Here is a 72,089-nt window from a genome sequence, read left to right on the forward strand (position 1 = left end):
CAGACAGACAGACAGACAGACAGACAGACAGACAGACAGACAGACAGACAGACAGACAGACAGACAGACAGACAGACAGACAGACAGACAGACAGACAGACAGACAGACAGACAGACAGACAGACAGACAGACAGACAGACAGACAGACAGACAGACAGACAGACAGACAGACAGACAGACCAAAATTTTCGCGTTTATGTAGCCCAAGAAAGACCATCGTCTTTAAAAAAAGCGTAGCGGACAATCACCCCTTGGTGCACTCTCTCGCCTTCTGTGTTAGGTGGCCGTAACCTACCCCCTGCCGCTGGCAGCCGCCGACTTTACCGGTCGCTCCAACGACGAGAGGTCCACCATCACGCGCATTCTCAGCTCCGTTCAGTCCATGGCGAAGGACAAGCTCGAGAAGCAGACAGGTCTCGCGAAAGGGCTGTCGGACAGCCTGCTTGCCTTTCTGAAGGTCACGAGGGCAGTCATATGGCCCTCAGAGTCGGCGCCTGGAGGAATGAAGGAGACGATACGGCGGCTGCATGGAAACACCGTGAACGACAGCCTTGGCTTCTTCGGACAGTGGCACTCCAGCCGCGAGCAACTGCAGCGCTCCCTCACTAGGTTTGTAAAAATATCGTGAGCCATTCAACTCTGTGAAAGTGCATGGCCAGAGGAGCGTTAGGGTTTGGGCGAATACGTACAAGCTATCCTCATTTCTCTCGAGCGTTGACGTCCTTGGAAGAAGGCACACTTGTCTACTACTTCTAAATTCCGACGCTACCACTTCGGAAAATTTAGCCATTTATTTCTTTATTTATTCTTAAATACTGCAGCCCAATAGGGCAATCGCAGGAGTGCGTATGTACATTGAATTCGAAAATACTTTTCTTCATGAACCAACACAGATACTTCTTCGTACATTGCGCGTCAGGCTTGTTTAGGTCAAGCGAGCGCGCGGCTTCCGATCATGCTGGCGACATCTGCTGATAGTGGCTGGGTTGGAGATAGCTTGCCATTACGCGTGCGTGGATCTCAGACAGGCTCGGGTAGGTCGTCATATAGCATGGTCTTCTCAAACTTAGAGACGCCACGCCCCGCAAGGGGCGCTTTTATTCTGCAGTGCCAATCGTAGGCGGTGACACGGGGTAAGCGCGTAATTTGACGCGATGTTGCATTATCAGTGCAGCCGTTATTTAAGCGCACAAAAGTTTCGACGGAAAGTGCTGCAGTTCGTTCTTGTTGCGTAATTTTCGTTTGCTAAGCGTTGGATTCACAAGATTAGCGGAGGTCATTTTGGGGAATTGCGCAACCGCCTGCCGGATTACTGCACCACATCGAACGACGCGTCTATCTGGCCTGTCAACACTCCCTGCTGCCACTGTGAAAGACAAGCGCCCCTCGAGGGTGGTGGCGTCTGCAAATTCGAGCGGCACATGCGAAACGACGACCGGCCTGACCCTGTACGAGATCGGCGCAAGCGCAATGGCAAGCTATCTCCAAACCAGCCGCTATCAGCAGATATCGCCAGCATGCTCCCAAGCCGCGCGTAAGCATGCCCTAGACAAGCCTGACGCGCACTGTACATTAAAACTCACAAATGTTACGCGAAGGTTAGCCACAGGAGGTAATAATAAATGCGAGAGAAGATAAACGGAATGAAATTATACAAAACTTCACTAAGCGTAATCAATTTAAATCATATAAAAATTACTCCAAACGCAATGAGCTAACTTCGCCTTGGTACTAATTTCCATTTCTTAATTGTTCCGGGGAAGAGGATCAACTTAAAGGGTCCCTGAAGGGCGGTTGGAGCGCATTTAATGAACTAGCGTAATGGTTAGGTTGGGTGGTCAACGTAATCTGTGCCAAATGTAACATTTTTACGTGCAGCGGAAGATTTTTTCGGCCTTCCAGCCCTTTCCTGCGTATTTTTGGGCTCTGCTATCTTCCCGCATGTACGTCATCGACTCTCCCACGTGCGTCACGAAACAGAAATCTTATAATTGAACGGGCTTTTCTCTCTCTTTCGGCGAAGTGAAGCGTCGTCTGCTCAGGGCTGACGGGTCGCAGCAGCGCGTTTGGTTAATTATCGCTTCCTGAAGCACGCTTTACGCTATCGTGTTTCTCCATATTTATCTTTTTTTTTTTCCTCTGTGACAACGCTTCTCCTTAAGGCGCGTTGGCTAGTCCGACACCAGCGTCACTGAATAAAGGCTTTTAGAGTATCGGCACTCTTTCCTCTCATTGTTATGTGCCGCCAGGATTTTCATGGGTCGGTCGGCACCACGTGATATTTGTTTACATATGGTCGCCGCCATTTTGTTTCTGGGCGCCTCTCTCTGTCTCTCTCTGCTGCGCGGACGCTAGAGCGGCCCGTCACAACCGGCGACGGTTTCGTTGGGAGAGATGGCAACCCTGCAAGCCAGAAACAAAATGGCACCCAGACGCTGCCGGGTGCACGAAGTGGCGGTACTCTGAAGCATGGCACGATAGCGTCGCCGCCTTCCGAGTTGGCAGACCGCCTTGTCACACGACGCCGACGGTGACACGAACACATTGGCTGATCGAAAGTCCGCGTGGTGTGACTGGCTCGCTGACTGAAGACGCCGACAATACCGATCGGCTCAACAGTCGCCGGGAATATATCGAGAAGCAAAAAATGCGCCTCAACAACATTCATGCCGTAATGTATGCGGCTGGGTTCTGTTAGTTCCTAGAGTGTAATAAACATAGTAAGGTCCGTCAAGTTCATACAGCTCAACACATGCGATCCGTATTTCGTTTTACAACGCTTCGGCCGTTCGCTTTGGCGAGAATTCGTTAACAGGAGTTGCAAATTGCATATTCGTGCGCGAGCAGCAACGCTTGTAGGAAATATAATCCCAGTTAAGAGCAGGAGAGAAGTTACGGAATGTTTATTAGGTAATAAGCAATCAATATCGGCGTAAAGTTTTAACATAAAGCGTAAAACAAAAGCACGGCGAGCACTATTCCCGCAGGGCGAAATCGCATTCGCAGCCGAAACAGTGCTGCGGCTGGAAGCTCACTGCACAACTGCTATTCAAGAAACGTTCACTTAACAAGTCAGGAATCCTCGAAATCAGGTAGAAAACATTGATGTGACGCAAAGGGTGGATCTCAATGTAGTATAGAGGATATATGCGCAAAATCTCCAGTCATCTTGTGGCGCTGTGGACTAAAGCCTCTAGCCCACGTGATTAAAGACGCGGGTGCAAATCCCGGCAGGGTGTTGCTTTTTACTTTTTCTTCTGCCTTTTAAGTGGCATGGTTTGCGAATCCTATTCGCGAATACAAAACGGAGCTGTTTAGTTTAACTGCGGAACTACCCCATCAAATTCCAATGCATTGTTTAATTCATAGACACGACTTCTTCAGTTGTAAACTCGTGCTTTGAATGCATAAAAAGCATTTGTACCTTCAGAGAAAGAAATAGTGATGTATTGCAACATACCAATATGTTGCAATATTGTTGCAATATTGGTATATCTTTATATGGAGTAAACATAGCTTCCTCCCCTCCTGAAACGTTCCGTATATACGGTATTATGGGAATGCGGAGTACATTCCTAGCATGACACAGCCGCCACAAATCGAGAAAGATTTTTCAGAAGCACATAAAAATAAAACAGTGCATGCCTATTGAAACATTTGAGACCGGTTTTAAGTCTCTATTATCAATAGAACCGCGAAATCATATGAATTCCGTATATACGGAATATACGGAAATCATACGGAGAGTGATTTTGCTTATTAGTGAAGATAAAAACACGAAAACAGTGCCAAACGTTCATATTGTGCGAACTCAAATAATTCCCGTGTTTGTAGGACTAATATCTACATTAATTACGCTTGGGGGCCTAACACTCCGTATGAACTCCGTATTCCCATAATTCCGTATCTACGGAGCTTTTCAGTAGGGATCCCATCCACTTAAACAAGACACAAGGTAATAGGATTGGCGGGGGGGGGGGAGCAGTGGGAGCGGGGGGAGCGGGGGATATAGGTCGCAGTCGGCAACCAAACCCTCCACATATAATAACTGGCTCCAGGACATCAGGAGAAGGAGCGAGGGTGGATTAATTGTTTAGTGCAGTCATACGCACATTCGAATAAAGAGGCAGACGCGCCGGCTACACAACTCACACTACTCTTCCGATACCACTCGTACTATATGTTACGGTGTACTTGTCTAGCAGTGGACACACAAGATCGCGTAGGAGTTTCCCGGAAAGTAAGGGGGCAGGGAGGGGGAAATGCAATACACGACACTCTAAAAATGTATCTGTGCCGTATCGTGCAACCCTTCGGTTGCATTTTGTTACAGTTAAAATGTTTAGAACCGATCGAAATAACGGAATTGAATGACACTACTGCCTGTGTGCGCGTTTGCATGGCGACACCACAACACCACCAAGCTGGACATTAGCCCGAACGAGCGGCTAATGTGCCGTTCATGAGGGGTGTGCAGGAGCGGACGGAGCGGAGAGGAGTGAAATGTGCCGCGCGTGAGCGGAGCCGTGAGTGGAGGGCAGAATTCATAAGCAACATGATATAAAATACGGCCCAAGCGAAACGCAAAAGTCAGACGGCCCCGTCCGAGAGCGAAGCTGCGGCGCAGAATATCGCAGTAGCAGACAGCGCCAGCTACCGGCTAATCTTGCAGATGTCACCGCGGAGCGAGGCATTGTGGGCAGTTACGCTCGCGTGGTGCGAGGAGGTGGACAAAACGAGCTATACTCGGATACAAGTCAAGAAAAAAGGGGCGTCGCCTAATCCCCCACTTCCACCACCCCCTTCCAGCCAATAGTGTCCCTCTATCAAGGTGACGTCGTGGCCGACCGCATTTCACCTGCAGGCAGCGCTCGGAGCCACGCTTTTCTTAATGCGTCCGTGCCGAAAAGTAGTTCGTAAGGGCGCCTTCACTTTGAGCGGAGATAAAAACCTTAGCTAAAATTCTTTATGTGCCCGTTTTAATGCAATGCGTGAAAGAATTTATCGTCAGCTGCAGTAGCGAGTTTCAATTATATTCCTGATGGTGAATTTCTGCTCTTCCGGGTTTTCCCTCAGCCGCTTGCTTCTGGCAGCTTCTGGTTTTAAGCATTGCCGGCCCCATTTCCCGCCATGGATCCCGAAGAAGTCGCATCTGAATGTGCTTCATCGTTCTCGACTGAGAATTGTGGTGCGTTGCCATCTACGCCACGCCGATGGTACAAGAAAAACAAAAGCGGCCGTGTCATCTGCAGCTGCGTACGGGAGATGATCCGGAACGCGCACGTTCGTTTGCGGCATCTTCACCCAGAGCGCAGCGTTGAAGAAACGGCCGCGACCGTGAGCGATCTTCTTGGAGTCAGCGTGAGCTTGGTGATGGACGTGAAGAAGGAGATGAAAAATAACGACGGAAATGTTGCGACGCCCTCCCGAAAGCGCCCGCGAAGCGCCGGAAAGAGACGACGCACAGAAGTGTTTGCGGTCGTCCGTGCATCGTTTTTTTCGCAGCAATGAGATTCCGACAGTGAAGGCAATTGCTGCGGATTTCAACGCTAGCGGCGATGTTACTCCTCTCAAGCCATGGACTGTGCGCCGCCTGCTGAATGACATCGGGTTCAGGTATGAGAAGAGGGGCCGGAACTCGCTGCTGATCGAGCGGGACGACATTGTCGCGTGGCAGCAGAAGTACCTCTACGACGTCGCCAGGTACAGGATGGAAGGTCGAAAAATCTTCTACCTTGATGAAACCTGGGTGAATGCGGGACACACGCTATCGACTGTTTGGACGGACACGACGGTTGCTTCCCACCACGACGCCTTCATGCGTGGTCTGACGACAGGTTTGAAGCAGCCGTCAGGGAACGGACAGCGCCTGATTGTAACGCACATCGGCAGCGAGGACGGCTTCGTCAGTGGTTGCCTGCATATCTTTCGGGGTACGAAGACCGGCGACTACCACGAGGAGATGGACGGCACCCGCTTTGAAAGGTGGTTTGGCGCCGTTTTGCCGCAACTGCCACAAGGTAGTGTAATTGTCATGGACAATGCCTCGTACCACTCGCGGCTGGAAGAAGCAGTGCCTACGACGTCTTCGCGCAAACAGGTCGTTCAGGACTGGCTGACGTCCAAAGGACTTGCTTGGGATGAAAAAATGCTTAAAAAGGAGCTCCTCAGCCTTGTGGCCTCTGTAAAGACACGGTACATCAAATATCGTATTGACGGTGCAGCTGAAAGGGCAGGATGTATTGTGCTTAGGCTCCCACCCTACCATTGTGAGCTCAATCCCATTGAGCTCATATGGGCGCAGATGAAACGAGGTGTCGCAGCCAGAAATGCCACATTTAAGCTGGCAGATGTAGAGGTGCTCCTGAGGGAAGAAGCTGCCAAGGTAACAGCTCAACAGTGGGCAAACGCAGTTCAGCATGTGATCAGCATTGAAACAAAGTTCAGGGGAGACGGTGGAGCAAGTGCGCATGTTCAACCTATTATAATCCATCTGGATGAAGATGACACGGACTCCGACAGTGACCTATTTGGTATCGAGTCCTTTGAAGATGTGTAAGGCGGCCAGCTATTCGCCAGTGCCGCCTTTGCCCCTTTCAGTTAGTGTGGAGTGCGCAATTTAGCTTAAGTAGGTGTGTTTCCATAGCTGCAGGAGCAAGAAACTCCATCAGACAGCAGAGAAGACCAGACATGCTGTTTGTGTGCGTTATAAAGACTTATTTCTGGAGTTTACTGAGCAGCCTGTGTGTGCAGCCTAACTTGTTCATGGTTGATTGCTTTGATATGTAGCTATGAGAATCAGAAGATGCAATTGCAGTGTTTGGTTTTTATTTCATTTGCCATTACTGAATGTTGTATGTTGTGTTGTACAGTCGACAGGGATTTTCCAGTATGACAGTGAGGGTGACAAGTTATTTCAACAATCGATGCATGATATCATTTGCTGTAGTGAACCGAGCGGTGTATTGTGTGGTGCTGGCTCAGGACTGGTTGCCTTGATATGTAGCTATGAGAATCAGAAAAGGCTGTTGCAGTGCTTGGTTTCTGATTTCATTTGTTGCAAGTGTGGTGCAGGAATTAGGCCGAATGAATGCAGTCCTGACAAGACACTGCGTGGCAGACGTATCCATAAAAGAAAATTGTACATCTCGAACTAGAGGAAACCCACACTGTTCCAAAGTATTTTCTGGAAGCAGGGCCACGCTTGCACTATGCGATAGTTTTCGCTGCACAGGGAGGATGGCTATTCGCATGTGTAGCATGAGGTGTGTGCAAGCAGAGTCAAGCGAGTTCGCAAATTCACTTCAAGCAGAATCATCTGCAGTGTGTGGCTCTACGGCTCCTTGTGCGACACTATATAAATGGCTATAAAGGCAAGTTTCACCTACAGGAAAAGACGCTAGCTCGAGTTTTAACCCCACGTTTTTTACATTGTTTGGACACTTATGCGTGTATTGGATGCAGAAACCAAGTTGCAAATTAAATGCCTACGTGAAAGCATGTAACTGAACATTGTGTGTCCGTGTGGCTGGCTGAGCCAAGTTGTCTTCTTGTAGAACATTGAGAACAAATAAATCTGTTTAAGTGTCTCATTGCTCGTTTCATTTGCTATGCATAATTCAGCAGTGCGTCTGTTTAGCTGTCTGAGCCAAATCTGACAGGATACAACAGTGAGGACAAGAAAAGTTGCTTCGGTGTTTTATTTCTAATTTGATTCTATTTAGCTATCTGCTGTCTTACGCAGGACTTAGGATAAATAGGTTTTATCTGTTGCCTACTCCACTGGATAAAATGCAGAATCACAATGTTAAAAACAATCCCCAAAGCTTTGGGAAGGGGAAACAAGATTGGTTTCAATCGATCCTCCCATGTATGGGAATCATTTCATGTAGTGCATATTTGGCGAGATTATAAATTTCCTCCTGAACATATGATCCGATTTTGCCTTTGCGTAGCAAGAAAATTATGATATGCATTGACCAGTTTCAGTGCAGCGATGTGTACCATATGTGTGGTTCCATGCATCAACTCAACCGACATGTCATCAATCAGTGCAGATCACTACGTAACCCTTCAAACAGACTTCATTGCCTGTGTTATGAAGTGGGCATCAATTCATGTTCTGTCATTGTGATTTACACTCCTAATATATGTGTAGACATTGCACGAGTTGAGTTGCGAACAGTGCTGTGGCAAGCAGCAGCTTGCTATTTGACTTGGAGCAGCGAGCTTCTCGCTCCAGCGGCCACTTGTGACGCAACAGTGAGAATGGATGAAATGCTGAGCTGTTTTCCACCCTGAATGCTCTATTTTGAATTTAGAGCACGTGCATGCAGATGACCATTGCAGCAGCAGCTTCTTACTTAAGAGACAAACACAAGGCGGGCAGTGTCTATATAGCTTCAACAATGCACATCTCATGCAAGAATTTGATTTGGTGAACAATATGCATGCGCATGTGTAGAAAAAGCTGAAAGGTGGTTTATTTGATTTCAGTGCTGCGTTTCATGTCTTCACATGCATTGTTGCAGCTGGTCATACCGGTGAAATCTAGCCAATGCAATGTCACTATCGCGAACCACAGCTCATTCACAAAGCATAAACGGGACAATGAAATTGAACTTACAGTGGTAACACTCCTGTGGAATCTTAATTATCATAGACAATGCAAACTCAAAGCAGATGCCTATTCGTGTTTAATTCACAAAGGTTTTTGTCCGAAACAACAACTTAAGGCACTCCAACAAAAAACAGGCGACAACAACATACTTGTTGCAATTAACACATTTAACAATGGTATCTCAGCGTAACCGAGAAACAAAATAGAAAAGGTGGCATATTAAATCCCATCACGTAGCTAAGCTACAGCTCGTACGCATTCACGGTCAAAAAGTGCGAAAATTCTGCTTCTTGTATTTGGCAACTTGATCACAATTTGGGCGAATACGCTTGCGCCCGACATGGACTTGGGACACACGGCTCGACATATATGCTTTAACGAAATGCAGCGCGCGCCGTCGCGTGGCTTGCGTTTCGCCCCGTGCATACTGTCCATGGCGTTAATAACTTGCTGGCGTAATCTACGAGAAATAAACAAGGAGTTATCGCCCCCTGTCGCAGACACTGGTGCGATAACGTGGGTAGCACAAACACAGGAGGGACTAAACGGTAGAACGGTACTTCACGCTCAAGGCCAAACGCCCGCACAGGATGACGACGACAGCTTCGTATCATACAGCGTACTGCAGTAACTGCAGCGGCGGCTGCTTACCGGCAACGCGAGCGCTCACAAAGCAGAAGGAAAAACACCGTAGCGATTGTCATTACCGAGCATGTTAAGAACACTGCACACAACACGCAAACAAGGAATACGACTGAACGGCACTAAAAATCGTCCTCAGAGAGCCCGACGACGCCGACGGTTTGACGCGAACAGCGGAGGCGGCCATTTTGGTAGAAGTCCGGAAGCGCGGAAGAACATGTTTTGTGATTTCTTCCGTGAGCGCGGCGTGGAGGCGGTCTACCTCGACGTCACGTTGATACGGCGACACCATTGGCTGGAAGGGGGTCCTTTGATGAGGAAAAGCCGCACTTTTCTTGAGTTGTATCCGAGTATAGAATCGCGGTCAGCCACGTAGGTGGGGAAGTTGTAGTATAGTTTGTGAAAAAGACAGACGTGCTATTTTGCGTCGAGCTGACGAAACGGGGACACCGATATGGAAGATTTTATTGACTGATACTGGCAGGTTTATCATAATTTGGGGACCATTTTACACGGGTTAAAGAATGTTAATTAGGTATATCGGATGAAGGCTCGAAATTGCAGATGCGTATTCCTGTTTCATGTAAACAAAAGTTTCAAATGCCATTTTTTAAAGTTTTTTGGGGGATAACGACAATGAACTTCTGAGATAGAGGAAGTTTTTGAGGCATGGACAGCTAGTTCTGTAATATGCTCGTTAGTGTGCTTGCAATTACAATGTATCGGTATGAATCGGCCTGCGGTGACTGCTCAGTTTTAAGAGCGCGAATAGGTGACGTTAGTGGGATTTCGGGAGACGGGTGTTAACTTGCACTTGGAAATATTCGGTCTCATTATCCACTGAGCGCACCAGCTATTGTGTGTTAGTGTTGCTGTAGTAGTAGTTGATCTTATGCAGTTCACATACGACGGAAGATGCATGACGCAATCATCCGCAAAAAGACGAAGCGTTTATGAAATGACGGAAGGAAGGTCTTTTGTTTAGATTAAGAAGACAAGCGCGCCGAGAACCAATCCCTGAGGGGCACCAGAGACTACCATGTAGTAGGGTGTAGGGTCGGAATGGGCACCACCGGTAACAGAGATAACTCATGCTCGAGCTGTTATTGAGCGTGCTGTTCACAACTAATGACGCAGCAAGGAGCACGTACTCGCCGCCGAAGTGTATCGCTTCGACCCGACACAGCTGTCACACTACACTCCGGCGCTCGACGTCATATCTGTGGGGATCCCGGCGCTGGACTCGCCTTTCTACTACCCCGACGGGACAGCGGCGATGCTGTTTGGCGGGCTGGGCTTCCTCTACGCCCACAGACTCTTCTTCGCCATGTACGAGGACAGGGCGGCCAGTGGCGATAGTAACGCGACCACGAGCGTGATCGAGGTGCCCTCTTGCCCTCGGGAGGCGTACAACCAAAGCAGCTTCACCAGCCTGCCAGCACTGGAAGTGGCTTACGCTGCCTATACTCAGGTACGGATGGGAACGATTCTAAGGCGTAGCGTTCAGGGCCCAGTGTCGTGGGAAAGGGCGGTGTCATCGGTGACGTTGAGTCAGTGAAAAATCCAAATTTCAATTTTTCGGCGCCCAATTATACCCACCGGATAGTAAAGAGTGCGCCAAAAAATGGCGTGCGTGCAGGAGTAGATGCCACAGGCAAACATTTTCTCAGTATATGCGTGCGTATAGTGCGGCGACAGGACGGAATAACCGAAATTTACTTTCATTTGTGCCGCCCAAGCGTTATTTAGGCATGTTGTGCCAAGAGCTTCTACATGGGATTCAAAAATTCCCGTAGTGCATGATTCTGTGCTGCCACAAGGGGAAAATGTTGACCAGCTATGCCCTTTCGTTTCATGGCAACGCCCACTTTTTTATGAAAATGAATATACTGCGCGAAAAAATCCTAGAACACAATTGTTTTTAGCCAGTTGTCACAGCAAAATACCCCTCGATATTGCGGAGAGTCAACGCTGTAGGTTAACGTCACAATTGATCTCTTGAGAATGTCCTGGCTTCCGCTTGCAGTACCTGAACGGCACCCAAGACGGGAGGATAAAGGGCGCCGAGAACTTCACCCCGGACCAACTATTCTTCCTTACCGTGTGCCACACTCTCTGCGGTGAGGGGTTGGAGAATCGGATGCTCAAGGCGTGCAACGACGCCGTGCGCAACTTCCCGCCATTCGCGCGCGCCTTCAACTGCCCCGACAAGTCGCCCATGAACCTCGAGACAAAATGCAGCTTTTTCCCTGCGCGGTAACTCGTGTTGCGCGCTGCTCAATGGAGTATTGTTATTTTTTCTGTCTGTTTATACTAAGCAAAAAGAAATGGCGCACCTACGATTCGCACCTTATGGTGTGCGCGTGCTCGAGAAGCGCATGAATGTTTTCTTCCAGCAAGTGACGTAGAGAAGTGGCGTCATTTGTGACATAATATAAATACATGCCTTTATTTTTGCGCCTGTGTTTTTGTGTGGTCTCCATCTGAGAAGCAGAATCATTTCCAACGCCAAAGGGAATTTTGGTAAAGTTCTGAGCTGTAATCATTATAAGCTTGCTCCTCGACGTGCGCTTGTAACTTACGTATTAGCTTAATGTAAAGGTTATGAGCGAGTTTGATAGAAGTACTTAGTAAAAAACAATTGCTGTCAATTTGTTCGATTTGGTATCTATGTGTTCATATATATTCTCAACAAACCACTTCTCAACTGCCTCGAGGGGCGTTGCTAGAGTGCCCATAAGAAATATTGCGCTCCTGTGGGAACTCTCCGCCCTCTTTCGTATCTGTGCAAGCCCAGGCTAAGGCTAGCGGCGTGTTAATGTGTACAGTAGGCCTTGGGAGGAGCTCCCCTTCTGGTAAGAATTGTACCACATGACTAATGAACCAGCATGGCTATTAACTGCGTGACGAAATATAGGAAACGTTTACTGATTATTCGTAATTACAAACCCCTGCAGCCATACCAGAATACTATTCTCTACGTTATACGAGTGAATGCATATCACTTCATGCACCTAGTCCATGTCTTTGGTCTCTGATGTACTATAATGGCTTAGGCATGAACCGTAGATGCAAATTCAGTCAACCACTCAGTCAAGCCCTAAAGTGGAAGCTATAAACAGCAGCTCATGTTGTTTTGTATAAGCGTGAAAAAGAATGTTCTCGGATGTTCTGGAAATGCCAAGACATTGCTCAATCTAATTACTTTTACCTTGCTTGAACTTAAAACCACTTAGCCCTTAGAACGTACCTTGGACGTTTCGAGGACCTTCAGTGTTTGATAGGGATTGCAAAATACTTACGTGTCCTCTTCACCTTTGTCAGGGAATAGAAGAATTGTTGCATTTGATAATACTCTTGTGGTGTATTTGATCACACAAAACGTTCGACTAACTTTGTTTACTACAATTGGTGCGACACAATAAACTACGGGCTTGTCACCCGCCAACTAAATGTAAATGAGGTGTATTCCAACTGAATTTTGTTGCACAAACACACGTTTCCACGCGTTTTTTGTGTACGCTCGCACATCTTTTTGAATATTCCTACGAGTGTTCCCATGGAGTGGCACCGCAATGTTGTGTTGGATTGTCATATGGTTTCATGCTGTTTCTCCCTCACCCCTTTTTTTTTTTTTGCAATGCCAGATCTGTTTCGGGCGAAAAGAGTTGTTGGCCGCACCTTATAGTGTACGTTACGTTATTAACCCTTCGTGCTTCGTATTGCGTAATGCTTCATTTTTCTGCAAAGTCCGAATACCAACTAGCCTCCTTTGCCCCGTTTTGGCCCCGTTGTCAGCTGGCTTTCGTGGCGAGGTCACAGGACTCCAAACCGAACCTTGCGACTGCGACAGCCAATAGCACGCCAACAAGCTAGCAAGCACACAAGCCGGGATATATATACACGACATTTTCGGGGATAGCTCCAGCCGACTGTACACCAATATCCTTAGTGGGTATAGCTGTGTGTGTGCTGGTGCGAAAGCATGGGAGAATGAGCCAGTGAAAGTTCACCATAGCAACGCTGTTGCCTATACCTTCTTTACAATCACACACTGAAACGTATATTTAGTGTAATCACGGGGGGGTACGGGCCGGGGAAATTTTCTTTTCTTGACCTCAGATAAGCCCACAAATACAGCAACAAGCTGTATTTCTCTGTTATGGTGTGAAGTTCTTGAAAAATCTAGTAATCGGTATTATTTAGTCTCCGACGCCACAGCAGCCAATAAAAATTCCATACAAGACACTTCCATTTCAGTGCTGCCTTCATGGGGCCATACATACAAAATACAAGTTTGCTGCATTAGAAAGTATTTTTGTCCCGGTAACAAGGATATCAATTTAATCTATCGATTTAGTCTCAAACTTCTGGCGAAGAACCGAGATATGAAAGAAAACATATGAAGCAATGGCGACTCCCCACGCACTTCTTGTGATTGTTACATGAACTCAGACTCAGGTTCGAACGGTTGGCGATTGTAGTGGGGTCACTAGTTCTGTTATATTTTATCATTTCGATATTGGCGTAGAGGTAAATCCCCTATAACTACGCTTTATTTATGGCCCATATTACGTTACTCTAGCGAAAAATGTTAATGCTTTTCAATATTTTGTCCCACTTTTTTGTTTAAAAATGTCTTTCGAGGCTAAATGGAGCTGACCGGGTTACCAAAGGCTAGCCCTTCAAATTGTTTTTTTTTTCATGGCCCATTTTAGCCTGTTAAGGTATACTATTTTCCGTTCTTTGTGCAGATGTGAACTGGGAGAGTAATGTTAATGCGGATTTTGTAGAACTGCCCGTAGTTTTCCCATTCCTCCTGCGTCTCGTGAGCAAGCCGACGACATCATGAAGTGCGAACATGATACTTAAAAAGATCAACCGCTATCTCTAAATTAGGACTCCGCTCACCGCGGGCAATTCTACAGCAATAAACGTACATTCCTCCTCCTCCTCCTCCTCCTCCTCCTCCTTTTCATCATCATCATCATCATCATCACCAGAAATAACACCTCCGGTACCGAACACGTGCACTTGTTCCCCCTTGTGCTGCAACCCTCCACTTTGGTCGTGCCCTCCCAAATGGGAGGGGGCACTGACACAAAAATTTTGCATCTTGTTTTTTTTTTGCGATAAGTAGCTAGTGACCTACTTATAACCTGTAGAAACCTCATTTGCCTCAGCGTGCGACGGTTGTTTAATTAGATGCATTTTCAGTGCGGCCAGTCGCAGTTTCGGTTTCAGCGAGTGCCGCGAAACGATGGATTTTGTGGGAACAAAGCTGACCACATGACCGTCGGAGGGATATCACAGAGCAGAGCTGCCGTAGCACTGTCCAATCCGCATCGACAGCAGTTTCTGCGAATGCCCCCACGTACTGATCTCGTGAGGCGCTTAATTAAAAAGCGACCGTGGATCTGACGCAGGCGCTGCGAGTGCAAATGCTACCGCGGCTCAAGAACGACGCGCGACGCTCGAGACGGGGGGGTGGCAAGACGCGCGCTGGGAGCAGCCGTTCGGTCTGCCTACAGGTCCGCCTACAGATGTGTTCGGCTTAGCACTGCGGCGGATATTCGAGTGCCGCTCTCGTAAAGCGGGATTCACACGACGGAGGAACCCTCTCACGGAGGCGGACGGATATGTGACGTCACAGCACGTGACCGGATTATCCGGCCTGGCGGCGCATCCACACGTGCGGAGCTACGCGGAGTGAGTAGCAGACGACAGCGCCGAGGAACAGGTTTTATTCCCCGCCGAGGGCCACCGCCGTCGAGCGAAAACACGCGGAGGCATTTTCTTTCGCGGAGCCACCGCGTGCTATCCCCCTCGAGGGGCGGAGCCTAAAACCGGTCACGTGAGCGGGTCCCGCGGGGCAAAAAGAGAGGGTTTCTCCGTCGTGTGAATCCCGCTTAAGCGGTGCAGATGACAATTTTTAATGCAACCCGCCATCGCATCATTAACTCCTTTCTCATGTAAGCCACCATGGTCGGGACTTGGGGACAATTTCGTGCAGCGGTAACAAGCTATCACTCAGCTACCTGCGCCGGCCTGGGCCACTTCGCGGCCGCGGCCGCCGCCTGCACAGCGACCGTGCGGCTAGCTCAGTGGGCTTTTCGTGCCTCCGGCGCGTTTTCGCATCCAATGGTAATAAACAGTAATAGAAACAGTGCCTGGAATCGACATAGAACTTTGGTCGCGGCCAGCTGCCCGATGAGCTGACGATATCACGGCGCCTCCGCCGCCAACGATCGGGTCGTTCGTTCTCGAGAGCAGAAGCTCCGCCCTCCGGCCCTCCGATTGGAGCGGCGAGCCGGGCGAGCCGGCGAAAAACGCCGGCAGGGCGGAAGCGGCAAACACAAACTCGTGACGTGTTTGGATGTTGTTTATTTACACAATATCCTCGGGATGTCATTGCGCGTGGTCCTCTGCTGGCTGCTCGGTTGCGTTTCGCACAATTTAAAATTGATTTTAAATATGTTCTAGGCTGTATTCGCCGCTGATATTTTGCAGATGATGAAAATGTGTCCCCACCAATCTATCTCGGAAGTTATCTCGCCTTCAAAATTTTGTGTCAGTGCCCCTTTAACTCTTGCCTTGACCTGCCACTGGCCCCGCTTTGGAAAGGCTATTGCGAGCCCTAAGGCCGAATTCTCTAAAAAAGGGACGTCGTTCTGAAGCGACGCGGTAGCGCCATGAAAATGCATATAGACTTGGATTTGGGCGTCGCTTTGAGGGGTCAGTAGGGGGGCACCGATCAGCACACGGCGGGTGGAGGAGTTGCGCTGCAACGAGGGTGCAAAGCGACGCGCACTGACTCCCGTCGTTTTTCACCGCTTGAGATAATTGGACGGGCGTCATGGCAAAACTGGGTTGACACAATGTGCGCGTGGCATTTTTTCCGCTCGTTTGTTCCGGGCGTAGTTCTGACGACGCTCGTCCCCTTTTATTGTCACCGCGCATTGTTGCCTTGACTCACGTGTTCGAGCTGTAGCATACCGAGCGTATTTTCGCGGTCTGCTCCCCGTTTCGCTGTTGGCGAAGGTGTACCTATTCTGCGCGACACTTCTCTGGGGTCTCGATGGGCTGGGCACTGCGGAAACGTTTTGGAGCTATTTGGCTGCGCGTGTCCACGCTCTCTTCGGACGCATCACGGGATTTTCGGGCCAGTGTGCCATCTGGTTGTTTGGGGACAAACTCAGGATTCTCGACTTGTGACCTCTTTCTGGATATCGGCTCACGCGGGAATCTCAGACAATGGCTACGCCCACGCGCTTGCGCAATAAGCCTCAAGGGTCACATCAACTGGGAAAAGCTGCATCACCCGGGATCACCCGTTCTCTTCTGAGCATGGACATTCTCCTGAGCTTCCTTCGGTCATAGGGTCATCATTTGCATCTTAGGATGAGCAGACGGATGAGAACTGTGAAAACAATGCAGAGGAACCTTCATCTCCTTCGAGCTCGGAATTCTGCACCCGTCGCAACGTGGAAAGGAAGTTGCAACTACGAGCGGCTCTAGGAGTGAAGCGTCCAGACATTCCTCGGCATTGGCCTAGGAAATGGCACACTATCTTTCACAGGATTGGAACTGTATCGGCAAGAACACCACACTTTTGCGCTACAACATACTGAAGTCTAGAGAATCCCGAGTGTTCATGGTGCTCAGCCAATAACGACATTGCACACATCATGAGGGACTGCTCTCGCGTTGCCGACCATTGACAAACCAGAGCGAAGAACGGCGCCTGCCTCACCGCTCTACGAAACTTTGCCTTCGCCATTTCCTTTATTTCATATCTTATTGGATGTATCGCACTTTTTGCGCAACTCCCATTACCTAATCCCTCTCCACTAGACACCAAAATTCGCTAAAGCGTAACATGCGTCTTTGTATGCCTTATACATAAAATAAATTCGTGTTGCGACCACCAACTTCTTGCCACCGGCGTGGTGGGCAAGGAGCAGCTGCCCGGCACAAGCGGTGCATGCGGTAGAGGGAACAGCAGCAGCAGCACCTCGAAACGCCGGAGACAGGTAAATAGAGCTTCGGTTTAAAAAAAAACGTTGCTGGGCAGCATCCAGGATAGCCGATGTGCGAGTGCGGGGTGTGGCGTGCGCAATCAGAAAAATACGCCGGTCGCACGTTCTCCGCACTAGCACGTAACCAAGTTAGGGCGGAAAGTCGGGCTATTTGCTAACGAGCATAATAAGACATAATCACTAGCGTTACATAAACAAGGACAAAAAGAAGCACTGAACCACGCTAACGCCACCCTGTTTTTTTTAGATGCGACTGCATCTCATTCACTCGCCTTGTCCCTCCATACGGCGTTGTTGTCCGTCCACACCCCTCCCCCTACACTATAAAAAAAATAATAGCGGCGCCCGGTTTCGATCCCACGACCCTGTGGGCGGAACGCGAGGTACATGGTGCTCTTCCCACTGCGCCACAAAACCGAGACAATCAAATGCTACGAACGCGCCTTATATCCTTGACTCATTCAAACTACGTCAAGAAGCTACTGATACAACGCATCATGGGGCAATGATTAGCACTTGCAATAAAAGAAAAGTTGCACTTACAGCAACAATGGTGGAGTAAAGGCCGTTGCGACAGCGAAGCCCCAAGCATACCACTTAGAGAGATTGACCAAGATTGGCCAATAAAACATAAAAATAATCATAAAACATAATACTCGTACGCGTTCCCGACACGTTTCACGCGATTTCAGAATCAATCCAACGGAAACACCAAGTGAACCCCACGATGCGTCGCATCTACACAGGGTTCCCCTCGCGGGGAGGTGGGCGAAATTTTTCTTTTCGTCTTTGTTTGTATTCCAGTATTAACCGCGTCTTATTTACATAAATGACAGTACGCTCACAAGCACAGCTCCGGCAGAGTGGATTCCTACAAGCTACAGTAATATGACATAAAGACTACAGGTAACGTAGTCTTTCTGCCAAAAGGTAACGTAGTCTTTCTACTATCGCAATAAACAAAGTACGTACTCAGCAACGATTCACAAGACGCCCAAAGAAGCACCCAATCTCATCTTGCAACAGTAACAGTGAATAAAGATGTGATAAAGTATTCTAGTCTAAAGGTTACAACTAAGAACGTTTTCGGCTGTACGAAAGAAAACAGGAAGCCCTTTATGTTAGTGAGCGTAGACTAAAGCATTTTCCTTCATTCTAATGTTTTAATCCAGAACCGCAACCCAGAGGACGCCAGACTAAACCCCGGCTAAGTGCCTCGTAGTGCATTTGTGGGTACCAATGATCGCAAGGCACGGGTAATAGCCACAGAAAAATGACCTAACGGATTCAGCTACTATGCACAGAATGTTACAGGAATAGTGAAGCGCATGCCAAGGAAACCGACGAACTACAGAAAGCGACGTTAGAAGAGGAAGACAACGAATGATCTTATGATGAGTCCCCCTTCATAGGTACGTGTCGCTGTCATAAAGAGCGTCGTCATCGCTGTCTTTCAGAACTAGCGCGTGAGGAGAAATCGATAGTAGCAAATTTATAGCCGAACGTAAAAGAGATAAAGGAGAGAAGAAAAGAAGCGAAAAAAGGTGAGTGGGGGCTACGCTAGGCTAGCACATCAGTCACTCCGAACAGTCAGTACGTCAGGCCGGGCCACAGCCGCTGCGTGAGGCCGTCCACCTCCAGGTAGGTCGTCTCCCCTATTTCGTTCTTTTCCGCTGCCCCTCCCTCGCCTTGAGTTGCATGCATGTGTGCTCCCTGCCGCGCTCGACGATATTCACAGAGCCCTTCGTTGATTTTTCATGTTACGATCCACTCCATTACCCCACCAACAACAACCACACAGCCTAGGATTGGTGCGCTTCATGTTGGGATTTTAAAGCGAAGCTTCACTATCTTCACTGATGTCGTTGTACGCCAGTACCCCCCGGAAGAAAGCCAACTTTCTGTGACGATGATGGTGAATGATCGTAGGTGACGTGAAAGAAAGAGATGCTTCTCGGAATCGAACCTGGGCCCCTCGTGTTATGAACCCGGCGTATATTCGATTGGTAAAAGCAGGTTGCAAAACTCAGAGGAACACCCGGAGAATCCGTTAAGAGAAGGATGGAGTTTCTCTGCGTGCCGTAAGGCGGTTAGCCTCAAGACATTAGGCCTAACTTTCCATTTTAAGGTTTAGGACATTAGACCTAAAGTCGCATCTTGGGGAGTTTACATCTCAAACCGGACCCCACTCGAAAACCTGCTCAGTGGACACCAAGCAGCAGATATACCGAATCGTGCCGTACACCGCAAGCCTAACGATAGGCCTACGGAGTGCACACCCGAGACTTGTTGTGAGTATTCTAGAAAAGCAGTGCGCACCTGCAGAGGAGCACATACTCGCAGTGTTGGATTGTCCAACCAAAGAATACACGATGAGGACTTAGCTTCGCGTTCAACCACCGTCTCCGTTAGACGGAGGGGTGCACGATTTTTTGTGACCCATCTCTTCAGCTACACCCTTGAAAGCAAACAACAAAGCATCGTTACGACAAAATATATCCGAAGGGAGAAGCTAAATGAACTTACGGCTTAAGACGGTTATTAAAACTGTGGAATATGAATACAAATACACTACTGTAAAAATACCTGTCATTGGGCAGATCGTCCCAAGCCTCTATGTCATACGCTTACACATTAGAGCAGTTTAGGCCGATTCCACATAAAAATGCCCGCTTTTTTAAGTGTGACGCATTCCACCCTACAAGGAAAAGTTCCGCACGTGAGCTGATAGGGTAATTAGTCCATCACAGTATCTCTACTGGCGGTGAACGCGACCACGGGCGGTGCTGCGAAGCGCGCCTATGTGACGTCGGCTTAGGGATTCTCGCATGTGTCGTCGCTTTCCCTGCTGTTTCTTTGCGCTCGGTTGACGCCTGATTCTTGTCCGCACCAGATTTTGCGTGTGCGTAGCTTTTTATCATAATAACAGACTTAAAATCGCATATTCTAACTCAAGGTGTGAGTTGAAGTACAGTTCTGGATATATACGGCAACGGAAGGAAAATTGCAGGCGTCGCCTGATTTCTTGCGGAGCCGGTGCTGTGCGGAGAGCGAAGAGTCGGAGCTAAGTGCCAGCTTCTGTGTTAAGCACTCTTCCGAACAAGGTAACAGCCAGCTGCTTGTAACCGACAACAGCGAATATACAAGACCAAAACAAATTCCAGGCTGTCGGATTTGGCAGAAGCCATCACGAATTCCCGGTAATCATATGTAAGGTAAAACAGTTTTTGCAACTTCGCCGAACGCTCGGAAGCATTGTATCACATCACTTTACATTGTGATGGCATGAAAGTATGCCGACATGCACTATGGGCGGCAAGAACTGTAGATTGAGTTCCAAATTGACAACTGTGTGTACAGGCGCGTGCTGGTTGTATACCGGGCTTCTAACCAGTATGGAGGTTTATTCAGCAAAACGAGTCACTTCTACGGTAAAGATACAGTAACACTGTGTTTGTTCAGACCTGAAGGGATATTTCGGTACATTCCCCACAGCCATACTTCCCAATATTTAGATATGCGTTATAGAAAAAAAGCACTCAAGAGGAGCCTGGCCAAGGAGAGGAGGAGAAAACTTTATTTAACAGTAGAATCGAGCTGATTAGTGGGCTCTGAATTCAGTTGAGGACAGGAGGGTAAGAGTAATTTTCTTCAATTCATAGAATGTCATTTGGAGTAGACGAGGATTTGTTTTTTACGCCTGGAAGGGCTGGAATACAATAAAGAGCTGCTTGGAAATATTCATAGTTTTCGATTCTTGCAATATATACTATTGCTTTATTGTGTTCGTTTCGAGTATATCAAGCCTTCAACACCGTAATCATGTCATAATTGTTTGGGTTGAGAGTCCGTTATTATAACGATGGTTACGATAGAAATTCGGAGCACAAAACCCCCTTCGAGTACTCTGGACAATCTGGACGACGTTGTCTGGAGTTCTATGGTGGTGGCAAAGCCCAAACCTTTTCATTGTATTTGCATGTGAATAAACAACACACGTTGCGGATATGCACCTTCTTGCGCGGAGCCATAACGAAAGCCAATTTCTGAAGAAGGGAATGTATGCCATACAGCCTTAAGAAAAAATCCACACCATCTTTGTGATCCTCCAAAACATCCCCAAACCTACTAATAAGACGTTTGTGATGGTACAGAAAAATTAATTTGTGCACAAAAAAAAACATTAATAATATACAAGTCAACAACAACAAAAGAAATAGAAGGCAACCGCTTTATTTCCTGCTGTGCGATGCGCGTGTAGGGGCCCGCTGCTTTGTACGTAGCATTAGACTGTTGAGTCTTCATAAGAGCATCTAAAAATACTGTAGGGAAGCCTACGCATTTTGAATACTTATGGAGGAGCTCTGAGCGCTGAACCTCGCAAATAAGCCAGAAAGGACGAATCACACTCAATATTCTGACCGAGGCTCTGAATAAAGTTGTTCTTTCTCTCCTCGTGTGTTGCAAACTTGTGGGGGATACAGCTTGAAATTATTCAGACGGGTAAGAAGCTTGCAAAAATGACTGAATCACTAAAAATACACCTTTTAATGGACTAAAGCATCAAAGTGGGCGATTCTGAGCACAGGCACTGCTGCCCCTCACAAGAGGAGTGTAGCAGACGACAGCGGCGCGCGTCCCTAAACCGACGTCAGAGCCAGGGGGCGCCACTCAAACATCTCACCGCCAATACTCAGCATCACCATCATTTCTCATCTTTGCTCTCTGCTCATATTTGCTCATCTTTGCACATCTTTGCTCATCTGTGCTTTCTCATCTCATTGCTCTCTGGCGTAGAGGCTTGGAAGCGCGTTTCCAAACGCTTCGCTGCACACACACTAAACTTTCTTACACCCTTTTTGGCCCAAAAGGGTGTAAAGATCCTGTGCCATGGCGAACACCTTTAAAAGGTGTTTTGGCGGAAAAAAGGTGTGCGGATGAAAAAAGGGTGTTCGTGTGAACACCCTAAAAAAGGTGTACGGTTGCTCAACACCCTAAAATAAGGGTGTTGGCAGGGCAGCAGCTACGCGTGGCAATGTGAATCGGTGGAGCGCGCAGCATTCAACACAAACAGTCAATACGCACAATTACATTTGGAACACAAATGAATTGAGCAAGAAAACCAACGCGATTCAAGCGGTACAGGGAGTGCATACTTGCTTTTATATCCAGCAGAGGAACTCCCCCCGCGACGGTGGGCTTGTCGCAAAAAACAAATATTTTAGCGCTAACTTTGGAACTATGCATTTTATTGTAAGAATATACATATGAACACGCAGATTTGCAAAAACTTTTTAATTACGAGGTAGTTTTTTATGTTCCATAACTTATAGAATTTTATTTAATACTAAACAAATCTTCCCCGCCAACTCAACACCCCTCAAAAAGCTTGTTGAGGTGGCGTACCTTAGGATTTTAGAACGGTGGGGAGTAGCTTTGGACCTCCCAATGTCCGTCCGCTACCATCCGTGCGCACACGACCATCCAGCGAAAATCAAACGATATTTGATTAGAGCCGTGAGTTGCAGTTTCATTTAGGGAATAATCAAAGTGCAACTCGCGGCTCAAATCGAATGACGGTCGGGGCGCAAATCCGATGTCACTCAGGGCGCAACTTGAATGTCATTTCGAGTCCCCGTATTCCGCACCCTCGCCATTATCCAAGTGGAGATTCTGCCATTTTTTTCATTGTTAAAATTTTTTTCTAAATTTCATTGTTAAACTCAAAGCTGCGTGTTGTTTTGGTCGATAATAGTGATTTTATATGTTCTAGGTCGCTTTAGGTTTGGGACGCAGCCAATGACGACGTTTAATTACCGTTCTGCATCGCGCGAACAGGCATGTCACGTGGGTGATCTGTGCAGCTACGCGTTTGGAAATACGTGGTCGGGAATCTTCCTCTTCAAAAGCTCCTAATCCTTCTACTCTTGCGGAACGATCTACTTGTACTTATATTGTGTCAAAAAGTCTGCTTTGAAGGACTAAGCCGCTGTTATATAACTGCAGAGTTTTTGCCGCTCCGCCTGCGAGTGCCAGGAGCGAGAGGTTGGTGATCCTCTGAGAAGCAGTGTTTTTGTTAAGAAAACACACACGCACATGTAACACAAAAGAGCTTGCATTGTCGAAAAGATACTGCCTTTTAATGAGCAAAACACGCAGTATGATAGTTTCTAAGAAAATGATTTTACTGGTAAGCTGAAGTATCAGGGGAATCCCGGTGCGATATTCCATCTTAGGATAGGTACAAGCCCAGAACTTCTGGTCAGATGCGGAACGTTATTAAACGTCTTTATAACACGCGCCCCACATCTAAACCGGCTTGTAAGATACCAAGCCACTTTTAATTACCAAAAGAATGAGCAGAATTGAGCCTACAAAACATTTTACAAAAATGTCCCCTGTCTAGGAAAAAATATTGGCTCAAACGCGGGGCGTTCTTTCCAAAACCCACGATTCTACCTCCTGGCAGTTCACATTAAAGCAGTTGCTTAAAATAATGAAAGGAGTGGCTCGAGCAGGGCCGTAGATGGGGCTGGGTGCGACAGGAATTGCCTTCCTTGTACCCATAAGGAACGGAATCTCGCAATCTTGGTCGGTAGGCGAAGAGGAGGACGAGAACGGAGTGGAACATGGAAGCTACCGAAAACACTCCGGTCGCTGACGCCGAGAAAATCGATGAAACAGCAGTAAGTCAGGCAGCACGCCTCTGTTTGACTGCGTACTTGAAACAACGCTCACGGAAAAATATAGGAGGGTAGGAGTATTAGACGAATCAGCTTGGATGGTCGCGTTTTAACTCGCTGCCTGGGAGATGCCTATGACGAGCCGGTTTTGCAGTTATCTTGCAGAGGAGTAGATGTTCTGTTTTGGGTTGTTTGTGGGAACGGGCATTGCGGAGTCTGGCTTGGTTCTACTGTATGCGTGCACGGCTTCGCCGTCTCGCCCTGTCGAGACACCCCGCAAGCAATTTATGCCGAATCACACGGAATCATTCCATCTTCCGGACCTATTATGTCGAGTTAACGTCTTGGTATCTCTTTCCTGCTGAAACTGGCCGCCGAAAAGGCGAGGTCTGCATACGCAGCCTGAGCCTATTTGACGACCGGTACGGCTGGCGTTTTACTTCGTTATGGCTGTACCTTGTGGCGAAGGAGTGTTGAAGGCGGAAACTCCGTATAAAATCAGCTGAGTCGCCTTGGTGTCATGGGCGTATACTGCGCCTTATTTATCGTGAGGCAACGACTTTTTTCATTGCACATGAATCGCAATGTGTTATTTTTGTCTTGCTGCGATACAGTAAGAGAAATATGAGGCAAAGGAACAACCTCCAAACAAAGCAGCGTGAAGACCCCTGATGCTCAATCACGACTCGGATTGCGTGATATGAGGCGATGAACACAGCTTCTCACGAGTAACGCGCCCTGCATCATCACGTGCACCCACGCCAGAAGACACAGATCCCTCCTTTCCCCCATGATCCCTCGCAAACACGGTTGGGCATGGTGGAATTAGGTGGCTCATATATTTATTCTGAGAGGTGATAAGACTTGCAATCTTCACCTCGCATAAACGTCCCTGTGTTACTCTTTCCTTTTTAATTACAACCTCCTATCTCTACCACAAAGTTAAATAACCTTTAGTACTCATTTTGTGACTATGTGACAGTGCTCGTGCTCTTACTTCCGTATCCTTTTTAGCTCTGATTATCAAGATCACTACAGTTGGAATGAAGAATTGCATACGAAATACCAGCTTACCTTTTTTGCCAAGTACGACCAGGTGTCTTACGTTTTTTGTACGTTGAGGAGGATTAACTATACAGCATCAGCGGTGCAGAACACCCTATCAAAAGTATCACGAAGGAAGATACGTAATCAGCAATCATTGGAAATGAAAGCGAACAAAAGCTAGAATAATTATTTTTTTTGTCAGTTTGGACACATACGTCAGTGCTCTATTCTCACGGTACTGTAACACAGGAAGACCGAATACCGACTGTGTCACAAGTATCTCAGCGCTACTTGGGACGAAAACTGCTTTCTTGATTTAAGCCCTTTTCTTACCCAGCAGTAAGCGACTGATTGCCGCAGTGGCGATAAATGTTATATTATCCGATTGTTTTAATTTGTATGGGTTGGATTTTATAATTTTCGAGCGCTAAAAACACTAGGCTCTATAGCCTTGGAAAGATAGGCCCTCGTTTAGCTTTACACCCAGGGTTGATATTTGGGTCCCAAGGGTTGCTTTCCGCAGTGAATTCCTGAACTAAAGGTAGGCCATGTATACAGCAAAGAGTTTCCCTACTGAGTGTGGTGTAATTCAGTTTTCATACTACTAGGTTGGTAGTTTCCACACATCTTACGTAATACACTTTAAAATAATGGGCAATATGTAGTCCTCCTACGGGATGTTTCACATTACAACAAAGTTCGTTTTCGGAGGAATCATGATAGGCACATCGATACCATTTTTACAATGATATTGAGCGGAACGGGGGGGGGGGGGGGGGAGAGGCATTATTTGCGATAATGCACTAGATAACGTCAGAATAGTAAAAAAGTCGTTACTTTATTTTTATGCACGCCTTCGTGCTAGAAAAACGTCAATCCAGCAAGCAAGTCAAGCAAGTCCAAGCAACCGATGCTTTTGCTCGCGCAACAAGATGTTGCCTGGGCCGCGAGAATACCAGCTCTCACGCCGTTAGTTAATCTGAGCATGTGTTCAGAGGGGAGACACCAAAACAGCGCAATTTAGCCGTCCTTTACGTGTAGTTTATACAGTACGGTAAGGATCCCTTCCTTCCCGCGATCGTTGCCTCCATGGCTTCGAAGTTTTGCGTGGTTATCACCACGCCTAGTGGCTCGTCACGGTCACCGCTATAATACCGCTGGCGGCACAAACCGTGATGCTTTTTTCCGCTTCACGTCGCGGGAAAAAAGCGTGTACCTAACGCAACCATAGTACGGGCTATAGTTCAATCGTGAGTCCGACGACGTAACGCCGGCAATACCCTTTTGTAGCATACCTATCATAATAAAGATGAATTGCACTCTGAGATTTTGTAACATTTAGCGAAATTCTTAGGTCTTGTCGGCGTACGAACCATTTAGCCTGACATCATTTCGTTTTGCTACGTAGGGTTTCGAAACATCAATATGTTTATGCATAAAAGTTCCTAAAGTTCCGCCTACGGCACAAGAATTGAAGGGAATCAAACAACTTTTTTGAGCCCCTCCCTTCTGTCGTTTTTTTTCTTCACTGAACTCAATTTTTCTTGCTGCCTGAACTGCAGGAACAGCTGGATAGTCAGAAAACGTCTCTCGCGCGTAGAGGGGCCTCGCGTGGCGTGTCCCTGAATAAACTCGGAGCTGCCACCTTTGGGCTGGTTGTCATTTTTTGCATCTTCCTCTTTCTCATCACCCACACAAAGGTGAGTGTTTCGCGAGAAAAGATGGCATTATCTTCTACGAAGCTTCCTTTAGCAGCCCCCGCTGAAATGCACATTTATTGTGCACCGAACGTACGCTACGGGCGGGAGCTACATGTCCTGCGGATTGCATGGCTCTGCTTAAATTCGTAGACATAAGGTTGTCTAACGTGCAGACGGGTTTTCTTTCAATTCTTTGATATACACAAGAGAAGATTGCACTTTTTCGAACTCAGAGTTCTGCCTAAAGTAGCGGAACATCTTCGACACTGCGCCGTCACACAGCTTGATTGCCAAGCCAACGTCACTCGATCTCCCTCTTTTGCGCGGCCGGTCGAATGCCCCTCGTCGTCCGCAAGAGCGGTAGTTCCCTTTCATTCCGCCGCGTCGCATGTGGCGCTCGCCATCGGCGACGCGGAGGCAGCGACGGCTGGCAAACGAAAGCAGACTTGTTCGTAAGTTCTTCATCAGGTAGTTTGGGTACATGCTAGGAATAATAAGTCATTTTCACGTACTCAATGTGGCACAACATACAGTGTGTTCTCACCGGGCATGCCTCGAAACGTCGCAGTGTTTCTCTGGGGATTGTCCGTGACCATACGGATACTGAGAAACCCCGTCTCTTCGACAGCTTTCAGTACACTGAGCGTCAGGTTTCGCAGCCGGTCATGTTTCGGGTTCCTGGTACAAAAATACCCAACGGCGATAACGTAAACCCCGAAAGGCCCCACAGAAGAGAGTAAGGGAGCCTGCTGGCAATTTCAGTCCACCACCAGTTCGAGGTTTCGAGCCGGTATACGCAAGCCTGAACGCACTGTCAACTTCACAATCATAAATTACTTTTTGCGGTATTGACGCTTCGTCAGTAATGAGGGTGCAGTGTGGCTATTTTTCTTACCGCAACCCTCCCTCTCCACTTAGAGCTGTTCCCTTAGTAGGCTTTTTACTCCAGTCGCTCCTGTAGAAGTTCCGAAGAAGTTGTGTACCTTGCTTCGTTCGAAATGCTAACTTCAACAGTCTTCTTCCCCGCACCTGATCGTAACCTTTAGAAGATGTCGCTTTCTACAGCGCACATTCTCGCACGAGGGGGTCCTCCCAAGTCTGCCTCGCCTTATAAACGTTTATAATCCCTTCTATGAAAAACTTCGCATTCCCATCTCCTCCTCGGGCGGCTTTCGAAGGGGTATTTACGAGAGAGATGGAGTGGCTGTGGCTAAGAACTGTGTCCTCAAACGCAGTTTTATCGCTGTTCGATGAAATGCCGGGCGCGAAAGCTTTACTCCAGATTTTTCTATGGTGTCAGTGATGTGCATTAGAGCACATTTTACTGCACGGTCTCACTTTTGGTTCGTCGCGGAGGAGCCCGCTGATAAGTCCCGCACCTTAGCGTCCAAACTGATGCTGTTCACACCACTACCCAACCACAAGTAAAGGCCCATCACTGATATATTCACCGCGGTCTTCTTCTACCCAAGGTGCAGCCGAAGAAGAAGACAGGCAGACGAGTGGTCTGTGCAACCGAAGGCTGCAGGCAGCTCCGCAAGTTCCTTGAGTCCACTGTCAACCGAAGGGCAGATCCGTGCGTCGATTTCTTCCGGTTCGTCTGCGCTGGGAAACGAAAGAAGGACGCATTGTCACTAGTAAGAAACGCTCTCCATCGCACTGAAAAGAGCGCAATATGTATGTTTAGATCACAAATTCTTACCGATATCGGCAGAACAAAGTAATTCTACGCAGAGAAAACATTCAACGAGGAGATGTGAATGTAAGCGCGAGTACAACTGAAATATGGTACTTTATTTTTTGAATGGTTTTTTTCTAAACGGGTCGAGAATAACTACTTTATCGAACGCCCTGAATACAAAATCTATGTTTCTTTTTGTCTTAAATGCTCTCAACAAATTGACGCAAGGTTTGTAGCAGGTGGTTTTTTTTTTTTAGATAAAAAGGTTTCTTCGCCATGTTATAAAGGCTTCTGTTATAATGGTGTCTATTGTTATGTCATAATGGTTATGTTATAATGGTTATGTTATAATCGTTTTTATTGTTAGTACTAAGGGGGCCAGCAGCAATTTTAATTAAATAACTTGACTGCCAGAAATTTCCACAGAAATTGAAAGCACCATATTGATTAGCCTTCAAGTGGGACCATTGGAAAGGAACTCTACTGAAAATTAGATGCAAAAAAAAGGCACATGCAGAGCACTCAAATACTGTGGTTCGTGGTGTCAATTGCGTTAGCTTAAACTACGGAAGCCGGATTTTGTATCGGCTCTGGCGTGCTATCTTCAACGCCAGGAGAGCCGCCATTACAACCCGTTGAACGTCGGCTTGCGGAACGCAAGAGTAAGAACGGAGGAGTGGAAACAATGCTTCATAGAGCGACCAGATAACGTCACAAGCGCTTGTTTTAGGTTAAGCTAACTGCATCTGTTGCGGGAGAAGAATCTACGTGGCCGCCGCAATCGCCATTTCCCTGCGTTGTTTCGGAATTAATTGTGGCCGCTACCATTTCGCCCATCAAGGACACCTAGCCTCTCCTTCGCCGACGCAGCTACGAAGCTTTGTAGTCCGCGTTCGTTTTCATAGTGACATTATCTTCTCGCTCGCCCGCAGCCGCGGAAACCAGTGTTTCGCTTCCTTGCAGTATATTCTCGCTCCGTGTTCAATGTCACCATCAACATCCGTAGTTCCTTTCGTTCCGTGGACGCGCAGATGGAGGCGGAGATTCGTGCCAGAGTGTCCACGATGGTGTCCGCGGCGCGTGTTCCTCCGACGGGTCAGTCTGCCTTCGAGAAGGCCGTGGCCACGTACCGGGCTTGCGTGTCCCTCTACGCGCACAACAGGTCCGAAGCCGTGCAGCTCCGGCAGTTCCTGACAATGCTGCGCCTGGACACTGTTCGCCCGGACCCCAGCCAGAACCCTCTGGAATCTATCGTGCAACTCAACTTGGCCTGGGGACTCGGGGCCATCATCGAGATACAGGAGGCGGCAGGGACCAGGCTGGAATTTCCACACCAGGTGCGACAAATTGGACTTTACCTGTGTAACTGAGTGGAATAGTTGCATAACATGTTATTGGCCGGAGACATATTAGCGCGTCCTTGCCTTCAGCTTACTGCCGGAAGTGCCCAAGCGAACTGCGACACCCAAATAAACAGATAGTACGTACACTGCACGTGGTTTAAAAAGGACCGAGCTGTCCAAGCAGCTGGTCATGGCCAGGTAGTTAACTATGAAAGAAAACAGTTTTTTGTCGAAGAAAGGTTGAGCAGAAATTTTTTTGCGTGTGTTGAACTCTGTTAGACAGTTTCACACTAACGTTTGCTAGACGAAAATCCGGTGTACACTACTGCGTAGTCGATGTCGCACTTCAACGAGCATTTCATCCTGAGTCGTTGAGAACGTAGAGTTTCACACTAAAAACTAGAGGGGACACTGGCGCTGCAGTCATTCAACCACCATGGAGCTGATTGTGTGACGTAGACCTTTTATTTTTGAACTTGGCTCAACCTGAGGCTTGGCGGTTGTTATGTGTACTTGACTTATAATTTTTCTGCGCCATCAGTTTCGAGTTCGGCGTCGAAAGCGTTGACGGCTCGTTCCGGGGCAGAATTGGCCTTATCGCTCGATTCCAATTGCAACAATAAGCAAATACTACTCGGCTGAAATGAAATGCATGCGCAAAGCAGTAGCTCCACCGTGTAACGGTCAGCTAAAACTCGCGAGTTTTAACTGGTCGTTTTTCACGGTCCGGTTCACTCCGATATCAAGCGGGAGCGCCATTGCGCATGCGTGACGCGCTTGGCCGCGAAAGGCATTGGCTCCGGTTGCGCTGAGTGGGACACTGATAACGTAGCGGATCATTGAAAACGGTCAGCTAAAACTCTTTAATATTAAAGATTTTTATATAGAGCGTCCACACAGCGCGAACCCGGCCAGCAGGGTCCGCGTTTGTTTACGCCTCATACCGATGCGAGGTCGGTGCACGCGTTCTTGAACCCGCCAAAATTACGCTTTCCATGGAAGATATAGCCCTATAAACTCAAAGCAAGACGTTTTCTGTGTTGTCGTTTGTATCTTTTCTGAAGATTATGTTCAGCAATTCCGAGACCGAGTGGTACAAGGATCGCGAAGAAAAGATGGCCAACGATATCTACGAGAGCTTCGTTTCGGCGACGTTGCGGTTCCTCCTAACGAACGAGGACAACGCCCTACTCAAAGAAGTCAAAGAGGACATTTCCGAAACTGAATCCGAAGGTGAGGACAGCCAGTGTTGCCGGCAATAGGATACGGAGGGCGGTGCTAATGTGAGTGCAACTGTCGGTAAGGGCAGCGGTTCCGAAGGAAGAGTAAGCGAAGACATTGAAGAGAATGAAGAGCAGAAGTGCGTCCATGTCCTTCGTATTTCGTTGGCTATAGTACGAATTATTACCGGCAGACACGGACTCAACAGGGAAATAATCACAGTCTTTGGTGCTGATTAAAAAAAAACATCTACAGTATCCAACCGATTTTTCGGACCTGGATGGGAACGAACAATAGTCCGAATAAACGAGCAGTCCGAAAACTCCGCAAGTCCCAAAAACTAACTTTATTTCAATTAAATAAGACTGAACCAAATCCTTGTGATGGTAACAGCAGTGTATTGGCGATGGGTTGAACCCCGTGAACCATAATCGTAACGATGGCTACCGATCAATAAAAGAACAACGTGCACGACACCGACACAGGACTAACCTAATCGGATGATGTTGCTTATGAGTGAGCGTCACTTGGGGCCTAAAAAAGCGATGTCTAAACAAACTGACCACGTATGACCTGTTTTCGGCTTTGTAAATTGCTTCTGCCGCGGACTAATGCAAAATTATGGCCTCCAAAATGAAAGTTTGTTTACCCGGCGGGAGTCAATTCGATCCCCATGCAATCCGAAGATAGACAGGTGCCTTAGGATTCAAAATGGCGTCAAGCGAGAGTCGCACGGTGGCTCTGTCGCTAAAATATTTGTCCGGAAGATCCAGATTCTGGCTGCATTTTGTCCGAAATATCTGTTGTTTATATACATTACTCATATGGGACAACTGGGGGCCTTACGGGCAATATCGTTTTCATTAGCTCGTTTTACTGGCCTAACCGAAATGATGCCATGGGAAATTAAAAAGAAAAGGAAGTCACGAATAATTCAGGGCAGTTGAGCACTATTAACAGGACCTAGATGTCGCTTTTGTTTCGCTTCTATGGGGTTCAAACAGCTCCAAGTATCAATCCCGTGTTTCCATTTATGCTTGAGTGCCCGCCACAGCACACGCTGTTGGACAAAAAAAAAAGACGTTTTTGCTCCCTTGTAGCATCCACAGCGCAAACAATCCGCTATTAACGCGAACTTGTTACATATAATTATTGCACATTTTCTTGGGCCGCATGCATGCGTCGCCATGCGTAAGCGACTCGGAGGTATAGTGCTGATGAAACACCCTGCCAACAAACCCATCTTTTCGAAGATGTTCTTGTATCAAAGCACCGCAAGAGCAGCGAAGAACGTGGGGCTACGTGTACCATTGGTAATGCCCCTCTTTCTCTGGTGTAAAAGTCGACCCTTGGGGGTTCGTATATGTTTTGATGAAAGCATATCATAGCATTTGCACATATTGGCTAGTGTCGTTTTTAGTATTGTGGCGCGACTGCAATAACGATGCCCAATGGCCGTTCCATGTGACGGGGGGCTTTATATAGTTGTCCGTTATTACGTCTCTGTAATGTGGCAAGACTGCGAGACGGAATTTGTAACAGCATAACTGCTTAAGCATTTAGTTCCGGTGTAAAGCATGACCAGAAAACTCAAACCAGCTGGGGCCACATCAGCGTGCGCCTCATGAAGAGCGCCCAGCGTTTTCCCGGCTTTCGCGTGGGTTTGCGCCAGGTGCGGAGCGTTCCCGTCGGCCAGCTCGATTTTCGAGAACACTCTGCCGAGCGTTCCTGGCGTGATCTTTCGCGTGCTCTTCTACACACCAGTTAACGCGCGTTCGCGTTAAAAATGTGGAGCGCAGACGACGAGTTCACGCTTCAGACGTTGAGCTCGCAAAGTTGGTAGCCGCGCATTCTGGCGCGTGCTAGCGCGGTCCACTTTTGGGAGAGCTGTGAAAGCCTGCGGACAAAATGATCCGGGCCTGCAGTCATGGAGAACTTTGCAGCGGAAAGTTCGGAAATCCATGTGAGGCAAAACATCCGGGTCTCTGCCGAAGGGGAGAGGGCAACCAGCTCTGCAGTTTCAGCCTTGCACCACTAGTGCAAGCTGCATCATTTTTTCTCCTGACGAAGAAAATGCTAAAATAAATCTAGCGATAAAATGACGTGTTGTCGAACAAACGTGGCAACAGCGAAGCCGCAACTCCTACGTAAGAATTTTAAAAGCGAAGCATTATATGTGTTACTTAGTGACCACCGAAAACGCGCTACGCGGAAGCCAACTTTCTCTGACGATGATTGTGATTGTGGAAGCGCCTCAAGAAAAATACGCTATCCGCGGTCAGAATCGAACATGTATCGCTCGCGTTATGAAGCCAACGTCCCTCCGCTTGCGCCATTTTGACCCTTCTAATAACAGAGCTGTTTAAGCTGGAGCTTCACCCGGTCGCGCCAGCAAAATAATACAAAGAAAAAAGACGCACGTGGTGCCTCCTGGCGAGGCTCCAACATGGGAGTCACCACGAACCACAGCTCCCCTGTTTGTCTGCCGTGCACCACAAAGTGCTAATTTTTTTTATTTGCGCCCTTTGGACATGCTCGAAACCATTTGGATTTGGAGAGGTGTGCACGGACGCGCAAAAGTAAGCACAAAAACCATCCACCCCTCCGAGTAACGACGACGATAGTTGAACGCGAAGCTTTCTTCGTGTGAAATTAAATGGCGAATGGTTGAAGTCAAAGCCGCTGCGATTAAAAATCCAAACTGCGTGCGAGTCAAAGCGCCATCCCAACCAGTGAAAGTTGAAACTGCCTGTGATTCAAAGTCTAAATTCCCACGGCAACCCACTTTAGGAAAGCCTTTGGCGATGGTGAGGATCGCGGAAGCGCCTAAGAAAATGTTTCCCGTGGTTGAAATGCAGCCTGGGTACATCGTGTTATGAATCCGACGTCTATCCAATAGCGGCATTCCGACATGGTCGAAGCAGTTTGGATTTTTAGAGGGGGATATGGATCTGCAAAATTAGGCACAAAATTTATGCACCCGTCCGTTTAACGACAACGATGGTTGAACGCGAATCTTTCTTCCTGAGGAATCAAATAGCGAAGGGTCAAGTACCAACCGCTGCGATTAAAAGTTTAAACTCAGACAATAACCAAGAAAACCCTCTTCGCGTTCAACCATCATCATCGTTAGACGGAGGGGTGGATCATTTTTTTAACACGAAAGCGTTTTATTCAAGGGTACACGAAGATTTTGGTGACGCCATATCCGTCACGGAAGTGACGCCTGTACAACAAAGCAAGCGGCCTGTAAAGGGTGCACTCCTGGACACGGGGTCTTCTTGCGGGGAAGCAACCTTTAGTATTAAGGAGTACATTATACTTACGGTTGTTCGTTTTCGGGTTTTATATTTTAACAAGAAAGTGTTTTATGCCGCGATACCCAAATATATGTCTGACGTCATATCCGTCACAAAAATGATGCCAGTAAATCTTGATGAAGCGACCCGCCAGCAGGACGTCGCTCGTCAAGCACACCCACAAGACAGCCACCGACCCGCAAATCATGCTCAGATGTAGATTTCAGTGCACATTTCACTTTCGTGTTTTTCTCATTCCTATGACAGAAGCATCAATCATAGTTTTTTTTTTGTTTTTTTTTTCTTTCAGTCGTGACGTTCCTCCTGGGGCAGTTTGCAATATCCAAGGGCAGCGACGACTCCGAAGAAATATCGCACGAAGTACACGTGGAGGATGTGCCGAAGTACCTGAATGGCGTCGTCACCAATGGTGAGTGTCAGGCAGTGGAGGTGACGGTAGCTCGGCCTGCTGGGTCGTGCTTTTCAGGAGTTTGAGGTTTAGTGCAGCTGATGAAGATTTCAGCTCATGCGGCGTAAACCACTCTTCAGCTGGAAGCGCGCGGTTTGAGAAATCTGTGATGGGGACAGCGCTCTCGATAAAGTGCGTACATAATTTACGCTATGTGGTGTGGTCTGCTTTGTCTGTCTGTCCGTGGTGTGTGTGTGTGTGTGTGTGTGACTGCGTGTTCGCGCTTGGACATAACATCCGCATGCCAACCATGAACAACTCTGACTCTTAGGAAACTGTCGCTTAAACTGTCCCCAGCCTGCCTGTCGAAGTGAATGACGCCGAAGGACGAAGAAACGAAAGCGGAGAAAGGCACGCAAAGACAATGAAGGCTTGGAAAAATATCGTCTTGAGCAGCCAAAATGCTTTCACCTTCAAAGCCTGTAAGCTGACTTACACAACCTGAGGAACTTTTTAAATTTATAGTTAGCTTGGTTCGTAATTCGTTTAATTGAAATAATGACATCCTTTTATATCATCCATTCATTCATTGTACAAATAATGTAAAAATGGCTACACCAGCGTTTCAGCTTTATTTAGGGATTGCTAAATACTGCCAAAAGCAACAGTGCCACAAAGCCGTGATGGCGGCTTTACTCAGCTTTTCGTCGCGTTTTGAACCCACTCACCAGCTTCTTCCTTCTACCTTCCGTTCTGGGGAATTCCCTAATGTGTATTATAGGAGAATTATCTGATTGGGAGTAGACGTTTGCTCTCTTCAATCAACGTTTTGCTTGTCTTTCCTATGCAGACGAGTGGTCTTCTATGGTTCTCAGACACAGCGACCACACGTATGGCATGCGAGATGATATCTTGCTGGAGCCACTCGCCATGAGGCTCACCGTCATGCTCCTGACCCAATTGAAGCGCCTGAGTTTGTTGCGCCTGCTTTCGTGGAGCGTGCTGCGTCAACTGGTGCCCTACGCTGACGGTAAAACCAGGAGCGGGCCTCTGAAGGAGCTGCAGGCTCGGTGTTACCGCGACGTCAGTGATATGCTGGAAGCAGCGCTCGTTTCCAAGTACATATACAATGGTGAGTTATCGGAGAAAAAAAGAGAGAACTTTGTTTTTTTATGATCGCGGTGGTTGGAGTAGTATCTGGCAGCCGCCTGTCAGCTACTGGTAGCAATACGGATGTAGGTCAACAGGTTCAGTTGATCTTAGTGACTGCATGCGGTAACCAGCCTTTCATTAGTGTGATGTGTTCTGTGATGGTCGGGATTCTAAAGTGACCCTGGATCCACTTTGGGCATGAGGAGATGGAGGCACAGACACTTGGAAGTTTTTACATTAGTATTTAATAGGATCAACTGGCTCAATCTCGCTTACGCCTCGGCATCGCTGGGCTGCTTCGGCGTGATGCGGCACGCTGTTGTAGGAAGGGCCTGACGTTCGCCGTAACCAGGCTGCTGCGGGCTTGAGCGTGGAGTCTGCCTCGGTCACGGCGCTGTGGCTCAGGCTCAAATGAAGGGCCCGCTGCGATGAGGCTCCCGCGGTTTCGAACGAAGAGGTCGGTCTCGTACGCAGGGATGAGGCTTCTCCTTCTCGGGATCGAACGAAGGGCCCGCCGTGATGAGCCTGCTTCGGATCGTACGAAAAGGTGGCGTACGCCGCGATGAGGCTTCCCCGGCTCGAGCTCGAACAAAGGGCAGAAGTCTGCCGCGATGAGGTTGCTTTGGCTCGGGCCCATACGGCGGCTGTACGTCGGTTAGCTAATTGTTGAGGCAGGTGGGCAGACGTCGCACTCGAGCGATGGCTAGACTCCGGAGCCCGAAGATCCCTTGCCTTCTGCCCAGTGGTTCCCGCGAGTCATCTCGTTCGCTCCTCGGATTGCTCTTCCCTCCCTCGGTCGGCCTACTATTTATATACCTTTCGTCGCTTTCTTCCACTCCTTCTCCCACACCGTCAGTGACCGTTGTCCCCTTGTGTCCACCGGGGACATAACGAGCCACTTAGGCTGTCACAGAAGGAGTTCTTATCGGGGGTTTCGACTGGCGTCTCAAAGACGGTACTAAGATGCCCTCTACAAGGGGAGTCATTGGCGCTTCCCAACGCACTCACCTCTCCGCGTAGGCCCCCGAAAGTCCCATTGCTGGCCTGGTTACGCCGGGCCCTTGTGGCTCGCTGGACCGTTTTTCGGAAGGGACACAGACCGCTGTGCCGTCGCCGACCCTTTGAAGTTCAATGCACACACGCGCACACACAGACACTGGCCCTGTACAAGTTGAGAACCAGCGCTAGTCTCTTTTAGCGCTGGTTCCCGAGATTGGTGGCGCTCGCCAGATAACACGGTACCAGTATGTTTCTTTTTGTTTCTTGAGGCCAGCCACCGGCTGAATTCTTTTCAGCGAACATGAGCCATCACAGTTCCGAATGGGGTGTTTGTGCATTCCCACAGGGTATGTGCTTTTTTGAGTGTCACGTTACACTGGCTGCATTACGGGGCGTGCTCGCGGTTCTAGGTCTTAGGCGGTGTAACCGTGCCGGTGTTTGTAGTATGTTCATTTGGGCTTATCTGAGTAGTGCTGGTTCTTCTCTGTCCAACAAAGGATGAGAGAGGGGTACTCTGTCTTATCGTGAAGGTACGGTCCCAATTTGATATTACAAGGGAGTGCCGCTTCAGGGTACAGGAGAACATACGATATAATTGTATACGCCTGCTCGCCTACTTACTCCCTGTCCAACCAAGATCCAGTGGAGTCGTGTGGTGGCAATTTATAGTAGTACCATTTTGTTTGCATCCGTTACACCACACGTCCCACCCGCAGTGCTAGAGCACTAGCTAAGTCAGCCTGCACCTAAGCACAAGGACAGGTGTTCTGTTCTGTTTGCGGCGGCTCTATTTTTTGTTGAATACAAAGGAGAGAAGCCCTGCAGTTGTGTGCAGACTGGTTGTTTATGAATGGGAGGTGACTTTCAGCAGGCAATCTCCTCAAAAAGCTCACGCTGCAAAACGATTATTAACCTGCGTTCTACCACCAATCACAAAAAATTAGAAACTATGGTAATGTCCGTACTTTTGTGTAATATTCTGGTCTACGAACGATGCATGTCTTTGACGCTTCCAAGTAGCATTCACCACCAATGCTGACGAGGCAGGCTCTACAACAAGACGACATCCGCAGCTATGTACGGTAACAGCATTCTTTATAACCTTGAGCGTCGCCGGTATATTTGAGGACAGAGTTATCGGGAATGGACACATTTAGAAATGCTCTGGTGACCCCATCCTAGTTATGAGGTCTGGTTAATGACAGCTAATCCACTGTAAACCGTATGGCCAGGAAGCAGAATAAATAGTGCTTTCTACGCAATCGTGCTTGGTTGCAATCGTGTTTAGTTGACGTTCAGGTCACGTTAACGACTGGGTCTCACTCCTGTGGACGTCTTATTATAGGCGCACACTGGTTCTAAGTACTTTGTACGTAAGATAAGGATTTCTTTTGTTTATCTATGTTTTCATGTCTCCCGTCAATTTTGTGGTCTCACAAACACCGCCGCAGTGGTGACAGTGGATGCCCTCCGTGACACAGCGTACATGGGCCGCCGCATCCGGGAGTCCGTAAAAGCTACTGTGGGCAACTCCGGGTGGCTGCCCAGGACCGCTCAAAATGCTGCTAGAAGGAAAGTGAAAAGCATGAGACTTTTCATCGGCTTCCCCTTGAACCTGACACGGCTCGCGCTACTCGAAGAGTTCTACGAGGACCTCCCGGACGTGACCCTAGCAAGCACGGCGGCAGGTACACAAGTGGATTCCGATGATCATGGTGATGATTATGATTTAATGGCGCAAGGCCAACAGAGGCCAAACATCAGAAATTATCACAAAATAAATACAAGTGCAAAGAACTACTAACATTGTTTTCAGATAAAGTTAAATGGTTTAAAGGGCAGACCAGACAGCTGGTGTAAAGGGCCAGGTTGTTATTGTGTGTGGCACGAAAAAGGACGTAAAAATGTATTCTCTACTAAAAAGTTAACAACAAAGAAAGCATAGGATTGACAGCGAAAAGTATGATGGATGGAGTTTAATATTGTGTCAATTTAATTCAGGACATTCTGTTCTATTCTGCCAAGCGCTTTCCACTTAACTAGTGTGTGTATTACGCACAGGCCCCACCACACCGGCTACACAGGGGTAGATTCGGAGCGAAATGTCATCACGTTGTAACTTCCAAAATATTGTCGCCGGATGCGAGTCCATAGTTTGCGACGTAAACGCGAGGTGAAATGCGAACTTGGCGTAAATTTATCGGAGCCGGATAAAGTGCACGCTTAGCAGTACTACAGCTTTCCCGCTCATGGCAGTCCTTTCAACAGTGATTACTCTGTAGGTATTTAGCGAAATGTAAAGTTCCTTTGCGCTGCTATGAATGGGGGTTAAAATTTACTTTGTGCACAGTTTGAAGCCCCGAACGTTGCGAAACTAGGTTCCTGAGCCATGGAAACTATCCCGCAGAAATGCATGGGGAGCAAGATTTGACAGCGAATTACACATAAAATATTTAGAATCCTGGAAATTTCTTTTAGTGTTTTCATCTCTACCTTGACATCTTCCTTTATGCCAAATATCACTTTCCTATAGTGGTTTTGCTACGTTCCTGAGAGGTCGGAAATTTGAGCGAGAAAGCTGGGTATGGACTTAATGTAACCACAGAAAATGTGCTTCAGAATGTTGTTAAACGTCCCGTTGAAAACATTTTCTTTCTCAAACATGGCCTATGGTAAAATCTTGATCCCACAGAGTTTCGTACTAATATATACTAAAGGGATATGTGGCGCTGAAGTCGCGGCCCGTCATGGGCGCTGCTATTGCAGCTAGCGACATTCCTTGCCTACTTGGCTTGGCTAGCCACAAGGCTTCTGTTTTTTTCTCGAAGCCAAAATCAATAAAAAAGGATAACATCTTTATCTTGTTCACATTGCATAAATCTTCTAAATAATCCCTGACAAATAAATCTTTTTGGAACTTATATTTTATAATAACAAATCAAATTTGATTAATCTTCTGCAGTAATAATGTTGCTTTTTTTACAGCCAGAGGCAACTTTTCAGCCTGTTCATGAGACATGCCAAGAGCAAGTGGAGCGTGCTTCCTCGATACATTACGGAATGCTCGCTGAAGCGCGGCTCGCCGAAACAGTGGCGCCAGGTTTCCCCGTAGTATATATTAGTATGAAGCTCTATCGTTGAATCAACATGGTTCTGATATCCTCTTAGCAATATGCTCGAGTGAAACAGAACGGCAGGCGTTACACTGGGCATCCTCGATTAGCCAGTCCTGGGTAGTCGGGGGGGGGGGGCAGCGCTAGCCGAGGACGGCCTTCGGACTGGGGACCCCCATAAAAATACATGAGAAGATGAAGTGTCGGAACGGGTCCCGGGCAGTCCGCAGACGGTCCGGGACTGATAATTGAAGAGGCACACTGATGTAACTGTATACACCGCGCCCACATTTTAAAAGCCAGAACAGAAAATGAATATGTGACGTGCATTAAATGATCCGGGAAAGCACTTTAGTTTTGTTACGAGTTCGTCCAGGTAGGTCTGTAAAATACAAGCACACAGCCATAGTTCAGCTTTTTATTTCTTTTCTTTGTCGAGAGGCCATAAAACTACTCAAGTGTGAAGTCTGCGAAAGAGGTTCATGGTTTCCCGTACGATACAGGGTTGCAAGGAGCTGCACCCCATGTTACCCGAATCAGCCAGCCGTAACACGAGCCGGTTCATCTGTGGCAACTTCTGAAGCGTGCTATTATGGGATGTAACTAATTTAGTGTTTCATTGGTTGTAAGCCTTCATTTGCGGGCAAAGAAAGAAAGGTGCTGAAATATTTCAATATTTCTGGCCCATAAGCTCATAGGAGCCTTGAGGGGGTTGATGCGTGCGCGCACGTGAGCACCCACACACACCCACGCACGCATACATTGATCACCCCATACGAAGCATTCCCACTCTGTAATGCTCAAGACAGCGTGCACACCATTTCGAAGTGTGACACTTTATTATACCCACGCGCATGTTCGAATTACCACCACTTCCAAAGTCTGCAAATGAAAGTGCCAGAAGAGCCGCTGCCTGGCTTCATCGCCACTCCCATTTGCCTAAGAAAAATTCACGCGTCCCCACGAAGTGAATCATGACGAGTGGGTGGAGCACTGGGGATCGTTCTTACCGTAAATCACCCGTGGCACTGCCCACACCCGCATGTAAATGAGTGACAACGCGTGCGTACAGTATATACAATTTCAATCCAATCCAATCCGATACAATTCAGTTTAATCCAATCCAATCCATTTCAATCCAAACCAATCCAAATCCAAATCCAATCCAATCCAATGCTCCTCGCGCATGCGCAACACTGTGTACACGGGCGCCAAGCACCGGACAAAGCAAGGTCCTAAGGTGCTTCGCCCCTAAAAGCGCAAAAAGCTTCACGCTTTTCGTGAAGGCTATTTGTTCCTCTTATCGTCCCTCAGCCGTTGAATTCCTGCTTCAGAGGGCTCGTGTTCACATTGCAGAAGGCGACGGTGAGACAGTGGGCGGCAAACTGAGCAACGGCGGCAGCAGCTTCGTCCTGTCTTGGCTGAACGCGAGTCGGTTCCAACGCCGAGCCCAGATCCGACACCCGACAGAGATCATGTTCACCCTGGCGGCGGCGAATGCGCAGAACACCTACCCTACCAACACCGTGAACATTGCGGCCGCGTTGGTGCAGCCCGTGGTGTACTTCTTCGGGGCTGTCGCCGGCTACAACTACGGGGGCATCGGATCGGTCAGTGCAGCGACGCAAAACAAATCGAAATGAATCAAGTCAGATAAAATCAAACCAAAAAGTTTATTCCAACACGAAGTGTCGAGGACGCGGAATAAAAATACTCGAAATAGTCTTGGCGGGCTCCACGGCTCCTATGCAGAGCAGATGCAACGGGCACAGACGTTATACATACAAATTTAATATACATGAAACAGATGGTTCATCAACATGGCGGATTGTAAAAATGAAATCCCGGATGATAGCGTAGCATTTGTTCACCATAATTTTTTTATGCAGTCGGTGTTTCCAAGCGGTCAAATTGGCAAATGATGCGTGGGTTGTTTTGAGAGTAAGTTTGGAGGTGTCACGCAGTAAATTCCTATATAATTTCATAATGATTTCTTAATGCTTGCGCGGTAAGGTAAAAATGGGTCACTGCTACCAAAGTTATATCTTCTAAAAAACAAGCTGCGTGAATATCATATGCTGCATTCAGAATGATTAGAACCGCCTTCTTTTGTAGCTTTTCAGCTCACCACCTACCATGCTCCGCAGTAAGGGGTGAGCTGAAAATTGTACTGCCCAGTGACTGCGATCGCTTGACGTCGTTAACTTGAGGCGATGGCTGCAGCGTGCGGATTTCATTGAACTGATCAGTTGAGTGTGAGCAGTGATTTAACGCGACCAATTGAGTGAGCGTAATGCAAAACACCAGGACTGATGCGGTTTAAATTCCAATATTGGTCCTGAGGCGGCATACGAAGAGGGACAGCGGTAAGGAGGCAGGGTAAAATGGTATCGGGAGCGCGTACTAGTGAGCAAGTTAACACCTTGTTGGCACATATTCACTTGGACAAAACGAGACAATGGGGTGAAAATTGGAAGTCGGTTGTCAGAGAAAAGAAATTATGCGCTGAAACGCGCACAAACCATATGCTGGTGTCTGGAACTCTCAGCGCTCCACCTTGTGGATTTGTGGGGTCCATGGACGTCGGCAGGGAGAGTGCCAAATATGCATTTGCCCCCCCCCCCCCCCTCCCAAGGTAACACAAGCACTTGCCCTGTACCCCTCTAGCCCCGCGATGCGACAGGTTTCCCCCACAAGACACAATCCTGCCGATGCCCATGGTGGGGTCCGCCTAATATAAGCTCGGACGTATAGCCTGGCGACTGCTCTAGGATTCGCCCGTGCGTTCTTTGACTATATTGCGGGACTGAAGTGACGTGCAACAAAATGCCTGTGAGCCAAGTGTCCTGTTCATGCAGCCCCCATTCAGCCATCTGGCCCCTTACTGGTAGTACTCTTTGGGCAGAGGACGTAGGTACAGCCGCGGATGCGCGCGACATTTAACCAGCGGTGAACCCCCAGTGTTTCACCTTTGCTTACCGCGTTCACTGATACGCCCCCATTCTACCTGATACCGGAGCTTGCACAACAGCAGGCTTGGCCACTCCGGAGAACTAAAGCTCAGATCGTTTCCTTGAGCTCTGTGCCTCAATCCTATATCCCAATTTATATTTGGTACAAGCTTGCCCTAGTTGGAATCTGTGAAAGTAAACAAGGTAGGGCCCGCAGCGGACAGCGGCGGACGGAAGGCTAAAATGAAGCACGCGTGGCAGCGTATGTCGTACGAAGCATGCTGCGCGCTTCAATATCTTTTTTTGCGACGTTATTCTTATTCCCCAGCCTACAGACATTCGATGGGGCAGCCCATGGGAAATTTACGCTACCCCCGAATGGGGCGTCTACAGTGCATTGTGATAGGAAGGTCACAAATAAAAAAAAACTAATGTATAAAATGCTGCTTTAAGCGATATTTCAGATGGGTGAAAGTTATATTTATTACATGACTGCGGCGTTTAGTGAACGTCTCCTACACGATGGGTTCAGCTGGTGTACCTTCGAACTTAGCTAAATACTTGACATTATGAAAAAGAATGCTGGTCAAGCGATAGAATACAACTGCAGGAAAAAAAATTCCACCCAGAAAACGTTTCCGCGAATGGGTTGCAAGCAAACTGATTTTCCCATTTCGCATAAATTCCGCAGGTAATAGGTCACGAAATGATGCACGCCTTCGACGTCAGAGGCCGGGGCTACGACGAGACTGGCGCGGAAAGCAAGTGGTGGCCAAAGCGGGCTACCGGCAAATACACGGCGCAGGCGCTTTGCCTGCGTTCCAGTCATGAAGAGGTAAGACACGCGGTTTCTTTTTCTATTCTCCTTTATGATGAGAACACATCCCCTAAGACATGTTCAAGAACAAGGTGTGCGGACATCCGTAGAACTTGGAAGTAGAAAATCCCTCTATCATCGTTGAACACAGCGCCCTTCACGGCAGCAGGTGCACATTTTGTGAAAAACAGCAAAGACAAAAAAGCAGAGCGAGAAACGTCAAAATTTATGCGTAAAGGAGGAGAAAATCTAACTTTACATTTTGTATATGAGGCGCCTATATGTGGAAGGAAACGTACTCGGCTTTTCTCGCCTCCTATATGCGTAAAAGCACCCTATGGTGTCGATCCCCTGTTCTTGTTCGGACAGTAAAACCTGGGTATGGCGTAGTTGATACAAAAGCGCAATTTTTTGTTACATGCAGGGTTTCGTTACATGTAGGTTTCGAGTTAAGGCTCGCATGAATGAAGCAGAAACAAAACCAAAATGCTAGACTGCAGTGGTGGTGAACTAACTCTTAAGGATTTATTTCACAGTTAAAAGCTACATGATTTCCGCCCGCTGTTTTCCCACCACCTTAGTCACTACACGGCACTCCAAAAAGGCAAGGTCACTTCCCCCCGTATTCACAAACGTAACTTAAGTATCTCTTTCGCATTTTGACACTCTCGGGTGCCTTAACCCGTTTCAAGGAACAAACGTATGCTGAAAGTACGCGTTTTCGCGAACTTGATTTTTTCAGCCCTGAAAATGGTTGAGAGGGGCCTAGCTGGGATACTATACCAGGCGCCAACATTATTCTTTCTCGCCAGCGGAGACAGCCTTTAAAATTGTGCGCTTGTCTTGAGAAGACAAAACTTCTGGTTTTCTCTCAGCTGAATAGATCACCGACGAACCGACACCACAGATAGCAGCAGAGACTGGCGACTACACGCCGACAGGCAGGCCTAGCATTTAACCAACACCGCAGTGACACTGGAAACGCACAGTATACATAGTTTGCGGTGAGGACGAAACTCGCTAAATTAGTGCATTTCTCCAGCCGATTTTTCAGAAAAAGCGCGAGAAGAAGGGCTCCTCAGCGTAACAAATTCGTTAAATCATGGTTAGCCGTCGCTACGCCTTCGTTAAATTGAGGTCGCAAACGCAAGTTTCAGTGCGGCTGGTAATAGGGAATTGATGAACTTCATTAAATTCAAGAATTCGTTACATATACTTTCGTTACATGCAGGTTTAACTGTACTGCCTTCAGCCTCAGGGTACTTGGCCATAATGGCGAAGCAAAACTCGAAGACTGCCGACCGAACTTACGACCACGTGCCGATATTGCCTTCGCTTTTCATTTTCGCTAGGTGTTGTGCGTTCTCAGGCGAACCATCACGGAACAGGAGTCCAGTTGCATGTACCTTTACCATTTAATTTCCTTCTGTGCAAAAACACTTCCCTCCTTATCGAATGGCCTTTTTCTTTATTGTTGCTATCCATCATCTGCAGTGTAACCTGTTGGGGAATCCATATTTAGGCAAACCTTTTCGGTATCGCTTCTATGTTCGTTTCTCTAAAGTGTAGCCTTTTTTTTAAGGGTTTGGTGACCTTCGAGTCATACGTAATCGCGGGAACGAAATTTCTCCGTCGGCAGATTTATTCTCTCCTGTGGCAATCGTGGTCGGGGGTTTAGTTGTTACTTCTTTTTTTTTGGTGGCTGACACTTCCCGTTTCGATGCTTTCCTGTGAACTACGGTCTTTTAAAACTTTCATACCAACGACCATTTTGCCTGACCACACTAACTTCGGGCTTACAGTGCGAAGTGCCCCACGAGGGGAAAAATCCGGCGTTAGCAGTTGTTCCATGGTGTGATAACACCACGCCATCTGAAAACGAAACTGGACGCGTACCAGCTTACTTCACTGCAAATGTTATCGAAAAACGTTAGCCTTGTACCCCCCATGCCATGTGAATGCCTCTCTTCTCTTTCCCTCTCACCTGTAATGCTCTTCTTGCCCCTCTTGGCTCCTCCTACCATAAACCCGGTGAAGGTTTGCTCAAGGCAATTCAATTTTCGCGCGCGTCATCTATTGGAACCTTCCGTTACTGTTCGGCTTCGAATGCCGCCTCATAATCCATGCTCGGGTGCAATACCATTTTGTATTTTACGTCAAAATATTGCTTTCAACGTTTTTTTTTATTATTTTCTAAGGCAGAAATCGAACGCACATCTATTTTTAATAAAATAACACTGGTAGTGCCGTCCGTATTCATGTTTTGCATCAAATATGCTGAAGGTTTATTTTTGCTTAACAATTTAGAAGTATGAGGTGTTTGTTGGTTTAAGTAGACCAAGAAAGGTCATCGTCTTTACAAATTTCAGCGCGAAACGATCGAGCGTATCTCGCGGCTCCATAGCGTGCCAGGCGTACGCTTCAGTCTGCACGGTGTCCGCCGAAACTGTCCATCACCGCGTCTTGTGATGGAAAGTGCTTCGCCGTTCGGTGTACCCCCAGTTGCTGCGTCGGCTACGCACGGTCGACAACGCAAGTACACCATCAAGGCCGTAGCGTCGGAGGTGTAAAATTCAGTGAGGTTAGCCAGATGACAGGGACTTGATGCCACTCAAATGGTGTCGCTGTCTCCCAGCTCACGCACGCAAACACTATGTGGCGTCACACGTCTTTCATAAATATCGCGAACGAAGTCATAGAGTTTTCACATTCAAGCCAGGTAAGTCACCCGGGGAAACTAGTGTTTTCTGCCGAAGAGGTCGAAACACCTTAGCTTCTTTTTTTCTTAGATGGTTTGGAAATAATTCAGCTGATCATCATCAACATCAACAACAACAGCTCACTAGGTCCACTGCAGGACGAAGGCCTCTCCCATATCCACCTCCAACCACTCCTTTTCTGAGCTGCCTGAGTTCAATCTTTGCGCGCAAGGATGCGGGTTCGATTCCCGGCTGCGGCGGCCGCTTTTCTGATGGAGGCGAAAAGCAAAAACGCCCGTGTGTTGGAGATTTCGGCCCACATTAAAGATCCCCAAGCTGTCAAAATTAATCTGGAGCACTGCACTACGGCGCGCCTCATCGCCTGTGTAGAGTCAGCGCTTCAAACCCTACAATCAATCAATCAATCAATCAATCAATCAATCAATCAATCAATCAATCAATCAATCAATCAATCAATCAATCAATCAATCAAACAAATCTTTGCATCCGAATTCTTTTATATCGCCCTTCGAACGAGTTAATGGTCTTCCCCTTTTTTTTCAATACCCGTCTCTCGGTATCTACTCTTTTACCCTGGCGTGCCACCGGTGGTCATTTCATCTGACCGCATGGCCAGCCCACGGCCATTTCTTTTTCTTGATTTGAACTATGATATCTTCTACTCTAGTATTTTGAGAATATAAGCATGTTAGTTTTCTTCAGTGTTGTAACTAGGCACTGAAAGTCGAGAGAACCAATGCAATCCACTGTTTTTAGTCTGTGCAAGTTAACTAAGCTTTTTTTCGGTGCGCCTGGGGCGCTTCTGTTGTACAGGCGCTGCAGAAAAGGCGCGCGGTGGTCCTCGACCCCACGTTGGACTCCGAGAACCTGGCCGACGTGATGGGCGTGCGCGTGGCATTTGACGCTTTCCGAAACCTCACCGCAATGGTCCCACGCCACGAGGGAGCAAGCATCGAGGTCGCATCGAGCGTCAGCGTGGCTGGCTTCAACGAGCGCCAGCTCTTCTTTATCGCCCACTGCGCCAAGCAATGCGACCCGAAGCCACCACCGCGCATGCGCGACCCGAGGGTGCCGTACGCGCCGAACTGGAGTCGCTGCGTTGTGCCGCTAATGCAAATGCCAGAATTCTCAGAGGCCTTCAACTGCGCGCGCGGCACGCTCATGAACCCAGACAAGAAGTGCAGGTTCTGGTAGTGATATCTTATAAACGTATTCACCTTACTATTCTTTATGGTGAACGAGATGGGCTACTAGGTATTTTTATAGCATTAAATAAGTAAAACATCGGAACATGTGTAATAAGAATGCAAGGAAAATATTTTAACGGTATTTTTGTTTTTCCCGTCGTATTTATTATATGAATTTTTCCGTCGCGTTGTAGCCATAAACCGTTACTAATTAATGTAGGATTCCTGTCGTAATTTTTATCCCATCCACATTTTGATGAACGCACAGAATAATTATAACGTGGAGACGTGCTTTACTTGGATTCGGGTACTGCGATCCCTGCCTGTGTCTCTTCTCGAATATTGCGGTCCGTGTATTGTATTGTGTATTGTGCTCGGCCATTGTGTTCGTGTATTGTATTATGGTGCATGTAACTTCGAGCAATAGTCCCCTGTTGCGTTTAAAAAGCACAACTGTAACCGGTGAAACGAAAAGTGAGCCCGTTCCAAATGTTAATACATTTAGCTGGTCATTGTGGTTATAACGAACATAACAGGTCAAAAGTGCATTCCGGTACATTGTGGTTCCTAATTTTCCTTTGGGCTATCTGATCCTATCAATGTCTTGGCTTATCCTGTACAGTTCGCCGTATGTACGCCAGATGTTTCTTTTGTGATATATGCAGTCCTCCTGCTCGAGCTATTGGTCTGCAGTAAAATAAAACGTGCCAGCTCTTTCCTTTTAATAAATTGTACCAGACACAACAGGACCCGTGACCGTTCAAGCCTCTATTCTTCCTTGACCAGTAAATCTTCCAGCGGCGTGTAACTGGGCAAACTGCGAGAGATATCATGCCGTGTAAAAAGGTTGCAGCATGAAATAGATTATGTAATTAAGCAAGTCGTTTGTTTCATTCCAAATCGGTGCCGAATCATTAGATGGCGCTGGGGTACATTCAGAAAGATTCGGGCTTTTCATTGTCACCGATTACTCCACTCAAGTGGGTACACTGTGCCTATATTTTGCTTGAATCAGTGGTTAGCCTATTAATGTTGAGCGTAACGGTCTACCAAGCAACGTCAGAGTCATTGCACCATGAGCCGTGCGTATGGACTATAAACAAAATAGTGCTTTTCTGTACTTCGCTGTACCGCAACATCCTGACGTATACCTTGTCACTGATTTCACTTATAGCTCTTGTTTCCTTTGTTCTCTGGTTGTTTATTGCTTATTTAATTCAGTGCTGTGAGTTTTAAGCCCCGTGTCATTCTCTAATAATGCTTCATATGTGTGTGTGTGTGCGCGTGCGTGTGCGTGTGTGCGTGTGTGCCTGTGTGTGCGTGCGTGCGTGCGTGCGTGCGTGCGTGCGTGCGCGTGCGTGCGTGTGTGCGTGCGTACGCGTGCGTGGGTGCGTGCGTTCGCGTGTGTGTGTGTGTGTGTGTGTGTGTGTGTGTGTGTGTGTGTGTGTGTGTGTGTGTGTGTGTGTGTGTGTGTGTGACTTCGCTTCACGAGTGAGATGCATATCATTTTGACGTGTTTTAATATATATTTACATGCATAATTGCGGTTTCATCGGATTGTATCCTGGGTGAAATTTTGACCGAACTTTACAGGCTGTATTTTTGTTTGTCTTCTTCTTTATTTCCTTTGTTTTTTCTCTTTCCTCTTTTTTTCTTTCTTTTTTTCTCGCACCTACCACAGCTTGTACCGGTTGATGGAGCTTCGTCAAGCTGCAAAAGTGCGGATTTTTCTCCGACCACCTTTTTTTTCGCTGTATATATGACGAAAAATAAAATTCCTTGATTGATTGGTTGATTGATTGATTGATTGATTGATTGATTGATTGATTGATTGATTGATTGATTGATTGATTGATTGATTGATTGATTGATTGATTGATTGACATTTTTCCACAAGTCGAAGGCCACAACAAAGTAATAGGCTCTTTTTTGGTCACCTAGAAACATGGAGGAGGAGGGTAGGGAGAGAGAGAATGCGTGCTTTACTTGCCTTCCCAAGGTCCTGGGTTCGATGACCACTCAATGCAGTGGCGGTGCCAAACGGTGGGGGGTGGGGGGACGAAGGGGGTGATCCCCCCTACGCCCCCACAAAGAGGTTCTCAGCTTCAGCAACACCGGCGAGAGGCAACGAAACAAGCGGAATGTCCAGGTTGTACTTTATGCTTCCAGTTTTCCCTGCACTGAAACTGAAACAAATTTAATTTTCATGAAACCATTGCTGCATATCTGCACCATAATTCCCCCAATCAGTGTTATGCAGCTCTTCCATCAAGTTTCTTCAAGAAAAAAAAAACATGTCCTGCATAAAGACATATACCGGGTGTCCCAGCTATCATGCACCAAGATTTTAAAAAAGAGTAATGGCGTAAGTCGAAGAAAACCTAGTGCATAATGTTTTCAGTACTGTGGAGAAGCGGGCAACATTTCTTTCGTTAATGAGACTTGACTAATTTATTGAAATTAATTTTCAAACTCGAGAAGTACTGTCCTAATCACGAAAGTGCCAATGAGGCTCTTGTAGGTACCCACGAGGGACATCTAACTGCGGTATTTTCAGCGACGAACTAATTGCGTGTTCGTTTATTCTGACTGAGGAAGAAAACCCGCGAAATATGAGAAATACCACGTGCCGGCGCCTCCGTGCGCATCGTAAAGCAATGCCCTCAAACAGGCTGCCTCTGAGTTAGGGAGAATGAAATAAACAAAAGAAAGAAAGGAGAAATCGCGACCGAGTTTGTGCCTTATCTATACACACGCGCCCCGTGAATCTTCCTGTTGCTGCTCCTTCCATACATGCCATTATCAAGGTGATGTGCTGTCTCTTCGGGCGGGTGACAGGCGAAGCATGCAGTTGCTTTCAATCTGCTTATTTGGTGACGCTGCTTTACAATGCGCGCTAGAGTTCCTGTATAGCTCCCCTAGGGGAGCAATATACAGGAACTCTAATGCGCGCCGAAGCGCCGTCACGTGGTATTTTTCATATTTCCCGGGTTTTCTTCATCAGTCAGAATAAATGAGTACGCAATTAGTTCGTCGCCGAAAATACCGCAGTTAGATGCCCCTTGTGGGCACCTACAAGCGCCTCATTGACACTTTAGTGATTAGGACAGTACTTCTAGAGTTACATAATTAATTACAATTCTTTAGTTAAGCCTCATTAACGAAAATAATGCTGCCCGCTTCTCCACAGTATACTGCAAACATTATGCACTTGGTTTGCTTCGACTTACGTCATTACTCTTTTTTTTAATCTTGGTGCATGATAGTCTTGGTTCAGCCCTTTGGCTCTGGGACCTCCTTCTGTATTGTCACTCATGTATACATAATCAACGAACAAATAAACTCTTTTTCTGATTCTGATTCTGATTCTGATTCTGATAGCTGGGATATCCTGTACGTGCACATTTCTTGTACAAAAAAATTGATCGTAAGCCACCTCGCAAAAGGGGAGCGAAATCTATAAATGAAAGAAAAACACAGTGAGCTTTTGTACGTTTGTTGGCACCGGCAGCGTTTATATAGCTTTAATCGCAAGGGCTCGATACCGTTTTGTAACGTGTATAAATAATTATTGCTCAAACTGTTCCAGTGATGTGCAATTATGTATGGCAAAGTGTTTAATTTTCCCTCTGCAAGTATAAACAATGTCTGATAAATAGAATCAATTTTTATATGTATATATAAAATTTAGGCCTTTGTACAGTTGTTTATGTCGGTGTATTAGGAGTATATGTAAATATTGTTGAAATAAAATGCTATACGTTTGTGAACAATACTTTTTCGGTATCGAATTCGCCCCCCCCTCAAACCTCAAACCAATCTCTGGGACCGCTACTGACTCAGCGCCTCAAAGTTTTTTTCTGAGCCCAGCCACTTTACCTTGTTCTCTTTGCGGCAGCTTTTATTTTAGGAGACGTTTCCCTTCTGAAGGCGTTGAAAACGGCGGTGGCTCTTCAACCGAATGAGCCAAGTAATTCTGCCGTATTAAAATGCGGAAATGTCTCCCCGTTCCCGCTATTACGGAACACGCCTCCAGCACCGCAAGCCATGCGTAACGCCTCTTTTAGCGCCAAAAGCAGCGCGCCTTTCCTTCTGTCCGTTGTACGCGTTTCCGTCTGTTTTACCTATGACACATATGCCGCAGCTCGTCGTCGCGAATCGCATGTAACGTTAGGATGACAGCTGTTTTCCTGGTCCTCGTATCTTTGTAACGGCGCGTGGACGCTGTCACCGCCCCGCCGAGTGGTGTACCTGTTTCCTGTCCACTGCGCACGGGATCCATTGTGTGCCGGGGTGTGTCAGCGACGCCTCCTCGCGCATTGCGTCTCTCGCGTGCGGACTCCCCGGTTCGATAGGTCCGATCCCTTATTGAAGCGGAGCGGCCGGAGATGCGTGACGTTACACGGTCCAGAAATAAGCTCCGTGCATGCGTAAGCGGTATTCTTGCCTTACATATTCCATGCCGCCAGACACGGATAGAGAGTCGCCACGCGTCCCCCGGTTCCTGTTGTCATTTTCCGGATATTTGAATCTGGCCCTAATTTGCATATATACAGCGCTGGAAAACCTTTTCTTCTACTAAGGTTGTAAAGGATAGACAATGGCATGCGGGCGAGAATTGTCCCATGTGGGTGGGAAGTCTTTTTTTTTTTTTTTCAAACGCTATGTCTAGAGCACCGTACGAGGTTACTATAAGCTTCCCACTGAAGTGACGTACACCCAAGAGCAGAAGTTGACGGACCACGAAAGCAGCAATTCTGAGTTATTTCTCTGCCGCACGGCATCCCGGAGTACTAGGTGCGGTAGTTTTCATTAGTTCAGTATTTATACGACATCTCGCGTCCATTCGACAGCTCGTGGGGCTGCTATAGGAAGAGAAATAGGCTAAAATTGCTACTTATCTGGTCCGTAAACTTTTGGTCGTAGCTGTACGTCCAGCGACGTCTTACAGAAAAACGGCGCGTGAGGCATTACTTCGCTTTCTCCAACCTAACGTAACGTAATTAAAGGAAAATATTATTTTAAAAACACCATATAAACAACAACAAATAACTTACCTTATTAAATTCAAATTTGTATCAAAAAAGGAAACAGGTGCCAGGAGTTGGGCTCGAAGCACCGCCCTGTATCACTCAGCTGAAGTGGGCCCCCACATTACTCTTGCACACACCGTGATCCGAGCCAGCCTGTCCTAAAAATTAGAATGCCGTCAGAAGGCACCATAGACAGTGTTTTTTTTTTTTTTTTTTTTTTTTGCAAAATCAATTACTGCACGGCCCGTGCATGTCACCGCAATGAGTTGGACGACTCTGAAGGTTTGACTATGCCGAAAAAGCAGCCTTACCGGTCTACGCCTGTCTTTAACTACGCAAATGGCCATATTCCAAGCAGTATTTCATGTACAAAATCAGTTGAATTCCACGCAAAGTTTGTTACGTCGCTGGAAGAACAGGTGAATATGTTAACTTTGACGGCAAAAAGTGCATAACGGAGGGTCATCGGACTACACCCATCGCAGTGACGATCCCCGTTTCTAGAGATAGACTGTGCGTGTGCGTGCGCGTACGTGTTTGTGTGCGTGGGTGATAAGTTTTATTTACGAAAGACTCGTAGGTATCTTCGTGGCGGCTGATTTTGATTTCATGGCTGACAACACACGCCTTCCAAACCAGAGAATATTCGCTCCACAGGGCATCTTCAGCACTGCTACCGTAATTTTATGAGCAGCTAATTTTAATCTGTACGTTGATTTTATTTCTTTTGAACTACGCGATAAAATGAAGAAAGTTCACACTAACGCTTAAGATTTCGAGGTAGCGAAGCTGTACGCAACATTCACGCAACCATGATGACGGTTTAAGTCCATGATTGCAGCCGATCTGTTTCTTCTTCCCTACCGCAAAGAACTTTACCCCATCATTGTTGCTATAAGTGTGAGCTTCCTTCAATTTTTTGGAAGTGATAATCATTGGACATCACCTTCGAGGGGCTTACACTATGACGTGTCTTTTTCGTTCAGAGCAACTGTTGCCCCGATTACGGCTAACTCTAGAGTTTTTTCTTTTAGCAATATTGGCAAATCTCCCTAAATGCCTGTGCTCGGTCGACAAAACGTTCGCAAGGGACGCTGGGCGATCGCCGCCAGGCACGTATACACATGAGCGCTCGGCATTTCCTTTGTATGTTTTAACTCGCATGCGGCTAACTCGCATTCGCAAACCTTAATGTCTGGACGAGAATCAATTTCGGGGAAAATTTATAATCGCGAAACAACTGATACAGAGTCAGGTTGACCCTCTGTCAGTTTGGGCACACGAAATTTAACAAAGAATTTTGCGTCCTAGAACCGCATGGCAAATATCTACGAATGTTGTTACCCGAACTGAAAGCGATACCGTAAATTAAAAATGGAGGACATGCCGCACTGCGAAAGCGGGGCAAAGTTTATTGCACGATAGTGTTTACTTTCCGACCGAGTACTGTTTATTTGAACTATGCGGTTGCGTGTCCCTTACAGCTGGTTTATTTCTGGTTGATCTGATTTAGGGTGATTGTGTCCATGGGTCGGTATGGGGTGAGAAAAGGGTCAAGTGGTGCACCAACTAATTTTCCATAGTTCCACAACTTGCTTTAATGACATTGTTGTGTACTGTTCTGCATGTATTTTTAGTGTGTTCTCATTTCTTAACGCCTTCAACTTTTTTCGCATCTTCACTTTCTCATTGTTAGATTTAAAAATTAACCCTGATGTATACGATTCTTTTATTGCGGATGTAGACAGTAGAGCCCTTGGATGTGGAGTGCGATTTTTATATTTTTTTTTAACTAACATCGACTCGGCTTTTTTCTAAAACTGTTTCTGGCCTAATGCCTATTTTATTTATTTCGAATTGGTTTAGATCTGCGATAGTTTTTTGGCGGCTGGGTTTGTCCTCGATTCTTTTTACTATTTTTATGTGTAGATTAGAGGCTAACAGGAATTGAATAGGATTAAATGGATATCCAGCGAAGCTGTTGTAAACCACGACACATGCTAATAAGGCAGTGTGTGAAATGTTCCTCCTTGTCTAGACGGGCTTGTCGCTTGCACTCGGCTTCTCTGGTGGCAAATGCCGGGTCCTGCTGACTCATGCACTCCACCTCCATGTCTTGTGCGAGAACTACTGGGTCCTGCCTAGTCTAACACATGCACTAACGCTCGAATGACGTCAACCCCCCGTTTCAAGAGCAACTGCAAACCTAACCTTAATTTACCACAACACATGGGAGGGCGGGTCCCATCGGTCACCCGCGCCTTATCACCCATCACGCGGTTTCGATGCCTATTTTGTGGGTTTTTCCTTTACACGAATACTGAGCTCTATGCTGCACTCCCGATTAGCCTTACGCACGCGCTCGACGTCTTAAAGAACTGCTGGGTCTTGCCTGGGTTTTTTGTTGACGACACGAAATTTTCCGACATACGAGAGGCTGACAGCTTCGCTGGAAAACATTGTTTGCACTTGGGAATCTAAAAATTATATCCCACATCTATTGTGTAAAGTGTAATAAAGGAATCACGCAAGAAGCACAACTGCGCCGTTTTTGGCGCTGTTCTGAGCATTTTTTTTTACAGAATCTTTTTGTCAATGCAGGCATTTAGATGGGAATAAAAAATCTTTTTTACTCCAGGCATCTCAAAGCGGCCGCAAACAAACTCTTTCATCTAGTTACGCAATCGACTCGTTAGGCTTCCAGTTCAAACAATTGATCCCAACAACTTCCACAACTTCGTCGCATTTAGTGGTTTTTTTAGACAGTCGTTTTGTAATACCGCTCCGTGGAAATCAACCAAGTTTCAGGCAGTGTTTGACGTGAATATTGTTTCTGCACGCATTGAGGGCATGTGATATATAACAGCGAATTTTTGCTCCCACGAGCCTTGCTAATTGCACATTCCGATAACGGAACCTGCAGTATTGAAACAGTTCACCCAAACTCAGCAATAAAGAACTGTGGTGGGCCGAGCCCCTTAGAATTACGAAAGGAACACTACTTATTCCTTCTCGTTCCCTCAGTTGCTCACCTGGATTTCGTGCTCTAGAACGCCTCCCCCCACCTTTCCTCGCCCCAAGCATGGGCTGTTTTACGGTTTTCTTCCATGATTTTGACGGGTAAATTTCTTTGCGTACTCGAATTTGCTCGCAAGCGCTGGTTAATCAGCTGCTGCGTTCTTATTTTCAGTCGTGATACTATAGAAAGTATCTACTCGATCCGTACGAAAATTCCGTATAATTTCTACGTGTCGGCGAAAACATGTAGAACATACAATCCACGTGTGCGAAGTCAAAAAAAGAACACATGGTCGTTTTTGGTATTGACTTCAGATGAATATTCCAAACATTGGACGAAACGCTGCTCGTTTTGAATGTAGGTAAAATTTCAGGAAGTGCGAATTCTTGTTATTCATTCACAGAAGTATCCTGTTATTTATGGAAGAGATATACGCACGCCGATTTCACAAGTAAAATTTTTATTGTGACAGTAAGTCGTATGCGTTTTAGTCTGTGGGACGACAGTGATATATATACACAGGAAAGTATCGATGGCGACAACTAGTTATACAGTGAAAAGAGTTACGTCTTAAACATGTTTGTAGTTATGGTCAGTGCACATGACAACGACGAAAACATTTGCACTTGCAGTTAGAACATGAAAACACTAATCTAAACACGTATCACAGGACAAAACATGAAGGAACAAAACACATATAGGAACAAGTAAAATGGCAAAGCTTCTGCCACTTTCCTATACGACAACAGCGGTAATACATCACGACTTAGACAGTACTGTGGTGGACTAGTAACAAAACCTGCCTGAACGCTATACACGCAACACATTGCTGGAGACTTGTCAGAAGGAAAAACAACAAAGAAACTCTAAATAACGTGAACATATTCCCGTACACAAGTACACCAATAAGAACGGAACAACCACAAGTGTTTTACAAACAAACAGGCAATCAAACACAGAGTTCAATAGACTGGACAACAAGAACAAAAATATTACAATATACAACTCTGTGTTAGTTTCACGATATCGCAAAGTGGAGGGACAACATGGTGGGTGAGTGATCAAGTACGAACAAAACAGCTTCGACCTGTACATGAACAACGTGTATGTCGGAGCTATAAAAAAGCCGCGCTGCTCCTACGGCCCACATCTCGTTCGCTGCATCATATATTTAAATGATCATTTTGTGAAAACACAAACCTCCTGTTTTTAAAACAGATATGGATCGAGGTTCATAGTAGAGGTAAGTTTGATACACCAGTGCATAAGAAAAAGAAATGGTTAACGGCTTCCAAGCGGGCGCCAGTGACAAACACAACGGTTTATAGAAACACAAATATGAGTAAATTGGGCTTAAAACGTGATATTGACCTCTTTACGTCCTGGCATAGATATTTCTGCTAGAATCACAAACTTCCCACCAGACAAAATGCGAGAGTAATGGCTCTCTGCAAACTGGGAATAGATTCTTTTTACGCCAACAAAAATGCCGAATTTTCAGAGCTTGCAATGATAATGTTTGCGAACACAGTGGGTTTAGGCTGACACTTCTTTGTCAGACTAAGAAACTATATCAGATAACTAATAGAGAATAGACTTGTTAAGGATGTATTTGAAGGAAAACTTTTTTACAGTTCAATTCGTAACTTTGGTATGCGTGCCAATACCAGCACGCTCGCGCGAAGTAGGTGGGTTGTTCGAGTAAACTAATGCAGTGATTCAATTGTGCGCAGACTTAAAAATAAAACAACGCCTCTCATGCACTGAAATAACATAATGCCTTCTGAAGTGCGGTTAAAACAGCTCAATGGAAATTATTCCTGTTTTCTGCAGTGTAAATATTTTAAAAATACATATATATTTAGAGATGCAAAGTCAACACTGGGTTAATAAAAGTGTACCCACAATCCTGCACTAATTGTTTTATGGAAGCGTATTATCCGCACAGACAAGCACGGTAGGACAAATGATCGCAGAAGTTATGCTTAGAAAAGAGCGTCAGACCTACTGATGGAACTCTTCCCACAAACTATCCTTCACTGGTTAGCGTCCTGAGAAGAAACCGATGCCTTCGAAACTGGGTTCTCCGCATGTTACGCTTCTACAAATTACCCGCGAGTTAAACACCATGTAAGTAGGCCGGAATGGTGACATACATAACCAGCACCCTGTTATTCATCTAAACAGACGCACACAACACATAAAAGTCACAGAGTTCAGCGCACAAGGGGCACACATTCACCACCAGCCACCACCACCACCCCCACCACCGCCGCCTCCTCCAGAGTCCCATCCGCCCCCACCCATGTTCCAGCCACCGCCACCTCCCATCATCGGCCAGCCGCCCATGCCGCCCATGCCGCCCATGTCCCAGCCGCTCTGCTTCTTCTCCACCAGGATAGGGAACGGGATGGGCACAAAGTGAGGCTTCAGGATCTTGGCCAAAAGCGCGAGCTTGGCCAGCTTTTTCACCTTCTTCATCTTGTAGATCTTCTCGATGCCGTCCGCCCGGTCGCCTGCCAGAAGCAGAACCGCAAGTAGTAGAAGCAGCCATGGACACCTGGATCCCCTTCTCCTGCGCGTTGACATGATGCGTACGCCGCCTCCCCGACCACGTGAGTCGGGAGATTGCCGCTGGTTAGTGTGGTGAGCGCAGCAGCTGGCACTTCTTCTGGGACGTCCGTTTGGGGCGGGATAGTCGGTCACCTAACCGCTGCTGTGCGGTCGCTTGAGCTCTGCAAAACTGACTGGCCGGCCAGGCCGCACTTTTATACTCACTTCACCATTCACGGTTTGGGCCGCCTTGTCGACAGATGGCGAGGGGGAGAATTCAGAACCGCGTAGGGGAGGATCTTGCGGTTTCCTTCATCAATCAAGATTGTACAAGGGATTCTTCAATGGGAGCCTTCCCTGGTGGGAGGCCGCCTCCCTCGCCTTTGCTTCTGTGACGCTGAGGGCACCAAAAATAACCGTGCTTTCCCCGGTGAAATCTTGTCGCCTTCGCGGTAGGTGGAGAGGCCGCGATCCGGGCCGGGTCTTCCTTCCTGCGTGGCCGAAAAAGAAAGAACCCTCCTGGCTTCCTGGAAGCGCTGGAAGCGCAGCGGCCGGCGGCGTTTGGAGAAGACTCCTCTCCGCGACTGTCGAGCTGCTCAGCGTACACCGCGCGAAGGTCTAGCGCGAGAGAGAGACGTGTATGTGCTGGCGCGCGCCTCCGGCGACCCCTTCTTCTGATGGACCGAAGGCGAAGTGGGGAGGAGATACGCGCCCCCTCGATGCGACGGCGTGGAAGTACCTGTCACGCCCACTGAACCGGCGCGCGCGCGCGCACGTCAGACAGACCCGTCCGTTGATGCGTTCCGACGCCGGAGAAAGCCGCCATGGAATCGTCCTCCCTCCCCCCAGTCCCCTGGGGTCAGCGGCAGGCACTCACGTGAGGCGTTTCCTATTGTGGTTCCCTTCAGGTGGCCCCTCGGGCGAGCGTGTAGGGCGCAGCAATAAAAGTGGGAGAAGGCTGCTTTCTTGGTGCCGCGGATCCAACAACGACGATTGCGGGCCTGTACACCCGGGGTCAACAAAGGATGCAAAGGGACAAGCACCGTTGCGACCTTGGCAGCAGGAAGGCCGCAGTCCCTGATAGCGAGCTTCGCTTTCGTCCGACGCTCTCGGGCACTGCCGGCAGATGATGTCTGTGACTGCTCAAGAGAAGCTCACCCCGTAAACAAAAGAAGCTGCGCGGAGAAGCGCCCCCTCCATCAGGAACAGTGGGCGGTGTTCATCCTTATGGACGGACAGGGCATCGGCTGCGCTTCCACGCCGCGTATGAGACGGAGAAGCCGTATTCGAGCGTAAACATAAAGTGGCTTCGAAGAAAACAAAAGTGAAAGGAAACCAACACAGCAATGTGTGCGTCGTTTAGACGAGCCGACCGCGGTTTTTTTTTCTGGGAGCTTTGGGGAAGTGGCAGGTCGTGCTCGTCAGCGTGACTGACAATGGCCTGGGCGTGAACGCGCCGGTTTATCGGGCGAGTCAGATCGAATTAAGGCCCGGTTGCTCTTGACCCAGGGCGCAGCCCCGTCCGCCGAGGATCTCTCCCTCTGAGCGGCGCTGAGCGGCGCTCCTCGGCACACGAGAATAGTAACCGCACTCGCAAGTACATTCCGCTGACCCGGTGGTCGCGCCGTAACAATGACATTGTGTGCGCGCTGGTTTAGGCATGGTTGTAAAAGCCTCCACGGTGCGTAAACGCGCACAAAGAAGGTTATAGCATAGTTACACGAAGGAGCCACCTTCTATTCTTGCCGCTTTCTCGGTCGCCTGGGGTCGGTAGCGTCTGCACTAAGCGACGTCGATTTGTACTTGGGAAACATTTGCACACTGATTGCTAGTTCTTCGGAGCGTTGGCATCGTTGAGGTCCTGCGGGCCACCCAATCCCACCCTTCAATCGGCTCCACATCTGCATTCTTGTTCTTCCGCGCTGCCAAAGCACCAAGAATGTCTACCCAAGTTCACGGCCAACGAACATAATTGAATGGTAGACACGATAATTATTGTTGTCAGTCTCTTTGCATCTTCTGCAGGACGAAGACGTGGCCTATATAATTGAGAACGTTCACCCAAATACTACGCCAGGGTGGCCAGATGATGCTCTTGTGAGGAAGAGCTATACTATACGGTGCTTAGGCTCCTTTTATATTTGTTATAAATGACGAGGAAGGATTTTCCAATGACACGTGCGCTCGGTTGAAGCTAATGTCAGACACTAGCGTTTCAACGACCTTCTGTTTCAACGGCTAGACGCTAGCGATAGCATAAAAACATTGGAGGCAATGTATCTATGACCCAGTAAAACACTGACCTATAACTTGATATCGAATTAATATTGCCGTTCAGGTTTCAGACCTTGAAGGTGGGATATTTTCGCCCTGTAGAGCAATTAACAGCATGAATGACCATAGAAAAATGCTAAACTAAGCAATTGTAGCCGAAAATTGGCGATTACTCCCATCGATACGTATACCCATAACTGCATGCAATGATGACAGTTATACACGGGTTTTCTCACGTAACGAAGTCAGTTGGTGTGGCAAATGGTGCATTTCATCTCTCTACCCCCCGCGGGGGCTCACTGTCTAAGGTATTGTGCTGTTGAGCATGACGACGCGGGTTCGATTCCGGGCCACGGCGGCCGCTTTTCTAATGGAGGCGAAAAGCAAAAACGCCCGTGTGTACGAGATTTCGACGCACGTCAAAAGTCTCCATGTGGTCAAAATTCATCCAGATCTATCTCTCCACTACGGCGCGCCTCATCGCCTGCGTTGCGTCGGCGCGTTAAACCCTACAATCAATCAATCATTTCATCTCTTGTTGTCAACGAAACAACTGATATTTCAAGTTGCATCTTAATGGTCGTCACCACTGATGGGAAGGACGTCGTAAGGACCAGAGTCTCGGTCCGGTTCCTCCCACATATGCAAGGATTGGAGCGACCAGAAGGGCCATTTGGTTGTTCCGCTTCCAAGCAGTGAGGCTGTTTCATCCCCGTCCTCGCATAGCCAAGACCGTCGTTGGGGCCCACGACGATGATGCTTTCTTTCAGTAACATAAGAAGCAGAAGGCGGTAAAATACCCAAATAGCTTTCAACTTACATGAAAGAAAAATGAACTTTCTTGCCCTGACCTAAACGTTCAGTTCAGCCGTTAATGTGATCAGATTAGGCGAGCTGCCTTCATTTTGTGAACTTCGCAGACCTATCTATCAAATTTGCCTTGCTTTACCGCAAGCTTCAAACTTGACCTCGTTTCATTCTTACTTTATTTTTTTTCCTCTACTAAAGTGAATTGAACGTTTCTTTCAAATATATAACGCACTAAACAAGGAGTGCGACACTTTATCCACTTAACGTCATGTACTAGCATCATCGCGGGATAAGTTTGCAGTAGGTAACGTGTTCTTAAAGTTCCCTATGATTACAATGAACTGCATAATGATTTAAACAAGGTTGCACAGCTGTGTGATAAATGGAGCATGGATATAAATCTTGCTAAAACTGTGCAGATGGCATTAACGGGACAAATCATGCGTCCGTGTGTGAATGTAAATACCTTGGTGCGTACTTCATTCCTCAGTATGCTGACTACGTCATGTTGACTATATAATTGCTTAGGTGTGTAGAGTCCTTGGTATGATACGTAGAAATTTCAAGCGCTTTCTTTTAGCAACAAGGAATTTACTTTGCAAGACTAACACGAATGCTGAAATTCGCCTGTACCATGTAGCACGCCTACACTGTGAAACACGATGAAACTAGACGGAGTACCAAGCTTAGCGTTTCGTGGTTCAAAATTATACTCGTGGTTTAAGATATTACAGAGCACCCCCCAAAAAAAAGAAAACGTGGGGTGGAATACACTTCAAAATCGTAGAAAGCATTCAGGTTAAAATTTTTGCACAATATATATATTTCCAAAACCGGCCTCAATCTACCTACATGAAAACACCAAGGAACACTTCTGCAAGGCGCAGAATTTCGAGAAAATAAAAGAAAACTGCAAACTATAAAATTTCAAGAAAAATGTTCTGACAAAATGAAAATATGCATATTACACATCTCTCCTCCCCCCAAACCGAAGAATAAGCAAGAGAAGTTCGCGAAATATTGTGGCAATACGAATAAAAATAGCGCAATTTGGTACCTGCGCAAATAGCGCAATTCGGAACCTGCATTTCCACAGAAATGCAGATTTGGCGGAAGTTCTACTTTTCTTCGTAAGTGATTGGACAGAATTTTTAATAACCGAGAAAAATTGAGAAAATAAAATTTTTACAAAAGTGATCCGGCAATATAAGAAATATGCATCTTATACATCACCCACAAAAAAACCAGGCTATAAAAAAAAAGCCCGCGAAAGAACGTTTGAAAACAAATAAAAATAGCGTAAACGGCCCAATTCTGCAGTGAGCCGTGCATCTTCGGAAAAATCACATAACCACTTACGTACAGTCATTTCATTGCCATATAGCATATATTTACATGTTTGATGATAAAAACAAAAGGAAACAAACGGTACAAAATATTACAGCGTCTTTCTTTAGTCATACCATATTTGACTTTAAACTCACAATATAGACAAGCGACATAAGAGTGCTACACATTAGTAGACGATTCTCTGAATGTCTGCGGATTTTTGCTGGCAATTTGTATTTTTACACGGTACAACCCCGCTACTGCCTCACTGCAATAGTATATATTCTTGTGCGTTTTTGTAGCCTGTGTGTAGAATTTGTTTTCTTCCTTATGTGGTCGGTTTTCCTTGCCATGTATTCATTGGCGTTCACTGTGGTGTCTACCCAACTCGTTATTGTAACTCCCCACTTCCCTTATGCAACGCCTTTGATTTTTAAGAGGACAATATAAAAGAAGATGAAATGAAACAAAAAAGATATACATCGCGACATTAGAGGGTGGAGCTACATTTTGTATCTGTATAGACTCCATTTCGACGACAAAAAAAATTATTGGTTATTAATTTTCCAAGGTACCGGCAGGAAGATAGAATGGGCTGAGAAGTGATAGGTGTACCTATTACATGCCCACACATCAACGCACGCACTTCTCCTCAACCCGATTCATAGCAACGTGAGTCTCGTGGTCCCTTATAATTAAGAGGGGGATCAGGACACTGCCTATAAAAAGGACGCGAGAAGACAAAGCGCCCGTCTGTTCAGAGTTCAGCACACGTTGAAGATACCTTCATGGTCGATAGCAATCCCAAGCCCTCCACTGCAATGCACCTCACAGCTCAGGTGCAGCTTCAGCGTGTAAAATCCCCAAATTAAATTTTTTTTTAAATAATAACAGCGCTCAACGAAAGGGACAACCAGGTGTCATTTGGTGTGCGCTTATCCACCAAAGCCTCTAAAGGAATGCGGTGCCGCATCATTCTTCTTTCCTCTTCGACAATCCTACACTGACCATTCCTACGGGGAAGATTGCGATGCGACTCGCAGTTCTCATTCTCGTGAAGTAAGGAGCTGGGCCTGATGATGATGATTACATGGAAGATTGGCATGCTGGGACGTAACTCCAAGGCTGTCGCATGGTTCAGCTTCACCCCACTGAACTAAATTGACAAATCTCTGCAGCCACCGATAAATGTTTGACGAAGGACGATATCGAGCCTACGATTTACAAGTTTGGTCTTCACCGTAGCTCATGAAAGGCAAGCATGGTATTCTGCATTGCGCAGTGTCAATGCGAAGATCCTATCGCTGAGCCAAATGGTATGCATGTTGCCGTCGTTTGGTGAGTTTGATTTGTTGGTAGCTCAAATTGGCCCTTTCAGTGCACTGTGGTGAAGCTGAATCACGAGATTCCCTTAGAGCGTACACTTACGCACGAACGAAAGGCAATGAGCCTATTCTTCTTCCTGTATATCTGTATATCGGGTGCCACCCTTATTTCGTATGGGCCTGAATGTGGGATTCCATCTTTAATCAAATGGATGAGCTACAGCATTCATTGGCGTGTACAAGACAAATCACACGTTCTATGCACGCAAAACTGTAACTGGCCCCATACACTGGCGGCAGCGTGCGAAGTTGCGGTCATTGTTGTATGTCCACTACTGTTCTATAGGTTCCGTGTACTTCTCGTGAGCCCCTCGCGTCCCAGAAGTGCAAACTTCCTCTGCGTGGTCCTTCCGCCCTTTCTTCGTTTGCTTTCCGGCTGAGTGCTATTCGCAACGACCGCAACTGCCGCCCATGTAAGAGTGTACTATGTTCCTTGATATCACGTCATCGTCATGGTAGAATGGCTTGGGGAAAAAGAGAGGACTGGGAAGTGTTGTTTTTCCTGCCACTCTTTCTTCCGTTCACCACTGTTTATCTGGGAGCGAATCTACAAGCAAGAGCTTTCTTTTGCAACGGAATGCTACCTCGACAAGGATCTTTCCGGTCCCTCGTCAATAATACCAACACCTACTACAACAACAAAAACAAGGAATATTGATGGTACAAGAAATTTTCGTGTGTCTGGTGGAAGCAAATGCAATCACCTTGTTCATTCTTCTGGTTGAGATCGAATGTGTCGTGAAAACATCTTTTTGTACCATAATTTCACCATAGATTAATGTGGATTTTTGTGGGAGGTGTTCGTAGCCACGTCTTCCGATTACAGTATGAAATGTCTTAGGTAGTCCTACAACCTCAAGCTGCTTACATTCACTTCACCGCTCTTCGTCAATAAAAAGCAGCACTAACTGCAAAAGAAAAAAGCACTAGAACTCCGCGGTGATATTGCGACTTACAGCTACAAAAAACACAGCTTACTGTTACAGCACACAAACGAAAGAATAAGCAAATAATCTGATGCCTGAATAAAACCGAATACGTGCCCTTTCGGCCACTTTCTCAAGTGAATGTTTTGTTTGTACAGCTCTGGGGGTCACCGGTTCCACCCATGGGCACTGCTGAGTGTACACAGGAAAGGCTAACAAAAGTTGGCTGCTTATCTGTTCGCTTCGCTGCAAATAACGTTGAAAGACCATAGTCTTCTGATACCGGTGCCTCCGCTCTCTCCCCTCCCCCCCACCCCCCCGCCTACCTCTGATGCTGCTACCCTCCTGCCGCCCGCAAACTTCAAATGGCTGAAGTATTCCCTTTATCCTTAATCCTGTGTTTTCGCAGTCAAGCTTTCTAATAACCCCTCCAGACATGCTGGGAATACTTCTGACGAGATGGTATCTACTGTAGCTGAGACTATGCCGTCTAAAACACTGCATGAAGCCTTCTCCTGTCCTAACTTCGCTTAGCCCTAAAATATGCCACTTAATACACGAAATCTTCTCTAGTAGTACAGCTAACCTTCCCTCGCTAGACAAGGTGCGTGTGTTGAATGTTGCCAGAGTCAAGTTCCAAGGGCTGCCTGTCCGGACCCAGAGATTCTTAGCACCCTCGGATGTATTGCGGTTCTGACCACCACAGGTACAGGTGCTCTACAGTTGCTTGGGTCTGAGGGCCGAGATTTGAGTTGGTCGATCATGGGAGGGGGAAGGCATCTACTACAGCAGGGTGGCCAGATCCCTCTCTGGTGAGGAAGTGCTTTTTTTGCCCCTAGGAGCCTTCCTAGCTGGTTGAACTTTTCTAGTGTTGTCTTTTAGGTATCCGGGATGATGATTACTTCTGGAGCAGAGAGCACTCCATACCTGCATGGGTTCGGCTCAGAGAGCCAGACCAGAGAGAGAGGGAGAGAGAGAAGTTTCCCGCGGACGACGTTGCTCCGTACGCCTGCATTGATATTGAGCCAGCGTTTGCCGGGTTTTCTTTTTTATATGCACGGTTCTCAAGGAATAAGCTGAGACGCTAGGTTGCTGTTGAGAGATGCGCTAACGTCTGGCCATTGGGAAAGTAAGCCACTGCTACTCTCAAGTGTATAGCTACGAAAAAATGGCTAGTTTGAATCTGAGCTGGCCACCCTTCACCTTTCAACATTTCGCCTCGGTTGGTTACAGCTTATGTGTTGAGGCTCGGTGTCAGCGGTGTCGCCAATGCACAAGGTGCCCCGTGCGGGTCAATGGAGATTACCTGGATTCAATGCAATTTTCTCGCGTTGGCGCCGCATGGCGCGTCATTTGTTAGGACCTGCTGTTACAGTTCAGTCTGGCAATCGAGCCACGAGCCTGACGCTCGACCCAGACCCGTTTTCGTATTTAGTAATTAAAATTCCGTTTCTAACGCGCCCTCTTTTTGTTGTCAGAGCAAAATTTATGCCTACATTTATTTGTATTGAAAAGATCAATGCTAGCGTTGGTTACGTCTTTATGTTTTTCCGCACATATGTCTAACGCTTTCTTTTTGCTGAATAATGTTGTCAAGTATGAAATATCTTACAATTTAGTAGTTTGGAAACATTTCTCCTACATAAACGTCTCGTTCAGGAATAACTATATATTTTGGCCGGGCAGCTAAATCGATGGATCGACAAGCAAACAGAGACACAGATTAAAATTTTCTTGTTTAAGTAGCCTATGAAAGGCTATCGCCTTTAAAAAATTTTGAGATAGGGTTTTCACAGAGACGCTGTAAGTTCTGGCGTTCTGGACGGTATTTTAAATTCCTTGGACGTTTGCAAATTTAGGAGTATATTATGCCAAATGAGTCTCAAATTGCCCTACACAATACTTAAAGCAGTCCATCAATATAAAACAAAGCGTCGTCAGTGCTGAGGTAGCGAAAAGGCGTGAAGACCAACGGGCTCGTAGTCAGAGAAAAAAAGGGAGGGCAAACGTGAACAAAAAACTAATTTGCAACTCGTCTACGAGATTTTCGACTGTCCTCAATTTTTTTCTGGCCCTCTATTTTCTGCGGATGTCGCCTTCCTTGTTCGAAGGGAAGCTCGCCCGCACTTTCCGCGAGCGCATGCGTGATGGGCGTAAACGAACGCTTTAACCCCTGCACTTGCTGCAGGCTGACCCCGAAAGCTCGTAATTCGCACACTTTATGGCTCCCCAGCGCGCCATGCCTCCGCTCCCAAATTGGTGTTCGTTGTTCGCGCTTGGGATGGGCCGCCATACAACTCACACCGTGCGGCAAAAGGGGAGAGCGAAAGAGAGAGAGAGCGAAAGGAAGGTCTACGCGAAGACCTAAGCCTGAAGCTCGGGGTGTGCGTAGTGAAGGCAACTGGCCAAAGGGCGCGTATTTCAGTATCTATAGCTTTGATGCCTTCAGAGGGCCAGACCTTATTACTCTCATTTCAAACTATTATTGAACGGTTATTCTAAAGCGATGCCCGCATATCGGACAATACAAGCCGTAAAAACCCTTCAGTCTTGACGAAAGTGTTGGAAACGTAAGCAGTGAGTTTTTCTCTCTTCTTGGTTGAATGGAAAGATGTTTTGAGGTTGTGGTATTTGAAAAAATCTTACCAATCTGAATCGACTATCGTAGAAAATATCTAAGATAAGATCGACAAGGCCACGCAGATTATATTAAAAAATAAATAATTACACGTAGCGAGAGAGCACACCTGGAAGGTGGCGGAGTGGGTCATGAGGAACAAACGCTTGTTAAGGATATATTAGTATAAATTAGGAAGAAGAAAAGGGCGTAGGCAGGGCATGTATTGCGAAGGCAATATAGCCGTTGCTCGTTAAGGGTTACAGAGTGGATCCCCAGAGAAGGCAAGAGTGGCAGGAGAGGCCGCAGGAGGCTATACCCCTGTCACACGGGCACTTTCAATCACGATTCAGTCGATCCGGATCGAGCTCAATCCGGATCGGGCGCTGCTACACGGCAGTTTCAATCGCAATCGAGCCCGATCCCGCTCGAACTCAGTCATGGTTCCCCAAGCGCGATCGAGACTTCCAAGCGCGATCGAACGAAAGCCGCGATACTCTCGTGACCGCTCAGTAATGGCAAAGAAGGTGGCAACTTCGACTAATGCCACAAATTGGTCAAATAACTTGACCCAAATAAGCGTGCGGTAACATTTACATAGTTACGTATACCTACGACCGCGCGAAGTTACCAGACGCCGGGCGCAAGCACATTGTAAGCGCCACCTGGCGTGCACGAGTGCGTGCAACCGGTGCAACTTTTCGATCGCGATTGAAACGGGCCGTGTAGCAGCGGCAGTGCGTCGAGCGCGCGCGAAAACTCGATCGCGATTCGCTTCAATCGCGATTGAAAGTGCCCGTGTGACAGGGATATTAAATGGGCAGATGAGATCAAGAAGTTTGCGGGGATAAATTGGTCGCAGTTAGCACAGGATCGATCGATAGCAGGATGGATCGCTAACAGGATCGATAAGCAGCGGCAGTGCGTCGAGCCAAATAACTTGACCCAAATAAGCGTGCGGTAACATTTATATAGTTACGTATACCTACCACCGCGCGAAGTTTCCCGACGCCGGCCGCAAGTACAATGTTAGCGCCATCTATCGTACACGAGTGCAACCGGTGCAACTTTTCGATAGCGATTGAAACGGGCCGTGTAGCAGCGGCAGTGCGTCGAGCGCGCGCGAAAACTCGATCGCGATTCACTTCAATCGCGATTGAAAGTACCCCTGTGACAGGGGTATAAGAAACGCTACACACTTTGCAAGAAGTACTCCAAATTTTTTAATTCCGAGCTATAGTGACATGATATGAGCGGGAGTTACATACTATAGGTCGGCACTAAAAACAATTATCAGTGTCCCAAGTGCATGTCAGCATTCAGGTCATACGATCAAACCGATCAGGAGGCGCCCCTACAATCACCCGGACATGTTCTTTAGGGAATGTTTAGGTCGGCATTCGTCACTCGAATAAACAAGATTCTGTGATGTCACAAAAAAGTTGCCAGAAAGTGGCAGGGGAGTCGCCACTGCTCCCCATGTTTTCCTAAATATCTCCATTAGTTGTTCGAAGTTCGCGATAACATTTGTGCCATTGCAATCGGTTCAAAGCAGTATTTTTAATGAACCAACTTGTATTTTCTATTCATGGTCCCTTTATGGCTCTTGAAACAACTGCACGAACGAACCTCTGGAGGCATCTGTACGATAAGCCCGGGGAAAGAAGGAAAGAACTGACCCCACACGTTTTGCGTTATAACAATACTAAGCAAATAAACTCCTTCCACAAATTGTAGAACAATGGTAGCATGGTTGATGCATATGAACCTCGCCTGACGCAAAAAAAAAATCTTTGGTAGGCTTGAGTCAGCGCATATGTGAGTAAACATTGTAGCACTGTTGCCGCATTGTAGCAGTAACATTGTAGCACTATGGTGCTCAAACGTCGGCTTCAGATGTTCGCTTTGATCTTCACCCACACGTTCGAGGAAAGAATACCGACAACCATCCGCGCAGAGCGCATTCTATATGGCTGTGCCGAGAGAAAGATTGTCTCCCTGCTTTAAAAAGGGAACAGAACTTGAATAAAAAACTTCTGCCAAAAGGTATTGCTAAATAAAAACGAAACAAACGCGAAGGAAACATCCCCGTACCACCCTGTAATTAGTTTTCTGAATGCCTTCTTGACAGCGGAGACGTTTCAGTGCATTAAACGAGTGGTGACTCCCACCCTGTCCTCCTTCCCGTCTTCTCCTCCGACTCAGGCATTCATCAAGAGAGCTTGACGTCTCAGCACAGCGGGATATCAGGAACGGAGACGTGCCGGACGGCCACAGCTGAAGACGTCCGCCAAGTTCCGCGCGTCAGTGTTTTGACACGGAACGTCGCCTGCCCGCTTCGCACTGAAAAGGAAGACGTCATCAAATCCTCTATCAACCCGATGGCTTTCTGATATTAGGTCTCGGATCACGCGGATACGCGCTGCGTCAAAAACAGCGTGGATTGATTAATGTTTTTTCCGCCTTCCTTTTCGCTTCCCACCTTATATTTTTCCCGGCTGCTTTAGTTTTTTTGTTGACGGGTATGAAGATCTGGTGTACGCAAGTAACAGAATGCATCGGCTGTGTGATAGGCCCTTCAGTTTTGAGCCTCGATTCTATTTCACTCCAGGTCTGTACAGGGACGAGAATAGCCACTTTTATTAAAGCTCCGATCTATACTCGTCGACTCGGAATCTCCTCGTTGTAGAAAGTGAACGCCCTCTTCTTTGCACAGCCTTTTTGTGAACAGATATAAAATACTTGTGCTATATTAATCGATGGGCAAGGATGGGCTTTGGAGATTTAAACTTCCCTTTCATTTGTTAAGCTGATTCTGCCATACTGAAAGGGGGAGGTAGAAAGTGACGATATTTATTGATCTCCAAAAGTAGAAGTGGATCCTCAGTTAAGGAAGCCATGTGTTGACCGCGCCGTCGTAGCCCTGGTTACCAGGAGTGTTTGGTTCTCCAGGCGACCTGTGGTCAACGGCATCTCCCACTCCTCAAGGTAAAGGACAGTTGGAAGAGGTGGCAGGTTTTGGCTGTCCTTTCAGTTCACAATGATGTGACGGAGAGTGTCGAATTGATCATAGAATTTTCTTTCGCCGGCGTACCGCGTAACTTCCAGCGATAAAAGGGGAAGGGGAGGACACGTCAGTCATTCAGAACAAAACAAGTAAACTAAAACATGCACGCTTCACTCCGTAATAAGTTTCAAGAATAAAAAGCGCGGTATTTATTTGTAGCTACCAACTGAAGATAAGTGGCGGGCAGGGTGCTTTCACTGTTGCCGAACGTGGACCCTACAATGGTATGGTTTGGCCTTATACATCTAAACCGACTTAGATGATACCAAACCACCCTTATTTACAGAAATACGCGTAGAAGGGACCTGGGTCTCGAACCCAGACCGTTGTCGTTAAAACCCCTGCACCGCGGAACGTGACGAGCGGGCTTTTTAGGCGGTAGCTCACACCAAAACATCACCCGGTGGTCTGGTGCGTAGAAAATAAGAATGGAGGAAGCTCACACTAAAGCCTAAGAGTTGAAGGTAGCGAATCTGTACGCAACGTTCACGACCATCCGTTCACGACCACAATTAAGCAAAGTGACTGGTTACCGGCCTATTACGTTAACCAATATTGACTACAAAGTATTTATGAAGGTGTTAGCAAAACGACTACAATCTATCATCAAAAAGTTGGTCGGACCACACCAGATATGCGGCACCTGGTAGGGAAGCATATGCCCAAACATACACGTCGGACGGAGCATTTTGGAGTGCTGTGAGGCCGATCACACGAACGTGGCTATATTGCATATTCCCCTAGAAAAATCCTTCGACAGGGTATCTCATGACATTTTATTTGCAGTCTTAAACCCCGTTAAAGTGGGTTCGCTGTTGTTTGAAGGAACAAAGATGGCATACAAAAATTGTTCTACCAATGTAATAATGAACACAGAGCTAACTGAAAAAAAAAATTACGCCCACCTCCCCTCGCGGGAACCCTGGTGTGATGCGACGCTGAAGGGGGTTCCATTGTGCGTTTCCGTTGGGTCGATTACTCGAATTGCGTGAGCAATCGTCGGGTAATGCGAGAGAGAGAGAGAGAGAGAGAGAGAGAGAGAGAGAGAGAGAGAGAGAGAGAGAGAGAGAGAGAGAGAGAGAGAGAGAGAGAGAGAGAGAGAGTGACAGCAAACGTAGCGCGGACGACCGTCGACTGAGAGACCAGCCGGAGCGCGGCACTCCGCTTATATGCGCAGCGCGCCCGAAGGAGTGGAGACCGCGGAGAGATAGAGAGGGCGCTGCACATGCGCACAGCGCGCTTGCGCAGCGCGCAGCGCCGCCCACTGGCGGAGTGAGAGAGCGCGCCGCACTTGGCGCGCCACAGATGTTGGGGGAGAGGGCGCGCTATCACGGCGAGAGGAGAGGGGGTGAGCGGAGGAGAGACGCAGCTGTGCGGACGGGGACAATGACGACGGACGCAGGACAGGGCCGCCGGCAAGAGATGCTCCTCTCTGCGTCGCATCTAAAAAGT

General features: G+C 47.2%; 2 protein-coding genes across 2 annotated transcripts; both read left to right on the forward strand.

Moving 5' to 3' along the window:
• Positions 1-10,476: 10,476 nt before the first annotated feature.
• On the forward strand, positions 10,477-13,139 carry LOC144178927 (neprilysin-21-like). Its single transcript, XM_077707075.1, has 2 exons — positions 10,477-10,734; positions 11,290-13,139. The coding sequence occupies exons 1-2, from the start codon at positions 10,540-10,542 to the stop codon at positions 11,521-11,523; spliced, it is 429 nt and encodes a 142-aa protein (XP_077563201.1). The 5' UTR covers positions 10,477-10,539; the 3' UTR covers positions 11,524-13,139.
• A 16,338-nt stretch (positions 13,140-29,477) lies between these two features.
• On the forward strand, positions 29,478-47,631 carry LOC144179794 (neprilysin-1-like). Its single transcript, XM_077708230.1, has 8 exons — positions 29,478-29,750; positions 30,821-30,989; positions 34,587-34,706; positions 35,536-35,817; positions 38,288-38,524; positions 41,306-41,559; positions 43,592-43,735; positions 47,251-47,631. The coding sequence occupies exons 1-8, from the start codon at positions 29,478-29,480 to the stop codon at positions 47,629-47,631; spliced, it is 1,860 nt and encodes a 619-aa protein (XP_077564356.1).
• Positions 47,632-72,089: the final 24,458 nt, after the last annotated feature.

This window comes from Haemaphysalis longicornis, unplaced genomic scaffold, assembly GCF_048455015.1.
Source record: "Haemaphysalis longicornis isolate Haplotype H1 unplaced genomic scaffold, Haemaphysalis longicornis Haplotype H1 scaffold_4, whole genome shotgun sequence".
NCBI lineage: Eukaryota > Metazoa > Arthropoda > Arachnida > Ixodida > Ixodidae > Haemaphysalis > Haemaphysalis longicornis.

What these genes read in the sequence shown, in the direction of transcription:
- LOC144178927 (XM_077707075.1), top strand. Translation starts at nt 10,540, where the DNA reads ATGCTGTTTGGCGGGCTGGGCTTCCTCTACGCCCACAGACTCTTCTTC. An exon ending in CTTACGCTGCCTATACTCAG is followed by an intron (nt 10,735 to 11,289) that starts GTACGGATGGGA and finishes TTCCGCTTGCAG; the next exon opens with TACCTGAACGGCACCCAAGA.
- LOC144179794 (XM_077708230.1), top strand. Translation starts at nt 29,478, where the DNA reads ATGGTGTCCGCGGCGCGTGTTCCTCCGACGGGTCAGTCTGCCTTCGAG. An exon ending in TTCCGAAACTGAATCCGAAG is followed by an intron (nt 30,990 to 34,586) that starts GTGAGGACAGCC and finishes TTTTTCTTTCAG; the next exon opens with TCGTGACGTTCCTCCTGGGG. An exon ending in TTCCAAGTACATATACAATG is followed by an intron (nt 35,818 to 38,287) that starts GTGAGTTATCGG and finishes ACACCGCCGCAG; the next exon opens with TGGTGACAGTGGATGCCCTC.